At 40.5% G+C, this 72,089-nt stretch overlaps 2 pseudogenes; one reads left to right on the top strand and one right to left on the bottom strand.

Annotated features, from left to right (window-relative positions):
- Positions 1-45,560: 45,560 nt before the first annotated feature.
- LOC149162999 (uncharacterized) lies at positions 45,561-46,205 on the bottom strand (annotated as a pseudogene).
- A 633-nt stretch (positions 46,206-46,838) lies between these two features.
- LOC149162998 (uncharacterized) lies at positions 46,839-71,431 on the top strand (annotated as a pseudogene).
- The last annotated feature ends 658 nt before the right edge of the window (positions 71,432-72,089 follow it).

Below are 72,089 nucleotides of genomic sequence, written 5' to 3'. Positions count from 1 at the left end.
TCAGAAACTATGCAATGCACTAAGTCGGACAGTTACCTAGTTCCCCGGAACTGTGTAGTCTTTCTTGGTAGTGTTCATAGTGAGTTTCCCCGGAAAAATAAAATAAATAAAAAAGGAAAAAGGGAAAAAAAGCATCCCTTAAAAATAGGGATCTATTTTTAGTATCCAGAAGGAGGCACTTTTGCTAATTTTAGAAACTTCTACCAAGTGTCGCTTTTCCTTGATTTTAGGCATGCGCATCATTAACCCTAATTCGCTCAAATATGTTTAATCAATGCCTCTAGAGATCATTTTCACATTCGATCTTGGGTATATACCATTCCTGAGGAGATCAAGGAATCTTCGATGTGATTGTCGTTGGTTTTCCGAGTGAGTTTCTCTTTTATCATCTTTTGCCGCTTTTTCTGTCGTTTTTTGTCGTTTCTCTTATGTGAGTGTTATTCTACTTATTTCTCTTCATAGTTGCTAGCATTTCAACTTGTTTTAACTTGTAGAAGTGTTGTTTTAAGTTTTCATTTGTCTTTCACAAGTGTCGCATCATTTTTCTTGTTTTTGCACTAATGGTCGTCGTTGTGGCGACTCTCCTCACATACTTTATTTTCCTTCTGTTGATTAATTGATGCACTTGATCTACATGTATTTATTCATACTTAATCATATCTGCACTCAAGCTCACATTATCTCTCAGATCTACTCATTTTCCACACTTCCCTTGGGCATATCTGCACTTTCCTTGGCCAGTTTTGACTTTACCTAGCTGGGCACTACTTAATCCTAAGCCTCAAGCCATAAGCTTGACCTCTGGAATTACGCAGCGCATAGTACAAGTTGGCTCCAATTACGCACTGCATAGTTCCAGGAGCCATCCTGTCCCCTTGGCCGTTGAGACTACGCAATGTGCAATCTCTCCCAGACCACTGCCCAGGTTGAATTGTGCATTGTTCAATTTCAAGCCACAAGCTTCAACTCAGATCACAGATCAATACACCAGTATTTTTGACGTGGGAAACAGTCCACGGCCTGCGCCAACGTGGCTACTACAGGCAATTTATTAATCAAAGAATGAAAATTTACATAAGCTTCTCTCATGCACGGATTAATAAATTGCCTGTAGTAGCCACGTTGGCGCAGGCCGTGGACTGTTTCCCTCTTTGAGGGTTTTAACCACGTCAAAAATACTGGTGTATTGATCTGTGATCTGGTTGTGAGCGGTGTCCTTTTGGTGTTCTTTCTGAGGAACTTACCCTGTAAATTCCTAGATGGTATCAGAGCTATTTGAGGGCCGCGTCTGTTGGTGATCCAAATATGAAGCCGGTAGAACTGCATCCGACTGCCGTTTCCTAGATCTGTTGTTTCTGACTGCTTTTGGGTCGAGAGGACTGCTCTGTTGTGTTCGGAGCATCTATTCCAGTGAGGAACCCCTTTCGTTTCACACGAAAAGGTTTCCGGTAGCCCTAGCTGCGTCATTTTTTAGATCTGGAGGTATACAGTCTTTATTTGCAGTTTACAGTTATTTTCTCTCTGCTTATTTCGGTTTCGGTTTATTTAGCTTTTTTTTTTAACCGGATCTACACCTTTCATTTCTGCGTATGCTCTTTGCCCTGCGACTCTGTGCGATCTGGGCAAATCAGAAACAGAAAGGAAGGATTTTTTCTCATGTGTATGCTCTTTTCCCTGCACCTTAGTGTGATCTCGGAAAATCAGAAACATTGAGAAAAATATTTAGTTTTTCGGCTAAAGCTAACTTTGAGCCGCAAGGCTCATTTTTTAATATCTAGTTTTTTTGGCTAAAGCTAACTTCGAGCCATAAGGTTCGTTTTCTTTACATGTCCGTGTTGGGTTTTGTTTTTTGTGTTTTGTAGGGAAAAAGAGCTTTCTCAAGGCAAGCACGCAAACCAAGCTCCCCCCCCTCTCTCTCTCTCTCTCTCTCTCAAATATTTTGTATAGATCAATTGGTTCAAAGCTATTTTAAGAAAGTAGAGGTCTTGGGTTCAAGTCTCCATTTTGTGGGGGCGGATTTTTTTATTCCCGCACATTCGCGCACTTTGCCGGCAACTTCAACAATTGTTTTTCAAAAAGCCATAACTTCTTCATCCGGAAGCCTTTTTCAGAGCCCTTTTTTTTAAAACAGCCTAATTTTTCGAGATCTATCCATTGGAACACTTACTTTCAGCATCTTCAGCTTCAGTTTTTTTTTAAAATGGAAAGTCCATGCCAAATCATTCTTGACAGCACTAACTACTTCCAATGGATATCCTACATGGAAGATTTACTTAGAAGTAAAGGTCTCTACAGAATAGCCACAGACCAAGAGAAGAAACCAAAAGATGAAGACAAGGCTGCAAAATGGGAAAATAGACAAGATCAAGCACGTGGTTTGATAGGGATGTCTATTTCTCCCAATCTTAGATTCCATATTGCAGAACTTGAAACTCCTCATGAAGCATTGGAACAAATCACTAAATTTTTTGGGATTAAAAATGAAATTAGAGCCCATCAACTTGAAAATTAGTTGCTTACATTGGATCCTAATAATTTTTCTTGCATTGAAGATTTCTTGTCCAAATTCAAGACCCTTAGATATCTCTTGGAAGGTGTTAAGGTTAAGAAAGAAGATAGTAACCTTATTTATTCCATCCTTACTAAGTTGGGACCAGCCTACTCTGTATTTGTTTCCACCTTCCATTCTACAAGGGAAGCTTTCGTTTGTCAAGGAAAAGACTACAAGGCCCCTTCCTTTGACTCTTTTTGTGATTCTTTAATAAGAGAACAAGAAAAACTCTTACACCTTGGTCTTCTTAATCTTGGAAACTCTTCCAAGAAAGCGTTAGCCGCCCAGCAGCAACCAAATTCAAAGAATCCTAAGAAGTCATATCCTAAAAAGAATGGTCCTAAACCAAACAAGGGTCCTAAGCAAACTCAGCCTCAAAATGAAAGATCATTTCAGCAAAATGATAAGACCAATAAAAACAAATGGAAGAAGACTGATAGACATTGTAACTTTTGTAATCGAGATGGCCACTTAGAATCTAAATGCTTTAAGAAGATGGAAGCCCTGGAAGCTGTAATGAAGAAACATAACATCCATGTGGAGCATTCTTCAACTTCAACTTCAACATCAACTTCAGGAATGGCACTTTCTGCATGTCGCTGTCAATCATCTCAGTCTGGTTATGCATTAAATGTATCTTCTTCTTCTCATTCTCATGAGTGGCTCATTGATTCTGGAGCCTCTTATCACATGGCCAAAAACAAAGCCATGTTTTCTTCTTTAAATGATTGTAACACCAAAAATATATATGTTGGTGATGATAGATCTCTTAATGTTGTAGGGACTGGAACTGTTCATCTAGACAATGGTCAGTTTAATGATGTATTATGTGTTCCAACCTTATCCTGCAACCTTTTATCTGTATATCAGATAACTCATTTAGGTGAAGGTAAAATTGTTGAATTTTCACCTCATGATGTTGTAATCAAGGCACTGAGAGATCCTAAACAGATTCTAGCTACTGGTATTGTTGATGATTCCACAAGGTTGTATAAGTTTCACAACTTTGGGTCATCAAATCTTCCCTCAGTGTTTGTTGCTCATAATGATGAAGTGAGCAAACTTTGGCATGAGCGATTTGGTCACTTAAACTATCGCTCCTTTCAGCATCTATGTAAATAAAATATGGTGACAGGTCTTCCTATGGTATCTTGCAGAGATGGTGTTTGTTCCAGATGTGTACTCGGAAAACATCATCGGGACAGTTTTGAAAAACGTGCCTCTTGGCACGCCTCAGCCCCTTTACAGCTTGTGGTCCACTTCCTGTTGCTTCATTCTCTGGCTGCAAGTATTTCTTAACTTTCATTGATGATTTCTCCAGACGCACTTGGGTATACTTCTTAAAACTCAAGAGCGAAGTATTTAACACTTTTTTGGCCTTCAAAGCCTTTGTTGAAAAACAATCTGGACATCAAATTCTTAAGCTAAGAACTGATAATGGTGGAGAATATGTTAAAAACACATTCATCAAATTTTGCACCGAAAATGGAATTCAAATGCAACATACTGTTCCATACACTGCACAACAAAATGGTGTAGCTGAAAGGAAAAATCGCACCTTAAAGGAAATGGCTAATTGTATGCTGCAATCTAAAGGACTCAGTCTTAGTTTTTGGGCCGAAGCAATTAATTGTGCAAATTATATAATAAATCGCACTCCTACTAAGGTTCTAAATAATATCACTCCAGAAGAAGCTTGGAGTTCCATTAAACCAGATGTAAGTCACTTTCGTGTTTTTGGAAGTGAAGCATGGGCCCATATTCCAGATGAAAAGCATAAAGCTTTAGAACCTAAGAGTGAGAAATGTACTTTTGTTGGATATTCTGAAGATGTAAAAGGTTATAGACTTATTCCATTTAAGTCCAAAAATGTTATCATTAGAAGAGATGTAAAATTTGATGAAAATAAATCGACCTGCGAGCCTAGTCCGGCGGATGTGCCACCTCTTCCTATCTCTTCTACTTTTGAAAACATTTCTTCTTCAGATGATGAAAGTGAGGATGAAAATCCTCCCCCACCTTCTCAGGATCCTCAACTTCCAAGATGGGTCCGTGCTACTCGGGATGCAGCAGGTGATCTTGCTGGTGATCCTACAGATCAGCGACGTACTCGTTCTCAGTTTGAAAGAGCCTCTTCTTTACTGGCTCAAGCTCCAGTAAATCATGATCCTGACACTTTTGCAGAAGCTTCAGGCCATCCACATTGGGAAACAGCTATGAATGAAGAATATCATTCATTGTTGGCAAATGATACATGGAATCTTGTTCCTCTACCAAAGGGACGCAAACTTGTTAGATGTAAATGGGTTTACAGAACCAAGTATGGACCAGATGGGAAAGTTGATAAACATAAAGCTCGTCTTGTTGCTAAGGGCTTTTCACAGGTTGAAGGCATTGACTACACTGAAACCTTCTCCCCTGTTGCTAAAATGAACTCTATCCGCCTTGTTATTTCCCTTGCTGCCTCTTTAAAATGGGAAGTCCATCAGATGGATGTTAAATCTGCCTTCTTGCATGGGGACTTGCATGAAGAAATCTATATGGAACAACCCATTGGCTTCATCCAAACAGACTCTAGCCTTGTATGTCGACTTAAGAAATCTCTTTATGGTCTCAAGCAAGCTCCTCGGGCTTGGTATGCCAAAATGGATAGCTTTCTTTTAGAATCTGGCTTCTCTAGGTGTTATTCTGACAATACTGTCTACACCAAGAAAGTGGGCACCTCTCTTATCATCCTTGTTCTTTATGTTGATGATCTTATCCTTACTGGTAGTGATCCCAACCTTATAAACCATGTGAAGTCTACCTTAAAAAGAAATTTGAAATGACAGACTTAGGACACTTACACTATTTTCTCGGTCTTCAAGTCTTACAATCCAAGGAGGGTATTTCCCTTTCCCAGTCCAAGTATGCTTGTGGTATTCTTCGTCATTTTCACATGGAATACTGTAATCCAGCCGCTTCTCCCTTTGAGTCTGGAGTCAAACTTTCAGTCTCTTGTACTTCTCCTGAAGTTGATGCTACCTTATATCGTCAACTTGTAGGAAAACTCTTGTATTTAACCCATACTCGTCCTGACCTTTCCTTTGCTATTGGCCTTGTTGCTCGTTTTATGCAAAACCCCCGTGAAAGTCATTGGAAAGCAGCTAAAAGAATACTTCGTTATGTTCGAGGTACAGTACAGTTTGGGATTCATTACAGTGCCAAAGCAGCTCCTCTATTAGTTGGTTTCACTGATTCTGATTGGGCTGGTGACCCTGATGATCGGAAGTCTACTGCCGATTATGTCTTCACTCTTGGTTCAGGACCTATTACATGGGCTTGTAAGAAACAGGCTGCCATTTCTCTTTCGTCAGCAGAAGAAGAGTATCGTGGTGCCGTGGAAGCTAGTAAGGAAGCCTTGTGGCTTCGTCAGATCCTATCAGAGTTTGGCTTTGAGCAGCAGCATCCAACCACACTTTGGTGTGATAATCAAAGTGCCATTCAGCTATGCAAAGATCCAGTCCAACATCAGCGCAGCAAACACATTGAACTACACATGCACTTCATCAGAAAACACATTCATGACCATGTTCTTGAAGTGCAATATTGTTCAACAGATGATCAAGTTGCAAACATCTTCACAAAGGCTCTCACAGAGGCGAAGTTCACTAAACTTCGATATATGCTTGGAGTTCAGGAAGTTGTCACTAAGGGGGGATAGGCTCTAGTGCCTCCTTCCTTCTCCTATTGTGTCATATTTGTAAATCCTTCAATCCTATCCCAAGTTGTTCTTAAGGGGGGATGTTAGGATATTCCGACACATAGGAAATAGTTAAGTTCAACTTGGTCTAGTATAGAGTTAGGTATAGAGTTAGGTAAAGTGTGTTTCTTTACCGTTGTACATTTTGTAACTTACAATCCGACGGTCATGATATGTAGTGATCTGACGGTTCACTCTCTCCTCGGTATTACCGACACTTGATCCGTGGCTTGACACCCGATTGGTCCATGAGTTCTATTTAAAGCGCATGGAGGGTCATTGTTCGGGTAATCCATGCATGAGAGAAGCTTATGTAAATTTTCATTCTTTGATTAATAAATTTCCTGTAGTAGCCACGTTGGCGCAAGCCGTGGACTGTTTCCCTCTTTGAGGGTTTTAACCACGTCAAAAATACTGGTGTATTGATCTGTGATCTGGTTGTGAGCGGTGTCCTTTTGGTGTTCTTTCTGAGGAACTTACCCTGTAAATTCCTACATGGGATTGGGTAGTGCACAGTTCCCACAGGTAGCCAGTCTCCCTTGTAAACACGAATTACGCAATGTTCCCCATCAAGTGCCTAATTTGTTTCTTGAACATTCCTTGAAAGTAGAATTGCTAAAGACTAATGTTTGCTTGCCATGAGTGTCTTTTCTATCCCACATGTACAATAGTTGTTGAGCGCCTCTCCAGTAGTCATTGTTACCATAACACCTCAGAGAGCTTCTTCAAAAGAAACCACTGAAAACAATATTGGGGAAGCAGTTGAGAAAGCACCAGTAGACTTGCCAGTGTATGCTGACACTCAGTTGTTTATGGAAAAGGGATCATCATTGACATGGCAGTAGGTTAAAGATGCTTTTGCAAAGGACTTTGAGGCAGACTTAAAGGGCCGAAAGGTGTATCTCAGCATCCGATAGTCAGGACTTTACAAGGTTTCATGCAAATATCCATCCTTCCCGTGTGCAGATATCATCAACTAGATTATCTCACACATTGATAAGAAAACCATGAAATTGAGCAATGCCAGTGAACAAAATCTTACAACCTTTTGAGAAAAATATTATTAGCACATGTATCACTTGCCCGAGCCAATGAAGCTAATGGACTCATTGTTTTATGCCAGCGATAGCTATGTGAACACAAGAGACATTCTCAAACGCTGGGTGAAAGAGCCATTGAAGTTTCAGTAGACACCCACCCATGTGTACAAGACAAAGTCCCTCAAGAAGGCCTGCGAGCTCTTGGTTATCTTAGCTTGTAGGATCCATGTTTAGCAAAGCACAAAAACCTTTCGTGAAAGGTGAGAAGTCTTATTAGACTAGGTTGTGAATGAGGGGAAGTCATTTAACTGGTCAGATATTTTGGCTCAACAGTTGAGGGCCCGTGTAGCATAGGCCCAGAGTCCTCCCGATGGTGAGCGAGCAAGGTTCTATATGTCTTCATATTTACTGGATGCAATATGTTCACAATAGCAGTTCCATGGCATGAACTATACATGGACACCATGAGAACTTGTCATGAATATCTACTTCCAGTTGCTTTCGAATTGCAGTCATCGAGAAATAATGGCACAGCTAACTGACCACTTCATCATCCCACTTTACAAGCTTATATTTGAATAAGATCCACCTTGCATGTCACTAGGATAAATGGAGGCAATAGCAGACATCGCAGATTGGTATGCCTCACTAGGTGGTACTTTCTTTAGAGTGTTCAATGGAGAGAAGCCTCTGCATGTTTAACCCAGGTATAGCACTGACAAGCATGTCATGCAAGAATTATCATACCATCTCACCACAGGGTAGACTTGTTTGAACCCTACAATTATTCCCCACAAATTCTTGAGGCATGATACATGGAAGATTGAATGGATTTTTGAAGTAGGTGGTAAGGCCAGTTTGTAGGCGACTGCTCCTATATGTTGAAGTATCCGATAAGGCCCATATAATTTTGGTGCTAGTTTCTAGAAACCCTTTTCTTTGAGAGATGTTTTCTTATATGGTTGGAGTTGTAGGAATACTTGATCCCCTTCTTGAAATGAGCACTCGAAACGATGTTAGTCAGCATATTGCTTCATTCGTTTTTGAGCTTTATGTAGATTATCTTTGAGATGAGCGATCATGGTGGCACGTTTATGTAGGAGTTGATCAACTTCCTATACTTTAGAACATCTAGAGATATAATAAATAGGTGAAGGTGGGAGTTGGCCATACATTGCCTCATATGGAGTCATCTTGGTGGCTTCATGATAGTTAGTATTATACCACCATTCAACTAAAGGTAGCCACTATACCCATTGATGCTACTTGTCTGAAGTGAAGCACCTAAGATAGGTCTCTAAACATTTGTTGACCGCTTATGTTTGACCATCGGTTTGGGGATGATATGCAATACTTAGTTGGAGTTGCATGCTCTGTAGCTTGAAAATTTCCTGCCAAAATTTGCTAATGGAAGTGGGGTCACGATTAGACATAATGGAAGTTGGCATGCCATGCAGTTTGAAGATTTGGTCCAATAAAACTTGAGCCACCAAAGTGGGGGTAAATGGGTGTGATAGAGCGCAAAAATGAGCATATTTAGAAAGTCTATCAACAAATGCCATGATGACTGATTTGTTTCATGACTTTGGGAGACCTATGATGAAATCCATGGAAACATTCGTCGAAAAAGAAGCAAGGAGTGAAAATGGTTGCAAGGTTTCCGCTTTGTTTCATTGGCACACATCACATTCAACTACAAAAGTGATAATGTCATTTTTCATGTCATTCCAAAAGAAAGAATGATGTGCACGATCATAGGTCTTTTGAAATCCTGAACTTCCTGCAATTGGAGATGAGTGCAGCTCGTCCAAGATGTGGGTTTTGAGGGTGGAGGTCGGGGATATCAATACTTGATCCATGTAGCGAAGCATACCATCCTTACAAGAGTAGTCTGCTGAGGAATTAGGATCTTCTCTTAATTTATTAATGAGTTTGGAAAGAGAGGGGTGGGAGAACCATTCCTTGCAGGCCTCTTCAATCCAATTTAGTGTGGGTAGAGAGATTGATAGAAGGGTGCTCTCATCCTCAAATTGGCATGATAAATCATCAACCACTACATTGTCATGTATCTTCTTATAAATTATCTCATAATCATATCCAAACATTTTGGAAAGCCATTTATTTTTGTGTGCCGATGATAGATATTTCTCTAGAAAATATTTTAGGATGTGATGTTCTGTGTGGATTTGGAAACTTCGCCCCAATAATTATGGCTTTCAGGTGTCTACTGCATGTAAGATGGCCGTCATTATTTCTCATAAGTAGATTGACCCAGATGTTTGTCACTGATTTGTTGACTGGTGAAAACCAATGGTCTACCTTCCTGCATTAATACAGTGCCAATACATGTACCTGAAGCATCACATTCAATCACAAAAGATTTGTTGAAGTTGGGTAGGGCCAATACAAGATTGGATCACATCACCCATTTGAGAGCCAAGAAGGAGTGTTGAGTTGCATCATTCCAAAGAAATGAATTTTTCTTGAGAAGATTAGTGAGTGGAAAAAATTGTGATAGTAGCCAATGAGACCCAAGAATCCCCTCAAACTCTTCAAGGTTTTTGGTTGGGGCCAATCTTGTATTTCCTTAATCTTTTTTCGAATCAACCCGCACTCCTTCACGACCCACAATGTGTACCAAATAATCTACTTCTTCTTCGCCAAAGGAGCACTTGGATACTTTGACAAATAATTTGTGATCTCAAAGTAGTTGTAATATCTTGTCTACATGTTGAAGATGTTTGTCTCAGGTTATGTTATAGATGTGAATGTCATCAAAGAAGACTAGGACAAATTTTCAGAGATATGGTTTTAGAAGGTGGTTCATGAGGCTTTGAAAAGTAGATGGAACATTACATAGACCAAATCGCATGACCAAGAATTCATAATGGCCTTCATGAGTTCGAAAGGTGGTCTTAGGATGTCTACTTCCTTCATGCGTATTTGGTGATAACAGTGGATGTCTATCTTGGTAAAGAATTTAGCACCATGCAATTCATCAAGCAGATCATCAACAACTGGAATAGGAAATTTGTACTTGATAATGAGCTTGTTAAGGTCCCACAATTTCGAACACATGCGTCATTCTCCATCTTTATTTAGAACCATGACCACTAGAGATGAATAAGGGTTGATGCTAGGATAGATAACACTGGCTTCAAGGAGTTACTTTATGATTTTTTAAATTTCATTATTTTGGGCAAAAGGATATCGATATGGGTGGCTGGGCACCTGGGATGAAAGGGATGATATGATCATGTTCACCCCTAGAGGGTGGAAGCTCTTTAGGTTTGTCAAATACCCTCTAGTGGCGATCTAATACCTGTTGCATGTGAGGATGAATATGAGGAGTAGTGGATTCAATGGCACATATGGAATTAAATTGGGTGAATACTCCATGATGGCCCTTTTTTAAATATTCTCCTTTCGATGCGAGTTGATGATAATAGGAGAACCTGCCTAGAGTCCCCTTAATGTATGAATGTGGTCTTTCTACTTGAAGCTCATATATAACTCTTGGAAATCCATTCTGATAGTGCCTAGTGTGCAAATCCATTCAACACCCGGGACAATGTCGCAACCACCCATTTCAATGGAAAACATGTGGGTCTTTAGCTGGTAGTCTCTTATCCAAAGCTTAATATTTTCACAACTTTGTTCACATTTCATGGCCCCCCCATCAGCGATAAGGACTTGGAAATTAGACACCACCTGTACAAAGTAATGAAAAACTTTTGTGAGTCTCTTATGGATAAAGTTACGAGTGTTTCCACTATCAATCAATACCACTACTGGTCGATGTTTAATAAAGCCTCGGATTTTTAGAGTCTGAGGCAAAGAAATTCCAACCAAGGCATGTAATGATATAGTCATCTCATATGGCATAGCTGTGAGGTAATTGTAATTTTGGTTTTCCCCCACTTCTTCCTCGAGGACCTCAAGGGATTGTGAGGTTCCCTCCTAGGGTCCTCTAACTAAAAACTAAATTTCTCTAATTTGAAATAAAATAAGATGGGAAATTACTGATTTATATCTAAACACTTATTTGATGATAATATACCATTAAAATTAATTTACCACAAATTAAATAAGTAATAATTTCATTGCAACCATTTACATAAGTAAATAAACAGAGGAATACCTTTTCCAATAGCTTAGTTGAGATGCCCTTGAGCTCCTGACTCTTTGGGGATGCTCCTCTTGACTACCCAACTGGATTTGCCTCCCAAAAAACTAGGAAGTATTTTCTATCCCAAGGAACCTCCACAGGTTCCATAGCCCTCTGAGCCCAAGTCCAACCAGATGTAGTGTGTCCAAGTTTAACAAACACTCTCCAGATCCAAGTTTGATCCCCCTCCTCTTTCTCCACATCCCTCCTCCAAAAAAAAACCAAAACCAAAACCAAGAATCCCCCCTCTCCTCTCACCACCCTTCCCCTTTTATGTCTCTTCCTCCCATCCACCTCAACCACCTATCATTAATGCCATGACTACCCCCTCATCTTTTCATTTAGTATCCTTGACTTTTCTTACCATATCTTGTTCAAGTAGATTTGAGATGACATTTTGGGGATAAGATATGAATATTTAATTTGGAAATTAATTGGAGAAGACCATATCTTCTCCCAAGTAGATTTTGAGAAGATACCTTGGGATATGGATATTTGATTTGGAAGAAATGGAAGGAGACCATATCCTATCCAAATTTAAATTTGAGAAGACAAGTTGGGAATTGAATAATAACAATAATAAAATTTATATCAATAAATAAAATTACAGTTTCACAAATGTAGGTATACACCAATATTTCTTGACAATTCTAAGTCAATATTTTTAGGTGATTTAAACACTAATAAAATTTGCATGATAAGATTAAGTAGGGAATTACATACACCCCTCCTTCAGAAAACTTCTTCCCAAAGTTAGAGTGAAAAAGATACAAGGAGTTCGAAAGCAGTTTGAAAATAATACATAACAAAATAGAGAGAGAGAGAGTTATAGTAGTAAAATTTAATAAGTCGGGAAACGATACCACGTCCCATCAAGAGTCTCCAACTAATCTATATCCTCCTATCCTTCCTAACCTACTTTCATTCCCACCCTATCCATCACTTTTTGTTATATACTATGGCATCGGCTATACCAATCTAACCACTGATAAAACCAATATGGCGGAAGCGTCAACTATATCAACCTAACTTCCCCAGAAGGAAACTGGAAATCATCATCACACATCTAGGAGAGCATGTCCATCATTGCCCTCCCAAGGTTCCAGGTTTGGAGGTTACACAGTGGGAAATACCTCCACCCCTCCTTACACTAGAGTCAACACCAACTGGCAATCGCCATCACACGTCTAGGGGAGCGTTTCCATCACTGCCCTCCCACATTTCTAGGTTTGAAGGCTACACGGTGGGAAATGCCTTCACCCCTCCTTAAACTAGGGTCAACACCCTAATATGGACCACACTACAGCGTTGTTTGGATACTTTTCATTGAATAAGCCAGTTAGGTAGTCTTGTCACCTTCCATTTACATTTTACACATGTCATAAGAGTGCATATCAAGTAGATACCGAATGTAATAGAACAATGTACATCATACCATTCCTCATTGGATGTCTCGGCCTTCCCCAGTGGAAGAGTAGATCTTGGTTATCATATAGTTCTTTCCAATCTGCAGGTTAGTTCTCATCCATGCATATATATATAACAACAAAATAGATATAGATATGTGATCTTAAACATCATATTATTAAGTCTAGTATCCACGTGTCAATTTTGTAGTTCATACTAGAAATAAATCTTACATTAGATAAATCATAGCTTCACTAATTCATTCATTAGATAAATCATATCCACTTATGCCATGCATGAAACAACAATAACTCTGATAAGTCATGCACTAGATAAATCATAGCCAAGTAAGTCATACATTAGGTCATACATCAAACATTTCCATCATCAATACCTAATCCATCTAATGATTTATATAAGTAGTTTCACTTGTCCAACTGAGTGCATCAATATTACATAGCGTTCATAAATAAATAACATGGAACTGCAAATAGAGCCTTAGCATAGGTAGCTATCTAAGTCATAATGGACATCCTAAATGGTCAAAAGTGAGGGATAACCGTGACATAGTCTTTGTGTCCTCCCGAGTAGCAGATCTTGGGTTAGACTTGTCCCATTGTATCTTAACTTGGTCCACCAAGTGATGCCTGAGCTATCGAACCCTATGGTATAATATGCATATTGCTTTGATCATTATGGTTCCTATATCTGAGACCTATAATTCCCTCCAATCGAGTTTGTGGGATTCATCAGAAACATAATGTTATAGGACAAATACATAAAAAAATTATGAGTTTTATGAAAGTGGGGTAGTAGTACAAGACAATAGGACACTGGTCAAATTTTCTCTTTGATTCCAAAAGGTCCTATAAATCAAGGTGGTAAATTCATACCTTTCTCAAACTGAATAGTGTTATGAATAACTAAAAAAATAAAAATAAAAACTCGGTCCACCACTTTAAAACTTTGATCGATACTATGTGCATCAACATAACCTCTTTTCCTATTTGGTGCTTCCTTTAAACTTTGTTGAATCTATCTTACCTATTCCTCCATTTTTGAAACAGTCCTATCATGACTATTACTGTGTCTTCCATCCTTTCGTCAACTCAATGGTGTCCTGCATGGCCTCCCATAGAGAGCTTGATAAGGAGGCATCCTAATTGAACCGTGGTAATTGTTATTATAGAAAAACTCTACCAATGGTAAGTACTCTTCCCATTGAGTCTAATTATCCATGACATACATTATAAGCATATCTTCTATAACCTGATTTTCTCTTTCAGTCTTTCCATTTATTTATAGACGATATGCAGTGCTAAGGTTTAACTAAGTCCCCAACACTAACCACAAACTTGTCCAAAATGTATATGTAAAGCGAGAGTCCCTATCAAAATGATCTTTGTGGGTAACCCATGTAGCTAGATAACTTCACCTATAAATAATCATCCCAAAATGGGAGCAGTCCCTTAGACAGGGTAGTTATCCACCTAGAGATACAAAATATATGGCCAAAATAGAATATGTTAAGGTTTTTATCCAAGAAGAGAGCAACTCATCCTTCAAGAGTAATCCATAAAAATAAAAAGATATTTGCAAATAATGGTCATGACCACCTTTACAAGTGGAGTGACTTCAAAGAATATACCAAGGTAATTAGAGTCTTGTAGACAAACAACTTAACTCCTCCAAATGGAAATAGCATAAAGATGTTAGGGAATTATCTCCCAGGATCAACCAAATTGGCCATAAATAGTAATCCCGTAGAAACATGTGCCACAATTTTCCATAAAGTTGTTGTAACCTCCTCAAATAAGTGGGGTGTCCTCAATCAATGTGCCAAAGTGGTTAAATGCACATGTACCAACACCTCTCCTCCAAGGAATATGATCAATAGTTCACCCTAAGAGATTGTGTAATGAGGCTAGGACACTCTCCAATATAATAATAAAGGATCTTCCCAAACCAAGAGAAATTATAGGATACAATGTGAAAATAACATACCAAGTGACCAAAACCATGGTGTCAATGTAGAAGACCACCCGAGCAAGGTATGAATGCCTCCAAACAAATGAGAAGATGCCAAATAAGGGGAGTGATTTCCTATATCAAGAAAATAACTACTCACAACATGTCACATCATAGCCAAACTGTAAATATCCATTGGAATTCTTCTAACAAACCACAACCACTTTTCCATGTCATCAAGACATCCACCAAAATGGACATCAATTATGCAACAAAGGGTGGGTGAAAAACAATTGTTGAAAATCTAAAAGAGAGAATATTGAATTTGGAGTATATTATGAGCAAAATCTGAATTTATTTGGTGCCCTCTCCTCTAAGTAGAGTGCTTCTTTTAGCAGAGGTTTTTATTTCCCACAGAGGTGTAGTTTAAAGGTCACTCTTTTATGCCATTATGGCAGAGCCTAGTGAAAAACAAAATGCAGGAACAACAACTGGGGAAAGGCTCCTTTATATCGAAGCTTTGGAAGCCAGTTCTTCCACAATCGTATGAAAAAATAACAATGAATAAATGCCTTTATGTCATGATCAAAAGAATACGAGGAGGTAACATTGTAAATTTATAATCCCAAACTATAGAATAAAAAATAATTTAGCTCCTATTAAATCTGATGGCAGTCACAATCATGATGATGCATTGAGAAGCAACAAGAGTCAAAGATGATTCATTGTTGATTGTTGAACTAGAGTCAAATATGCCAAGCATGGTCATTCAAGGCCTTGTGCTACAAGAGTCTAGCACAATGGGAATTGTTGAAGCTCTAGCACAATGAGCACTACTAAGGCTCATGTGATAAGCTAGAGAAGGTTGCAAGGGCTATGAAAAAGAAATCAATGTAAGTTTTTTTTTTCAACAGGAACATTGAATTGCAACCTAAGAAGCTGAGTAGAGTACATACCCATGTTCAGCTTATTCTATTCATATCATTGCACAAGTTCATTTAAAATCAGAGCAAGTGTTGGAATAGAAATCTAGATGGACTTAAAAAACTCAGTTCTCCACCTAGATGTTTCAAAATCATGAATTGATTATGCCGAGTTGTTAACATATAATTCTAAAATTAAGGAAAACAAATTTTGTAGTATACTCACAAAATTAGAGTGGGATGTGGCACCAAACCCACATCTATAGAGATCTCGAGATCGAAACCCTCACCCATGAGGAAATATTCTCCATGAAGATTATTTCCACATACAATTTGGTCACATCCAGTTGTGAATGCAGATACATACAAAAATTGAAAGAGTTGAGTCAGGGTATCAGTTTTCCCGTAATATTTTGGTTTAAATTGTGTGAGCATGCAAACTGTAGAGATTTATGTATTGTTTAATAGCTTTCACTCAGGGATAGAAGAACCATCTGTAAATTGCAGGTTAATTGATGCTAGGAGGTGCCAGAATCACGCGTTCCCTTATTTAAAGGCAGCTAACCATTTCCGATGGATAAACTTTTGTTATTACTTATTGTGAAATATGCAACTCAGTTTCCATGAGAGAATAATCGTGAATTTATCAGGGAAATGATTTTTCTCATGCCTTTTTTTATAATTGAAATACAGTTATTTCTATATGGTGCAAGCCATAGTTACCTTAAGGTGACCAAACTGATCTTCAAGAAATAGAAATTTGAGGCATAGAAATGTTTACTGATTGCTCCAAGCGGGCTAATGAGGAAAACACTATGAAACAGCGGCTAGCTGTAGCTTAATTTTTCATTTTCATTCAAGGGAGCTCATCTTTAACATGGTTATTATACTGGGAGTGCACTTGATGGGAATGAGTAGTTTGGAATATTACCTGTGCATTTGTATTTTGAATGGTTCTAGTCTAGAAAGAAATTTAGGCCTTCTTTTGAATAATTTTTTGTAGCAAGTAGTTTTCCATAATAATATACTCATGCAGGGCAATCTATATAGTGTTTGAAAGTTGTCACATAATCCATTTGTCTAATGGAAGCTTTGAATTTCAGATTTGTTGTCTTTGAGTGAGTTCACATGACAATACCATTGACATATAGAAATCTTGTGAAATACATTTGAATGGAAGGAGATCAGGATTGTCTCTCACATAAAAATAAAGGTATGGAAAAAACAATGTAAACTTTGAAACATGAACTGATATTGTTACCCGTTTCGTAGAGATAGCAAAAAAGTGACCTGATTTTGAAAAGGGGTGATGCAGAACACACATGTTTTTTTTAGAGCATAGTTTTTGGCACTTTAATTTTTTTTTATGTACATTACGTTTTAGAATGGTAGTGATTTTCATGCTGATTTTAAAAAGTGGGTATTCTGCATCAGACCCTTTTTTTAAAAGACCTATTTTTTTACTTTAAATTTTCTAATGTATGAAATGTAAATAATTATTTTGTAAATTTGATAATTTTTTAAGTGGTCGTTTTCTTCATATTTTCTTGTTTTTTATTTTAATTTTAATTTTTTTGTAGTGAGGTTTTTATTGTTTTGCATTTTTAAATTAGAAGGTCGATATTTTGAATTTTCGATATTCTACATATTTATACATCCTTAATTAATTTTTCAATCCACATGAAATAATTGTTTCTAAAAAACAATATTTTTTAACAATGGACATAAAAATAACCATTTTTAACATAAATATAACTAAAAAACTACACGTTTTGATAATTTTTTGCTAGAATTGACATGTCAAAATCGCAATTTTTATACGAAAATTTTAACTAAAAATGGTTAAGTAATAGTTTTTTTATGAATTTCATGTCAAAAAAATAATAATAATCACTTTTTTTTCAAAAAATAATGATTAACTTAAAAATCAATGCGAAAATCACATATTACAAATATTGAACGCATAACAACCTTAATTGAGTGTTTATTCTTCTCATAAAATGTCAAAGTCAAAACACTGCAAAGCTTGATTTCCAAGCATAACTTAAATTTAATCAACAATGTCACGTAATCCAAACTTTTCGTTCTCTAGAGTTTCATCATTGTCTTCTTTCACAATATTTTATGCTTCCTTTTGCTCATTTTTCTCTTCTAATGGATCTTTGATGTCTGCGAATCTCCCAATATATGTCTTTCCAAACATTCCATGTAATGGTGGTTGGGGTTCCTTTGCCTTTTTTGCCACATGTGATTCACTAAAGTCCCATTTCTTCAACCCAATTTCTTGCATTGCATCTGGAAGAAATTGAAGAGCATTAATTCTTTGCTGAATGAAATTGCATTGTATTGAATCTTTTTCAATTGCAATGCAATTTCTTCCTTTTTGAAGGAAACATGCTAGTGTTGTACCTAATTATCAAGCACAAAAGAAATAATGAACTAAATTAGTACAATGACATATTAATTAAAAAAATAACATATTGAAATTTAATTCCATATACTAAAACTTACCTAAGCCAGGAAATAAATCCATAACCCAATCTCCTTCATTTGAACATATGTCTATAAGATAGTTAATCAATAATTGTGGTTTTTGATAAATGTTAACTATCTCTCCTTTTGCTTCTTTGTCTTCATATGTTAGTTTTCTCACAACAGCATCATAAGTCAATATTTTGCTATGACTCTTTCTGTCTACCCGATTAAAAATCATAGACATATGTCTATCATCTTTTGCCCAACTATCAATATGAATTAACTCACAATCATTTATAAATTTTTGATCTTCATTGTTAAGAATATTTGACTTTTGTCTGTAACATGAAATAGTAAAATTTCAATTAACTTGTACATAAATGAATTTTTCAACATTAATCAAATATACATTTTAAACGTCTTACCATGTAAGCTGCATCCTTGAATTTGTTTTCCCCTTGAAGCTTGACAATATCATTGCCAATTGTGTGTCTAAATGAAATGTCACAAATCTCCATAATGGTGATGAAGTGACTTCTACAAATCCCGCAACCACTTTACTAAGAGCTTGATAAGTATAAGGGTCACTATCATAGTCAATATTTGGAATATTGAAACCATGGGGAATATCTGCAATAACTAGGGCATAATCTCTTTTAGGTATGAGTTTAACAATGTCTTCACAGTCGTCTTGTATTACTTGATATTGAATAGTGTCTAGCCCATTCCAAATGAAATGATTAAGAGTTGGATCAAGTTCAACATTCTTAATACATTGCTTTCTCAGTCTTTCGATCTTTATTTTTTCAATAAAGGTTTTGAAACTATCTGGTGCTCCATTATCATCCTTCCTCATCTTTTATAAAATAAACAAATATATGTGTAAGTTATAAATTAAAAATAGTACACAAATGAATAAAAATGAATGTATAAATCAAGATACCTTTTTAAATGCAAGATAAAAAGCTTTTAATGTTGATGTAGAACTTGAATCTGGATAGTTGCGTACAACATCATCCCAACTATCTTCATTCAACAATCTAACCATTTGTTCTTGAATTTTCATGTAAACTTTGTGACTGCATAGATAAAGTAACAAAAAGTTAATATAATGATATGTATATGTATAACAAATACCACCAAGAACAACATGTTTTAGTTAAAAGATAATTATAATCTAGAAATAAATAAAAATAATTCAACAAACTTACTTTTGAAATTCTTCAGACATTTCCTCCAATGATAATTCCCCTGACCTCACACGAGATAATATTGTTTTGACAATTTTTTCATCTTTCACTCCTTGCATCGCCCTCCAAGGTGTGATAGTCATATCGTCTGGAAGCTGCTTCATTTTAGGAGCTGATTTACCGTTGCTACATATCAATGGCTTAGACTCTTTGACCCTTTGGTTTTTAATGCCAATGTCTTTCCACACGCTAAAAATCTCATCAATCAACTTCCAAACATCTCCAGTTCTAAATGTCAATTGGGAAATGTTATCAACACCTCTGAATAAATCACTATTTTTGTTGACTTTTCCACCTTTTGAATTGGTTTTCTCTTCAATTTGATAGCCTATTTCCATACAACATTCCTTTCGGAAATCTGCAGTAACATTTATCCTATCCCCACCACATTTTTCTTGAAATTCACTATGAATAAATCTAACCCTTTGGATGAAAGTCATAGACATCCTATATTCATTATCTGAATTATGATTCCATGCCACTAACTTTGCTTCTATATCTGATAAACCAGCATAAATGATACATTTCATTGTTTCAAAACGTGGGTTGTTAGGATATTCCTCCATCAATTGTCTTTGAGATTCTACAGAATGGTTCCCCCCAAGCACATAATAATTGTATTCAAAACATTTTGACTTATCAAATGCTTCTTTGTTGGGAACTTGAAATGGATCAACAAGAAGCACATAACTAACCAAATGAGCATATGGATTGTACCTCATTAATGTCTTCAAGTTGTGAACATGCATATGATGTGGCTTTCTGACTTGATATTGACATTGTCCTTCACTTGCCTTAGAGGTTTGTCTGACATTAAGCTGAAATGTACAACCACCATCAATTAAGTTTCTCTTTGTCAAATTCTGTTGAATGGCATTTGTTTTGTTTTGATAATGGCATCCTATAAATCAGCTCCTAGTGTAATGATTTCTCTGCTTTCTTTTGAAGTTTCACTAGGTCCTTGACTATTGGTAATGACTACTTCAAAATCTTCAACTTTACTTTTCTTCGTCATAACATTCTCAACAGATTTATTCTTTGGCATTGTTACTTTTGGTCTTTTACGGCTCTTCTCAGTGCCAATGTCATCTTCAGTAATGGAAACATATGTTTCACTATCAGTTTCAACTTCATCGTCCTCAAAAGTAACTTGTTTACCCTTGCTAGATTTACCCTCCAGAGGCCCTTTTTTCTGATTCTTTGGGTGTAGTTTTGTAGCATCATCAATTACTACATTTTGCTTGTTTTCCATATCTTCTTCTGACACTGAGTAAAAAATGCTGACAACTTTCATGATATCATGCTCTATGAAATGAATGCCTCCCAACCTAATTGAACAACTTTCAACAAAATTCTGCCAAACAAAATATCATATGTTAATAAAAACAAAGTTAAAAAAATATAGCAAGACACTTTCAAGAATGAAAAATACAAATATAAATAACAATACTTACGATGTTTTGTGTCATCTCAATTACGATTTGTTTACACAACTTTGTAGATATATCTCTCGTGTCATGCAATGAATATGATAGTCGGTATTTAATCCTTTCATGTGACTTGGGAGCTTTTGTAAGTATGTAAACAACTTCAGTGTCCGGTACCAAACACATATCTATGACTCTTTCCATCACCTCAAAAATTCCATTGTCATTCGATATATCAATATATAGATATATATTCACATTTTTGCTTTCTCTTTCTTTCACATACCAGATTCTTGATGGAAATTTCACCTCTTTTGAATTCTTCCAGTCTGAAATCATCTTCTTATCACTTGAGGCACTTGAAAGATTTGTATCCATGAGCTTAGGTGGAGTTCATTCACCAATGTTTCTTGAAGATGCACCTTTAAGAGTCTTTAGTCCAGAAAGATTCACAGAAATATTCTTTGATGTCATTTCCCTGAAAAATAGAAACACATAAATCAGTAAATAACAAAAACATATTCACTTAAATTAACAACAAAAATATATCATAAATTTTTTATTTGTATAATCAGAATCGCCCAGCCACCCCTGCTGGGCGGGCGGTCGGGTCGACACCGAGCGGGTGGGTGGGCGGGCGAGAGGTCAGGTGAGGGACGGCGAGGCGGGGTGGGCAACCGGGTGGGTGAGGATGGACGGGGTCGACGGGGGTGGGCGAGTGGGACAGGTGGGTGAGGGCGAGAGTGCAGTGTTGATAATGCAACAAGATGATGGAGCATAGTGGAAAGGAGTCGCCTTCACTAAGTGGGCCCACAGGCTATTTTTGGCGCAAAGTCTATTTTTAGACATATGGATCATGGTCTATGAGTTGCAGGAAGCTATTTGTGGATGATTGGTCATGTTGGTAAAAATAGATGGACTTCTATTTTTAGACATATGTGCGGTTTCTATTTTTAGACTGCTAGGCTAAAAATACAACAGTCAAATATTATTAGCTCATAATAATATTTGGACTATAAACATTATCTTATCCTCTTGGAGCACTTCAGTTTGAGCTACAGATGTGGCACATGCAGCTATCAGAAGGAAATACGCTTTTCTTATGGGTCAGTTGAGCTATTGCATGAAGGACTTCAGTTAGAACTCATGTGGTTGATTTTGGTGGAGTTGATTGTGGAGTTGATGGAAGTGTGTTCAGTTTGACTTGGTTGAACTAGTTGTATTTTAGTCTAACTAAAGAATACACTAGTGATGAGTTGTGTGAATGAATTATTAATTAATTCACTAATTATTAACTCATAAAGCAACTGAAGAATACATTAGTTAACTCAGTGCATGGACAGTTCAGTGGAGACAGGTGTTAGAGGTTGAGATTGCTATCAGTTGTGACTATAGTTGTGCATGATATTTTCACATGCATGGATGGAGATTGCCCATGAGGCTTGCGTAGTATAACCAAGGGAATTCGATTTCACAGAGTGATTGATTCTCTTGCAGGATTGCGCAGTGGAGGCAGGAAAATAGTGGAGGAGATTTGAGGCATCAGATCTGAGCTAGTTTGTGTGTAACAGGTGGAGATAGTACTGAGTACTTGTGAGGAGTATTGTACTATGTATTGTTACATGTTCTCTATCATTATAATATACAGATAGTGTGGGGTTTTTGGCTGTATTCTTTCCTCGGGTTACATACTGTGTTAATGTGTGCATGCGATTGATGTTTCATTGTTTTTAATGCTACTAAATTGATGATCAACGTAGAGGAGGTTATGTATTATGCATGTATTCCGCGAAAGTGTATAATCGGGATAATCTATGTGAATAAGTGTTTAGTTATTCAAAATTTCTACATGGTACCAAAGCTATTGATCATCAGATCTATTATTCAGAAAGTGTTTACATTTTATTTCTTCAGGCAGAGTCTATAATCGGGCCAGGTAGCCTCTGGATTCATCCTTCCTTTAGAAGGTGAGATATTCGGTAAAAGCCCATACAGTCAATCTCTATACGAGAAATAATTTGTTCTCGCGAATTTTAGATCAGAGGAAGTTGAGTTTTGAGCTAGTGGAATTCGAATTTGCAGTAGTGTTTTCTTGGTGTCAACGTTGCAATGTCTTTCAACGGATTGCGATTGGAGTATGCTCTTGAGGGCAGCTCGAACTATATTGCATGGAAGGACAGGATGAAGGCGGTGTTAGATGATAATGGGCTGAAGGAGTTCATAGAGGCTGAGGTCCCAAAGCCTACTGATACTGCGCAAGTTGATGCTTGGCAAAAGAAGACAACAAAGTGTCGAAGGATTCTATTGGAGGGCGTGAAGGATCACATTGTGTCCAACTTGCATGGAAAGGCTTCTCCATACTTGGTGTGGAAAGCGTTGACAGATCTATTCCAAAGCAAGAGCGATCAGAGGAAGCTGGCGCTCAAGGATAAACTCAGAAAAATTAAGTGCGAGAAGGGAGACAGTATGACCAAGTATCTCACGAAGTTCACTCAGTGTCGGGATGAGCTGGGAAGTGTGGGGGTGATTGTCGATGATGAGGACTTGGTGAGCTTGGCTCTCCTTGGTCTTCCCAAGAGTTGGCATTCCTATCAGAACTCTGTCAATGGTCGGGAGAAATTGCCAGGATGGGAGAGACTTTGGTCAGATCTTGTGTAGGAGGAGATCAAGCGGAATACCAGGGACGGATCTTCATCAAAGGCAACTGATGAAGAAAATTGTGCTTTGGCTGCCAAAGAAAAGAAGGGGAAGAACAAGAAAGCTTCTCATTCCAGTGCAAAAGGCAAGAAGCAAGACATGTCCAAAGTGAAGTGCTTTTACTATCACTAGCACGAACACTATGCCACAAATTGTCCACAGAAGAAGAAAAATAAGCAAGCTGCTGGATCTGCAGCAGGAGAGGCCTTAGCCTCGCAGTTTGAGCTTGATTTTTCATTGATCACATGCTTGGTATCAAGTGTGATGGGATCGGTATGGTTCTTGGACAGTGGTGCATCTTTTCACATCACAGGAGATCGAGATTTGTTTTCTGATTTGGAGGAGAAAGATCTTGGAGTGCACAACGAGATGGGCGATGATGGTAGATACAGTGCGACCGGTATCGGTACCATTTCCTTTGAGAGGGAGTTTGGTAAACCCTTCGTATTGAAGGAAGTGATGCATGTTCCAAGATTGAAGAAGAATCTTATCTCTGTGGCGATGTTAGAAGACAAGGGATATGATGTTGTTTTTAGCGAGGGAAAGGCTTTCCTGCGCAGTAAGACAACTAGAGAAACCCGGAAGATAGGGGTTCGAGTGAGAAACCTTTATCAGTTGCATGTAGATGGTTGCACAACAATGGCATGCAAGGTAGAAGGATTGGTGAGCCGGGATGATGGCGAGCTATGGCATAGGAGATTGGGTCACCTTCACCATGGAGCCTTGAAGATACTACAGCAGATTACTACAGGGCTTCCTAAAGGCACTCTTACGCAGTCAAATCAGTGCAAGGGGTGTACTTTGGGAAAATTTGTGAAAGCCACCTTTCACGAGAAGGATAGTCGAGCCATGACGATCCTTGAGAGAATTCACACAGACGTGTGTGGACCTTTCTCAGTAGCTTCGACAACAAAACACAGGTATTATGTGATCTTTCTTGATGATTTCTCTCGAAAGTGCTGGATCTTCTTCATGCAGAAGAAGAGTGAGACATACTCAAAGTTCTATGAGTTGAAAGCACTGGTCAAGAAGGAGTCGGGAAGAAGGTGAAGGCTCTTAGGAGCGACAATGGTGGTGAATACATCTCTAGTGAGTTCAAGGATTTCTGCAGTGCAGAAGGGATTCGAAGAGAGCTCACATCTCCCCATAACCCACATCAGAACGGGGTTGCTGAGCGGAAGAATAGAATGATCGTGGGTGTTGCATGAGTGATGTTGCATGATCAAATCCTACCCCTTCACTTGTGGGCGGAAGCATGAAATACTGAAGTATATGTGTAGAACCGTTGTCCTCACAGGATACTTGGCATGAGTACACCCGAGGAGGCTTATTCTGGTAAGAAGCCTGATCTTTCTCACTTGAGGATTTTTGGTGCTAACGTTTACATGCATGTGACGAAGGATGCCAAGACGAAGCTGGAGCCGACCGCAGAGGTTGGGATATTTGTGGGGTACACTGATACGCCCCACAACTATCGTGTGTATTTTCCAGACAGTGGCAAGACTGTTGTGCGACATGATATAAAATTTCAGGAGGAGAAAGCCATGAAGTGTTCGCTTGAGAGGGAGCCACACTTGCATGCAAATGAGGAGCTATTAGTTCCTAAGGATTAGCTTCAGGACGTGGATCAGCCACAGGATGAAGTTCATGGAGTGGAAGAGACCACTCTTGCAGCGCCAACCATCGGAGGGCGAAAGCGCTTGATAGAAGCTGAGCGACTGGCTCAAGATGCAGAGAAGGTTGTAGGACCACCTACAGCTCAATGCAGGCAGAGACAGTCACCTAATCGGTACACTGGATACATGGCTGTTGTGAGAAAATGTGTTGTGACTGAGCCATCCTCTTTCGAGGAAGCTGTGGAGGATCCTGCATGGGTAGATGCCATGGTGGAAGAGTATGATTCGATTGTCAGAAACAGTGCATGGGATATTGTCCCAAGATTGGAAGGGAAATCAGAGGTGGGTTCGAGATGGATCTACAAAGTTAAGCAGGCAGCCGACGGGAGTGTGGAGAAGTACAAGGCAAGATTTGTTGCCCAAGGCTTTTCACAGATAGAGGGGATCGATTATGAGGAGACCTTTGCACCTGTCGCAAGGTATTCTTCCATATGGATGATTCTTGCTCTCTCAGCGTAGATGGGATGGCACATTCATCAGATGGATGTGAAGACTGCATTCCTCAATGGAGTCATTGAGGAGGAGGTTTACATAGAGTAGCCTGAATGTTTTGAGATCTTCAGCAGCAAGTCGCATGTGTGCAGGCTCAAGAGAGTGTTGTATGGGTTGAAACAAGCACCACGCGCTTGGTACACATGGATAGACAGTTATTTCACTGGACTTGGATTCTCCAAGAGTGAGGCAGATCCTAACCTGTACCAGATTGTGGTGGAGGGTAAGTTGCTTATCATTGTACTTTATGTAGATGATTTGATTCTAACAGGTGATGAGCTGTTGATACTTTCATGCAAGGATGATCTTGCTAAGGAGTTTGAGATGAAGGACTTGGGCCTCCTTCATTATTTCCTGGGATTGGAAATTTGGCAGCGCAGTGATGGACTATTTGTTTCTCAGGGTAAGTATGCTCGGGAGATACTGGAGAAGTTCAACATGCATGCCTGCAAGCCTGTTGATACTCCTCTTCCTGGAGGTTGGAGGAAGGAGGATTCTACTTCAACAGAAGTAGTGGATGCCACTATTTATCAGCAGTTGGTGGGGTCGCTTATGTATCTGGTCAATACATGACCTGATATATGCTATGCTGTTAACCAGCTTTCACAAGCTATGGTTAAGCCAACCAAGCTCTTCTGGAAGGCAGGCAAGCATGTATTGTGTTATCTTAGAGGCACATCAGGATATGGATTGTGGTACAGACAGGAGGATGAGGTGAAGCTATGTGGCTTCACGGATGCAGATTGGGCAGGGAGCCCAACGGACAGAAAGAGCACATCTGGAGGGGTCTTCAGTATTGGGTCGACAGCAGTTTCTTGGTACAGCAGGATGCAGAGATCCGTGGCATTCAGTTCAGTAGAGGCCGAGTATATGGCAGCATGTTTGGCTGCATGCGAGGCTATATGGATGAGGAAGATCCTGGTTGGGTTGTTCGGTTCTCACTTGGAGCCTCCAGTGATTTATTGTGATAACCAGAGTTGCATTAAACTCTCGGCTAATCCAGTATTTCATGATAGATCCAAGCACATTGACATCAGGTACCATCATATCAGAGATTGTGTGCAGCGGAGAGTCATGTTACTTTCATACATTCCAACAGAGGATCAAGATGTTGATATCTTGACGAAGGCGCTCACCAGGAGAAAATTCGAATACCATCGACGCAGGATAGGGGTTGCTGATAATCCATATCTTGTTGAGAGGGAGTGTTGAGAATGCAACAAGATGATGGAGCTTAGTGGAAAGGAGTCGCCTTCACTAAGTGGGCCCGCAGGCTATTTTTGGCACAAAGTCTATTTTTAGACTATGTCTATTTTTAGACATATGGATCATGGTCTATGAGTTGCAGGAAGCTATTTGTGTATGATTGGTCATGTTGGTAAAAATAGATGGACTTCTATTTTTAGACATATGGGCGGTTTCTATTTTTAGACTGCCAGGCTAGAAATAGAATAGTCAAATATTATTAGCTCATAATAATATTTGGACTATAAACATTATCTTATCCTCTTGGAGCACTTCAGTTTGAGCTACAGATGTGGCACATGCAGCTGTCAGAAGGAAATACACATTTCTTGTGGGTCAGTTGAGCTATTGCATGCAAGACTTCAGTTAGAACTCATGTGGTTTAGTTTGGTGGAGTTGATTGTGGAGTTGATGGAGTTGTGTTCAGTTTGACTTGGTTGAACTAGTTGTATTTTAGTCTAAATAAGAATACACTAGTGATGAGTTGTGTGAATTAATTATTAATTAATTCACTAATTATTAACTCATAAAGCAACTGAAGAATACATTAGTTAACTCAGTGCATGGACAGTTCAGTGGAGACAGGTGTTAGAGGTTGAGATTGCTATCAGTTGTGACTATAGTTGTGCATGAGATTTGCACATGCATGGATGGAGATTGCCCATGAGGCTTGCGTAGTATAACCAAGGGAATTCGATTTCACAGAGTGATTGATTCTCTTGCAGGATTGCGCAATGGACGCAGGCAAACAGTGGAGGAGATTTGAGGCATCAGATCTGAGCTCGTTTGTGTGTAACAAGTGTAGATAGTATTGAGTACTTGTGAGGAGTATTGCACTATGTATTGTTACATGTTCTCTAACATTATAATATACATATAGTGTGGGGTTTTCAGCTGTATGCTTTCCCCGGGTTACATACTGTGTTAATGTGTGCATGCGATTGATGTTTCATTGTTTTTAATGCTACTAAATTGATGATCAACGTAGATGAGGTTATGTATTATGCATGTATTCCGAAATAGTGTATAATCGGGATAATCTCTGTGAATAAGTGTTTAATTATTCAAAATTTCTACAGGCAAGTCGGGCGAGAGGGTAGGCCAGGCGGGTGTGGGCGGCCGGGGTGAGCGGGTGTGGGCGGGCGAGCGCGCAGGGTGGGTGGTGGGTGGGGATGGGTGGGAGTGAACGTGCGGGAGGGGGGGGGGGGGTGGTGCGGGTGGGTGGGCAGGTATGGGTGAGGTGGCCGAGTGAGGGTGGGCGGGGCTGGACGGGCGAGTGGGGCAGGTGGAGCGGGCCGGGCGAGGGTGGGCAAGGGTGGGGCGGGTGGGAAGAGCGGGGGTAGGGCGGAATGGGTGGGCAAGGGTGGGTCGGGTGAGGATGGGCGGGCGGGACGAGGTGGGTGGGCGCGGGTGGGTGGGCGAGCGCGTGTGGGTGGGTGGGCGAGGGCGAGCAGGTGAGGGCGAGTGGGCAGGGGGGGCCGAGTGAGGGCGGGTAGGGTCGGGCGGGCGAGGGCGAGGGTGGGCGGGCGAGGCAGTCGGGCATGGGCGGGCGAGGGTAGGGGTGACGACGGCGCGGCGGATGGGGCGAGGGTGGCGGTCCAAGCAAGGGTGGGTTAGGATGGGTGGGCGGGGTGGGCCGGGTGGGCGCGGGTGGTCAGGTGGGCGAGGGCGGGTGCGGGTGGTTGGGCGAGTGAGGGCGGGCGCATTTGGGCAAGCAGGCGTGGGCAGGCGGGCGAGGGCGGGCACGGATGGTCAGGCAGGCGAGGGTGGGCGCGGATGGGCAGGCAGGCGTGGGCGGGCGCGGGTGGTCGGGCGGGCGAGGGTGGGCGCGGGTGGGCAGGCAGGCGTGGGCGGGCAGGTGGGTGAGCATGGGCGGGTGGGCGATGGTGGGGCGGGTCGGGCGAGCGAGGGTGGGCAAGCGGGCATGGGGGGTGGGCGAGGGTAGGTGGGTGGGCGGGGCGGGCTAAGTGAGGGCAGGTGGGCGAGGGAGGGTGGGCGGGCGGGGTGGGTCGGGTGAGGGCAGGCGGGCGTGCGCAAGTGGGCGAGGGCGGGGCGGGTTGGGCGGGTGGGCGGGCGAGCGAGGGCTAGTGGGTGGGTAGGCAAGTAGGGCAGGCCACGCGGGCATGGGTGGATGGGCGTGGGTGAGCGTGGGTGGGTGGGCAAGGACGGGCGTGGGTAGGGCGGGCTAGGTGAGGATGGGCGGGTGGGGCAGACCAGGTAGGGGGGTGGGCGGGCGTGGGCGGGTGGGCGAGGGCCGAGCGGGTCGGGCAGGCGAGGGTGGGTGGGTGGGCAGGGTGGGCCGAGTGAGGGCGGGTGGGTACGGGGCGGGTCGGACGGGCAAGGGCAGGTGGGCGGGCAAGCCGCGTGGGTGGGTGAGGGTGGGTGGGCGAGGTGGGGGTGGCCGGATGGGAGGGGGAGGCTGGGCGGGCGAGGTGGGTAGGCGGGCAGGCAGCGCGGGGAGGGGGAGGCCAGGCGGGCGGGGTGAGTAGGCGGGCAGGGAGGGTGGGGTGAGTAGGCGGGCAGGGAGGGCGGGGAGGGGGAAGCAGTGTGGAGGGGGTGGGCTGGCAAGGAGAGGGAGGCAGGGCGGGGTGGGTGGGTGGGTGAGCAGGCGGAGAGGGGGAGGTAGGGCGGGGTGGAGGAGGTCGAGGAAGGGTTGGGTGGGTGGGCGGGCAGGGAGGGAGAGGTCAGGCAGGCATCTGGGAATCGCCCAGCCACGCGGCCGAGGCGTGGGCGGGGAGGGCGGGTGATGGGGAGGGTGAGGGGGTTGTTCGGGCGTGGGCGGGGGTGGGTGAGGGGGTGGGGCGGGCGTGGGTGAGGGCGGGTGGGGAGGGCGAGGCATGCAGGTCGTGGGACCGGTGGGGTAGGCAGGGTGGGTAAGGGGGCGACCGTGGGCAGGGAGGGCAGGTGAGGGGGTGGGGAGGGCGTGCAGGTGAGGGGGCAGGTGTGGGAGGGGAGGGCGAGTGAGGGGGCGGGCATGGGCGGCGAGGGCAGGTGAGGGGGCAGGCGTGGGCGGGGGAGGGCAGGTGGAAGGGTGGGCGAGGAGGGGGAGGGCGAGTGAGGGGGAGGCCGTGGGCGGGTGAGGGGGCGGGTGTGTGCGGGGATGGTGGGTGAGGGGGCGGGCGTGGGCAGTGGGTGTGGGGATGGCGGGTGGAAGGGTGGGCTGGGGTAGGGTGGGGGAGGGCGGGTGGAGGGGTGGGCGGGTTTGGGCGGCAGTGTGTGAGGGGGCGGGTAGGGCAGTGTGTGAGGGGGCGGGAGGGGTGAGGGAGGCGGAGGGGTCGGGTGGGTGTGAGGGTTGGGGGGGTTCGGATGGGTGGGTGGGTGGGTGGGTGGGTGGGTGTGGGTGAGGGGGGAGAGGCGGGTGGGTGTGAGGGGGGAGGGGCGCGTGGCCGCGTGGGGGTGGAAGGGGGGCGGGTGCGGGTGGGGATGGGGGGATTGCGGGGTCATGTGGGGATGTGGGGGTGATGGGTCTAGGGGGCTGGTGATAGGGGGTGAGGGCGGCGTTGAGGGGGCGAGATGTGGGGGAGACGATAGGGGGGCAAGGGGGCAGGGTGTGGGTGAAGGGGGTGAGGGTGTGGGATGGGGCGAGGGGGGCGGTAGGGGGTGTGGGAGTGGGTGGGGCTGCGGCGCTAACCCCAGTTGCCCGCCCGCCCGTTGCAAGGGTTGGGCGATTCTGAGAATCACCCAACCCCGCGACGAGTGGGCAGGTGGGCCGTCGGGTGGGCACCGCAGCCCCACACCCCCTACCACCCCACCCACGCCCTCACATCCCACCCACCCGCCCACCCTCCCCGCCCACCCCGCGACACCACGGCGGCCCGCCCACGGCTGTTGGGCGATTGAGTTTGGTCGGGCCCACCATGCTCACGACGAACGTAATTGTTATTTTGGCTTAGAAAAATAATTAATTTAAAAAAAAAAAATTCTTCTTGATTAAACTAATTTAATATGAAAATTTTCAAGGAAAAAAATTTAACTTACCTTTCAATTGCGAGAATTCTTCATTGAATATGTTGTTGATAGCAATGTAACTGCTCCACAAATTCACAAGTCTTTCAATGAACTTCAGAAAACCTGGATGTGATGTGAGTAATAGTGATAATGAAACTTAGTATATAAGTGAAATTACAGAGATGTTTTACCGTACGGTTAATGTGGGATAATTTGTTTTAAAATATTATAAAGCGAACATTGTAGAATTGTTTTACAACGGGTTGAATGTAGGATTAATTTGTTTTAGAATATATTATAAAAATTAAAAAAAATATTCAATTGTTTAGTAAATATTATTTAACTATTAAAATAATTAATGTAGAAGTTGTAGTTTAAAATTTTAATTTTAATGATTTATTTCATAAAAAAAATTAGTTTACATTTTTCAATAAATTGTAGAATAAAATAATGAAGGTAAATAATTCTAACAAACTTTTTGGAGGGAAATATTTTCGCAATAATTTTTGGAGGGAAATATTTTCGCAAATATTTTTGGAGGGAAAATTTCATTCTCTAAGCTATATAATATCTTTAGGAGACTCTCCATTTTTATAATTCAACGTCTTCTATTTGAAAGGGATGGATTATTCTGATAGTGAAGTTTCGATTTATACACCATCAACATCTTCATCGCGTAACAACTCTATTCATATTGATGAATATAGCGGGAATTATTCCACTATGAATAGAAAGTCAATTCTTCCACTTAGTCCTGATTCAAAGGACTATGAGAGAAGCACTGATGAAAGAGGGATGGAGAATTCAAATAAATAAAGAGTCACAGATTCCACTTAGTCCTAATTCTAAGGACTATGAAAGCAACAGTGATGATGAGCTTGATGACAAATTTCAAAAGAATGGATTGTCACGGTGTCCACTTAGTCCTAATTCTAAGGGCTATGAGAGCAACAGTGATGAAGAGCATGATGGTGAAGTTCAAAAGAATGGAGTGTCACGATGTCCACTTAGTCCTAATTCTAACGACTATGAGAGCAGCATTTTTGAAGAGCATGATGGCGAATTTCAAAAGAATGGAGTGTCACGGTGTCCACTTAGTCCTAATTCTAAGGACTATGAGAGCAGCAGTGATGAAGAGCGTGATAACGAATTTCAAAAGAATGGAGTGTCAAAGTGTCCACTTAGTCCTAATTCTAAAGACTATGAGAGCAGTAGTGATGAAGAGCATGATGATGAATTTCAAAAGTATGGAGTGTCACGGTGTCTAGTTAGTCCTAATCCTAAGGACTACGAGAGCAACAGTGATGAAGAGCGAGATGATGAATTTCAAAAGATTGGAGTGTCACGGTGTCCACTTAGTCCTAATTCTAAGGACTATGAGAGCAACAATGATGAAGAGCGTGATGATGAATTTCAAAAGAATGGAGTGTCACAGTGTCCTCTTAGTCCTAATTCTAAGGACTATGAGAGCAGCAATGATGAAGGACAGGATGATGCACTTAGTCCTAATTCTAATGAGTATAAAGATAGCACTGACAAAGAATAGGATGTAGCATCTTCAATGAGTAAACAGTCACATTTTCGACATAGTCCTAATTCTATGGACTATGAGAGTAGCACTCACAATGCACATGAGGAAGAATATCCATTAAACATCGAGTCAAATTTTCCATTCAGTCTGAATTCTAAGGACTATGACAGTAGCACTAAAGAAGGGGAAGATGAAGAATATCCTCAAAGTCAATATTTGAAAAGCAGAGCTGATCATAGTGTGGATAACATTCCTCTTAATGATGATGAAAATCCTTATACAAATGATGATCCAATGATGGAGATGTTGCCAAGAAATATTGTATCGATGAGTAGGAGCAGACCTTTTCGTATCAATGCAAGCTGTTCTAGTTATACAAGGGGTAGAGCAGAATATCTGACGAGAAGAAATTTTATCAGTGCTCTCATTTCAAGTGAATGTTGCCAAAAAGATTGCTTGAAACATATGGATTTCAAATTTGTGTTAGAAAGCAGGAAGAGATATTTGTCATTGAATAAAAGCATGCAAAATTCATATTTAGTTGGGTGCATGCAATCTACATTGTTAGGTTATGATTATCATATTAGGACTTTATTTATCTGTAGGAAAGCTTTCAAAATGTTTCATTCGATTGGGAATTTTCATCTCTCGAGAATTCAAGAAAATTTGGAAAAGGATCCCACATTTTATTCATAAGTACATCATAAAAGACAGTTTGGGCCATTATCAAATACTGCAATGTCATGGATAAAAGATTTCTTTTCAAAGCATGGAGAGTGTATGCCAAATAGAGAGACAATACATATTCTAGATAATTTTTCAAGATGAGAAATCTACAACGTATACACAGAATATGCAGAAGGTGCTGAGGGACATGGTCAGTTTATTACATATCAATATTTTGTGAAGGTATGGAAGAAAGAATTCAACAATGTCCGTATTCCTAAGAAGACAAGGATGGGGATTTGCAGTACATGTGCTTCTCTTAAATAAAAAAGGGACAAATGTGAAGGGTCAGAAAGAGGTAAGCATTCATAACTTTAAAATTGTATAGTCATCAACTATGAAAACATATCTCTTTATGAATTTCTTTTATGTTGTGTAGATTTAATTGTCAAAGAACTTCAGGAGCATCGCGAACAACAAACAAACGAAAGGAAGAAGTTGTATAAGCATCGAAAGAAGTGTTATGATAATCCAAATAAATATTTGGATTTAATAATTGATGGTATGGACTAGAAGAAAACACTTTTACCACATTTTGTTCGCACACCCAAAAATTTACAGGAGGAAAATTTTATTCAGTTTCCCTTGATCGGTTGTATGGTCTTCAATGGGAAAATGTTGCCAAGGGTGTACTTCACAGCTCCAAATATCCATAATGATTCAAATCTGACCATAAACATAATTCATGATGTGATTTCTCATTGGTCTGGTAATCTTCCTGAAGTTTTGTATCTACAATTGGACAACACTTGCCATGTAAACAAAAATCAAGTTGTTTTTGGATATCTAAACATGCTTGTTGAATTGAGAATTTTTCAAAAGGTAAAGGTTGGTTTCCTTCTTGTTGGGCACACTCATGACCATATTGATCAGATGTTCAGTCGTTTTTCAGTCACATTGAGGAGGAAGGAAGTTGGGAGCTTGCCATCACTAATTGAATGTATTAAGAATTCATACATGGCAGAGCCTACTTTTGATGTGTTGAAAGAAATTGTTGACATGTGAAGGTTTATTCTGGGATCATATGGTGAGGGGAAATGCATTGAAAAACTTAATGACATTAGCTTCCAACATCAATTTCGTATCAAAAAAATTGAGGGGAAAACACTAATATGGGGCAAGAAGTATTCAACTACTGCAGAATGGGCACCGTCATCAGATTTTCAATTTTTGAAGTTCATTCCAGATCATCCAATATTTGCATCAAAAACATTGTTATTACAATCAGTTGGTGAAGTTCAGAATGCATGCAGACAAAATAGAGATATAAATTATTCTGATTGCCTGGAAGAAATTAAAAAATGTATTAGATATACATATGAGTACTTTGACATTGCTGATTCAGTTTGGTGGGAGTCATTTTTCAATAATCAAAGTGATATCATTTCAACAACAACAAATGAAGATATACCTTTTAAAAATCCATTTATTTGGCCACAAAATGTGTCGAATGAACATGAGGAAATAAACATTGTTGAACAACAACAATCTCAAGGTATTATTAATTCTTCACAGGTAGAGGAAAGAGAGATGTATATTGGTTCCAGAAGATCTCGTGCACAACGTGAAGCCATGGAATACCTTTACAGGGGTTCAGTACAGGTTATTAAGGAGGGTTGCATGATTGCAGTGCTAGCAGATGGAGATCACAATGGCTATCCATTCTGGGTTGCTAAAGTTATAAAGGTCTTTACATAAAATGAGGATGTTACAAGTGTTGAAGTACATTGGTATGCCACAAATACACTTCAATGGTGTGTATAAGCCAGAGATGGTAGTTGACAAAAAAAATGGCGGAAAGAGAAAAATAAAGGGGACAAAAATAAATCGTCGCCGCACAGACATATTAAAATTGGAGGATGTTGACCTATTTGTTTATGAATTCAATTTAACAAAGAGAAGAACTCTTCACTTCAAGATGATAGAGATTATGAAAAGGTTGTTACCAGAAGGAACAGTGTTGAGATGGGAGTCTGCTGAAACCAGTCGTAGATGTAGAAGAATTTTGAAACCTGAAATGTTGTGCATGCATGTGGACTCAGATGGGGCACTAGTTGATGAAAGAGAAGAATATGGAACATCTTCGTCAGCATCCAGTCACTCATCTGAAGATGTGAATTTTGATGGTGTGCAAGAAAATATGAGTGATTTTGAATAATTGTTTAACACAGTTTATATAACATATGTATGCATCGTATCTTGAAATAAAATTAATGATTTCCATATGGTGTTAAATAAGAAGTTATGAGGCATTTTTATGTTGTTGGATTATATTTATTAATTATGATAATTTTTATTGTTTAAAATATCTACAATGCAATATTAAATTAGAGATATAATGTATGTTTTATTCAATATACAAATAATGACTTTTGAATTCATTTAGTGATGTAATTTGTTCATAATGTCATGGTTTTTTAATTTTATAGTTGAAAAAATTTCAATTTCTTTTGTATCTAGCATGTTATGGTTGAAAACATGTTGAATTTATACTTAGGAAAGAAAAATGATATTCTACCAAAAACATTAATGTGTTTTTTTCCTCATAAACAACTTTGTTTGGCACATAAAAATTTGGTTTTACTAGCATTTTTTAAAAAGTTTGAAAATTGACCCTAAAAAAAAAATTCATTGTTCCAGTATCATCACTTTCATTTTGAAGCTATATTTTGCACGAAAATTTCGTAATAAATTTCGTAGTCACTGCCATTTTTAAAACATGTTCAAAATTGACCCCTAAAAAATAAAATCATCATTCCAGTATACACACTTTTCGTTTTTAGCACTGTTTTTTATGTTTTTTCAAGGTTTTATGGCCAGATTTCTCGTTTTGAGTTTATAGTTCCTATTTCAAAGTTTACATTGTTAAAAGTTAAAACACAGACATCAGTCACTTGAAACAAAAGCTTAAATTTAACCTTACTTGAGGATCTCGATAGCATATAAATGGGAAATGAGTCAATTTTCTTCTCAATTAGAAACAAGGTTTTGCAAGAACGACTTGCATTGAAAGACAAAAATGCACATATTGAGGACTTGGAAAGAATTCTTTAGAAAAATATGGACAGAGGTAGACTGTCAGCTTTTGAGAGGTAGAATGATGAATTACTGTAGACAGTGCATGTTGTCAAACATTGTACAAAGAGGGGAGAAACTGAACATCAGGTTATTCTTAATGATCTTGTGGGAAGATCAAATACAAAAAAATTCTCTAGATTTGTCCTTGCCTCAGTCCAAATGTTACAGGGAAAAGTTGATAACATAAAATCAGATTTCTAGTTCTCATCAAGAGCTAGAACTGTTGAAATTTGAGATGTCAGCAAAAACATTGAGTAGAAATTCCAATGCCATTTGTTTGCCATATTTTCTTGTAGAAGGGAATAAAGAAGACATAATCAATGTTCAGAGAAACATTTGGGCAATGTAGGAGGACAATTCTACCATTAATGGGACAGCAAGGATTGTTGAAGGCCATGTTACTAGAGACCCATATATGTTAGGCAATTTCTCTATAGAGACTACAAATATTATTCTAGAGTCACCATTGAAAATCATGTCAAAAGAGCAATTAATATCCCATTATATAAGGGTGATGGTTGCTTTGAGAAGAGATAAAGAGATACTCCTATCTGAAAAGACAGAAGAGATTTACGGGCTTAAGAGGCAATGCTTGAGAGAAAGATGCAATGGCAGAGAGATAGTTGCAATCAAAATAAATCTTGGTTATACCACTAAAAAATTAGATGAATTTATTAAGGGGAATGAACAATTGGTGGTGTCAAGAAGATTTTTAGATGAGGAGTCTGCAATTACTTCTGAGTTGGAGGATGAATTGCAAGATGATAATATAAGTATGATGGAGCTTATTGCAGGGGAAGAAAAGGAATCCAAAGAGTTATTTGATGGTATAGGATTAGAACAGTCATCAAGAGAAGCTTACTTACCGGTGTAGATAGAAGAATTGGAAAATGAGAAGGAAGATATTAAAGCAAGAAACAAGAATGAAATAGACATACTGAGAATTTTTGTGGAAGAGACTATCAAGGACCACACTATGTCCTTAAATTTGGCCATTAAAGAATCTGCAGAGCTGATTTTGAGTTTAGCTCTAAAGGAAAAATAAGATTAGAAGTAGCAAATTATTTTGAGGGAGAAATAGCTAGAAGAGAAGGAAAATGAATATAAAAAGCAGTAGATACACATCGGCGATAGGCTAATTTGGGAAGAGGGCTCTGTAACTTGATCTAAGGGTTAGGGTTTTGAAGTTGGGCACCATGGCGGGATGCGTAGGGGGGAGTGATGCTCCCTCCTACAGTCAAGCAGTTACGGATAGAAGCAAGGATGCGGGAAAGCAACGTTTCAAGAAACCTCTAGAGAAGACAACAGGGGCAAGTAACACGGACATATTGGGAGGCAACAGAACTCATGAACAGGAAGGGGATCAACAGGAAGCTAGTAAGGAAAAGGATAAAGGGGGTAGCAGTCAAAAACCCACTTCTATAAAGACAATTGGGGTCTACAAACCTAAGTCGAACATCATTCCTCGGGTCATCTTAAGCGACCCAGCGATACAAGCACATAGGGATCATATGACGGAACATGCGGTCATATGCAAATTCATGGGGATATGGCCGACAGAAAGGGCACTGCATGTATGGATAAGGAGCCATTGGAAGCCAAAGGGGGAAACACACCTTCATCTGGGATCCAAGGGCTTCTTCACAGTGGTATTCACAAGCCTGGAGGATAAAGATAGAGTGTTAGAAGGAGGACCATATTTCTATGTTGCGGCAGGCTTCTACATGCAGCCATGGATGATGAAATTTGTTCCAGAACATGAGACATTTACATCAGTATCGGTATGGATTAGACTATACTCCCTTCCTCTGGATTATTGGCTACCGAAATCTTTGAAAACAATAGGCAACAAACTGGGGCATTTTCTAAAGATCTCAGATGCGACTCTAAAAGGAAAATACACCTCCTTCGCCCAGATATGTGTGGAAATAGACTTATCTGGAGCACTTCCGGACGTGATAATTCTAGAAGTATATGATGAAGAATGGGTACAAGCGGTGGACTATGAGCACATCCCATTTAGGTGCCACAAATGCCATGAGCATGGGCATCTATATAGAGACTGCCCAACAAACAACATGGAGAGAAATGTGAAAAACATGGTGAATAAAAATCCTGAGGGTTCTACCAAGGTTGGGGGCAAAGGGAAAGGCAGAAAGAGGCAGCAAAAGAATATCAATGAGGAAAAACAACCAAGCCACAATAGCTTCAAGATCTTAGAAGAAGACAAAGGAAATAAAGAAACAAACCAGGAAATGGAGAACATTATCACTGAGAAGGAAAGGGATGAAAGCATGGAAGATATCATAGAAACCATTATGGAGATAAATAAGGACCATGAGATGACTCCAAGTGAGGCAGCAACGGAGGACCAGGAACTATAGGAGATTCTAGATAGGGAAAATCTTAATCTAAAGAAATTTCTGGAACAAGGGATGACCAAAGGAGTGGACTCCCTACCAAAAGAGAAATATGATAGGGTTCAACGGCTCTTCCTATGGAGATCACAATCGAAGGGAACTAGAGTCAAAAGAAATCATGAAAGCTAGGAATATAGAGGGGTCAAAATGATGGAGGAGACATAAGCACAATCTCCAAAGAACCCAGGCAGGAAAAGAGGAAGAAAAAGACAGAAGGAGTTGTTGAATGAATGTGGGAAACTATTGACTAACTTAGGTAAGATCAAAGAGCTTACCAGTTACTCCTTTACTAATCTTTCTTAATGAAGCTAACAACCTGGAATATCAGAGGCACGGGAAATAGAAGGAAACAAAGAAATCTCAGTAATAGAATAAAAGAATAAAAACCAGATATGGTTTTTATTCAGGAAACAAAATGTTCGATGGATAATATTAGAGAAATACATAATAAATGGCTAATCAAGTATGATTATCTAGAGGTTAAAGCAAAAAACTCAGCGGGGGGATTCTCACACTGTGAGACCCACAAAAATTTGGAATCCTGAATGCTGAGGCATCTAGGAACTATCTTTCTTTGGTATGTCAACCTTTAGGGGATAAGGAGATATACATGATCACAAATGTCTATGGCCCTCAAAAGCAAGAAGACAAATTCAAGCTTCTTACCTCCCTTGAGGAACTAAGAGCAAGATATCCTAATATGCCCTAGATCGTTGTAGGAGATTTCAATATGATAAGATCTCTTACAGAGAAAAAAGGGGGCATTAGGCAGCTAGGCAGAGACTCCATGGATTTCCAGAACTTCATAATGAACATGGGATTAGTGGACACGGAAACAATAAATGGGACCTTCACCTGGAACAACAAGAGGGGAGGGGCTTCACAAGTCGCCTCTAAATTAGACAGATTTATTATCTTAGAGGAACTCTTTCTCTCAGGCCCTGCCATGACAGCTTCTATTCTTCCCTTTGGAGGTTTGGATCATTGGCCTGTACAACTGGAAGCCACTTTTATGGGTACACCAAGAAACAGACCTTTCAAGTTTGAGAATTCCTAGCTCTCTCACCCTGAATTCAACAGTAATATTGACAAATGGTGGAAAGAGGATCTAAACATTCAAGGCACTAGAATGTTCATGCTCCAACAGAAACTTAAACATATCAAATCCAAGCTTAAAGGTTGGAACAAAAAGGAATTTGGAAATATCTTCAAAGCCAAAAGAGTAGCTGAGCAGAAACTCCAGGAAATCAATCAGATCAACATCACAGAGGGCTTTACCGAGGAGTGGAAAAAGCTAGCTGATTCTTTGCAGGAAGAATGGGAAGATCGGTGCTTGCAACAAGAGATTTTCTGGAGACAAAGTCAAGGGTACAGTGGATTAGAAAGGGAGAAAGAAATACGAGTTTATTTCACAAATCCACCATGGATCACAGGGCACACAACAAAATTACAAAGCTCAAAGACTCTCAAGGGAGAGAAATTTTCTCTCACAAAGACATGGAATCTCTCCTTGTACAACATTTCCTCAGTATTGCAGAGGAGCCTCTGGAGGATAGATCCAGGTTCATCAACCATTTCACTCAGTACATCCCTCAGCTGGTCACCAAAGAAGATAACCACAATCTTAACAGGCCAATGTCGGAAGAGGAGGTCAGTGAGGTGATCAATGAAATGCAAAATGGAAAAGCTCCAGGCCTGGATGGGTTTAATGTAGACTTCTTCAAAGCATGTTGGAAAACAGTCAAACAGGATATCCTTGAGGTGGTGGAAGACTCAAGAAGATCCAAAAAGGTTCTAAAGGCGTTTAATGCTTCCTTCATAGCTTTGATCCCAAAAAAGGAAAATTCCATGACTTCGGATGGCTTCAGACCCATAGCCTTATGTAATGTGGTGTATAAAATTATTTCCAACCCTCACCATATGAATAGTGAGTGACCCCTCTCCTCTCCTTATCAGTCGAGCCCCCTAAAGGGTCCTTAACAGTCGAGCCATAGACTCAAGCCCCTTTTATCAGCTCTCATCTTAGAGGAGCAAACAGGCTATGTGGAAGGAAGACAAATCCTCAATAATATCATCCAAGCTCATGAGGTGGTACACTCTCTCAAAAGCAACAAACAAGCTGGTATGATCATTCAATTAGACCTAGCGAAAGCTTATGACAAGCTAAGCTGGTATTATATAAGGACAGTTCTAAAAGCCTATGGCTTTGACCAAAATTGGATAATATGGGTTATGGCACTAGTTACCACGACTAGTTTCTCCATCCTGCTTAATGGCGCTCCTTCAAGACTCTTCACACCCTCCAGAGGTCTGAAACAAGGGGATTCACTCTCACCCTTCCTCTTTGTTCTCATGATGGAAGGGCTTGGTAGAGCAATTAAAATGGCTAATGCTGAAGGAAGAATCCAGGGCATCAAACTCACCTTGGATGGAGCGGCAAACACACATCAGCAATTTGTGGATGACACAATGTTGCAGGGCTTACCTATAGTTAGGGAAGCCAGAATGATCAAACAAATTTTGAATGACTTTGCTATGGCTACTAGCACAGAGGTAAGCCTCAACAAATCAAAAAAAAAAAAAATCTTTAACACTGACATTTCTATTCAAAGAAATATCACCAGAATTCTTGGGTTTCAAAGGGACCAGCTACCTTCCAAGTATCTGGGCATACCTCTCACAGATAAAACTCTTAGCAAGGAAGTGTGGGAGCCAATTATAAATAAATTGTAGGACAAGATCTGAAAATGGACATGCAGGTCTTTAAACTTGGCGAGGCACCTTGTGCTCACACAGGTTGTCCTGCAGGCCATTCCTATATTCATGTTCTTAACTCTTCCTGCTCCTAAAGGAGTTAAGCAGCAGATCAGGAGCATACAAAGGGACTTTCTATGGGGCAAAGGAGAAGAGAAAAAGAAATGGTCTTTAGTAGCTTGGGACAAGATCTGCAAACCCAAGAGCCACGGTGGCTTGGGGCTTCATGATCCTAAAACCATCAGCAAGGTCTCGGGAGTTAAACTCTGGTGGAGATGGATCAAGGAATCAGAAAATACCCGGGCTAAGCTTTGGAAACAAAAAGATGCCAAGAATTGGCAGGAGAAAGATCACATTAGAATTTCAGGGAACATTAAGGGCTCCGACATTTGGAACCTTTCCTGGGAAAATAAAAGTATTGTTCAGCAACATAGTTTCTGGGAAATTTGAGTTGGGAACCTAGCACGATTTTGGGAGGACAACTGGTAGAAGGAACCTAACTTGTATAAGGATGAATTAGCAGCTCTCAAGAATGACACGGACAACAAAGGTCTACTTATGGTAAAAGACTTCTAGGACCAGGAAAGGAACAATGAAAAATGGATAACTTGGAAGGATCTAGGCCACAGTGAAGAGAGTCCTCTATGAACCCAGGCAGACTCTCTTACCCAGGATCTAGAGCATAGGAGGATTCTGATATCCTCCTTGCTTGACCAAATAAGATGGGGAAAGAACACTAAAGGAAACTTTAACCTCAAAGAAGCTAAATAGGTAGTAACAGGATTTAACTATCTAAATCTTGATCAAGTTTGGAAGAATCTTTGGCAGAGCCCCCACTGGATGAAAATAAAGTTATTTATTTGGCTAGTTCATCAAAGGAAAATCTTAACTTGGGAGAATCTCCTGAAAAAAGGCTTCATTGGACCATCCAAATGTTACCTTTGTGGTTCACAAGAGGAGACAATGGATCACCTTCTCAACCTCTGCCCTTTCACCTCCATCGTGTGGGAATGGGTGGCCTCAATCTTTAGGCACATTGATAGGGACAGACTCAACATCTCCAACACTTTGAAGACTTGGAGGAAAAACTTCTCGTGGAATGAAATTATTAATAAAGCCTGGACCCTGGTTCCAGGCTTTGTCATATGGAATGTATGGAAAGAGCGCAATAGTCAAATCTTCAAGAACAAAGCAAGCAAGCCCCAGCACATAATTGACCAAATTTTAGGGCAGCTCAAAGACGCAATCAGTAGCTTGTTGAGGACACTTCCTAAGGACCCTCCTATGCCCCAAGATGCAAGTATTCTACTACATTTGGGTCTCCAGTCCATAATCCCACGGGGCATTATCAAGGGAGTGAGCCAAATAAATTTAGATATAAACATTTGGAAACCTCCTCCATATGGTTTCTTAAAGGTCAATATAGATGGAGCATCTAAGGGCAACCCAGGGTTAGCTGGTTTTGGAGGTGTTATAAGAGATTAACAGGGGAAAATAAAGAAGATCTTTCATGGCCACTTGGGGAAGGCCACTAATAACATGGTGGAACTCATGGCCCTAGAGAAATTCTTGGAAATATTGGTGGATTTAGAATCACATAATGTCATCATTGAAGCAGATTTGGAATTGATTATTAGAGCACCCAAGAAAATATGCAATGGTACATCACCGGATAAAGTGTCGAAACACTGGAGGCTCTCGCAAGTCTTTCACCGTATCTACTCCCACCTACAAACCTTAAAAACTGTAAGATTTGTCCATGTGAAAAGAAAAGCTAACATCGTAGCATATCGTTTGGCGAACGAAGGAGTGATTAATAAGGAAAGGGACACCCAAAACGTCTGGGAGTTGTTACCCCCAGGAAAACTATTAGAGGACTGTCTCTGTCAGGCTGCCAAAGATATGGAGCAATGGGAAAGGTTGAGATCAACAGAGGAAGACCAAGGATGCAGTGGCATGAGGACTGATTCTGGAAGTGCTGCAGGTTTGTCCGTTCATTGATCACTATATGGATCAATGGTGAGACATTGATTTAGCGAAAAGCAGAGGAACTAGGGTTTAAGAGTAAATCCATCGAAAAGCAAAAGATCAATAGCGTAGGAAGGAAGGAACGGGAAGCATCTGATGGGTTGGATCGACAGTCATCGCTCAACGGAAGAGCGCACAAGTTAATTCACAAGGAAGTGGTTTCCCACACCACAAGTGGTATTTCGGAAGGGGTCTAAGTGGTAACCGGTATTGCGAGGAAGGCCTCTGATTCCACTCTTCAAGCGACACATAGCAGCAAGGAGGAAAGAGGATACCACTTTTTGGCCGGGTATTCCTCGAGCTACTTACCCACCCAAAATTTGTGTGGACCGTTGGATCCACGAAGGGTAGATCAACGGTGGAGGGTTGGTTGTGCAAGTGGAGGGTCGGAAGTGAATATGCGATTCAATGTTAGCCATTGATCGTTGAATTAGCTGGACGGAGGATGTCAGGCCAATCGGTGATCAGGGTTCAGTGAGTGCAGTGGGAGGGCGTTGTATCGAGAATGTGGACCTGCCGTTTTTTATGGTAGCGAATGTAATAATTTTGAAATTTGACCTTATGGGTTGCGGGTCGGGTTTTTGTGTATTACCTGTGTTAGCCATATCTCCCGATAAAGGGGATTGTTCCCAATTTTAAAGTTTTAATGCCAAATCTGCTTCAGATAGGTCATGTGGACCATTTTTTGGTAAACACAAGGAAATTTGGTTTACCTTGTAAAATATGTAATGTACTTGTTTCGGTTAATAGAGAGCTCCATTCTTACTTGACCAAAAAAAGAATATAAAAAGCAACAAGATTTGTTGCAGAAATCCATGAAAGGATTCCAAGAGCCGAAGGAAAAAAATTGTCTACTTGAAACTCTAACACAACAAAAAGAGAGAGTCTTGAATTTATTGACAAACGAACAGGAGGAGCTGAAGAAGCAAGTTTTTTGCTAGAGGGAGCTGTTTAAGAAAATAAAAATTGTACATGTGTAGCCTCAAATGATTTGGAAGAAGAAGGGAAGGAGAAAATGATGCTTGAGGAAACTATTAGAGACAGGGAAAGAACCTTAAATCAAGTTATCTACAAAATTTCTTCCTTCTTAGGAATGGTGAGTAATAGTTGCTAGTAGAATGAAAGTTGAAGCAGGTAGTGAAATTTTTTTAGCTAGGTGTGGCAAGCACTCATGACGAGCCCTTTGATTAATGTTTTGTAACTAGGACAATAAACCTGACCTAATACAAGAAACACTAGTGATCTAATAAAGGTATCAGAAGCCCAAAATAGAGCCAAACTTTACCAACTAAAGGATGCAGGTAAAATCTAAAATAGTTCTTCCAACCCTTGAGGAAAAGGCATACCTGCAAATGGTATATACTATCACTATAAAGGCCATTACAGTAACATATGTCTATGTTCATTACTTTCTGGAACATTCTCATATTCATATTGCACAAGTACTCTAACAAAATCAATGGGGGTGCTATCTTACAGAAGCACCTCCATAATTGTATAACCGTTAAACATTCAACTGTTAGGAATGATGTTAAACATGAATATCATCATCATCAAATCGAGCACTTTATCTTTCCTAGAAGTAATACAGACCAATGATGAAGTCAAATCTCAAAACAGAAAATTATATTTCACTTTAAACAATCTTAATATTCATATCAATTTAAATAAATCACTAACATGCCTAATTAGAATGATTAAATTGATTAAGAAACTTATCAATACTAATAGTAACAAAGGAAATTTCTGTCATTCATATGCCCCTAATGGATCCAAATAATCTTGGTTTTCTAAGTATAAAGAAAAATTCAATTCCTAGAAGTTTTGTCATTCAATGCCAACAAGTTTCCTAAAAGTGGGTAATTTTGTTCTCGCAAGTCTTTTCCTTCATTTCTGGTTAGTATACAAACCACAAGAGAAGCCTTGAACTATTTCACTGAAATATTCCCTTGTCATTTTAGATATTAACTTGAAATATTTATGCTATAAGCTAATGAGAAGAAAATCCCAGTGGTTACATATGTACTCTTACCCCTGGATAATGTTACAAAACAGGTGCATAGTGGTTAAGTACAATATACACTTTCCCCAACAAGCTTAAAACATTGTCAACCTCATCTCCCAACAAATCCACCTCTTCCTCAACTTTCTAGAGATTGCAATATCTTCTGTCACACATTTTCCTATAGTGTGACTCCCTCACCGCAAACGAATTAACTAGCCCACTAAGTGTGACTAGTTACCGCTCAACTTCTTTCGACCTTAGGAAGTTGTGATGGATTTTTTCCAATTTTGTTTCTTCAAACTTCAAAGATTCATCCATGACATTCCTAATATACCTTGCCAATTTTCATTTCACTCTACTTTTGATTCATTTCTAAGTTTGTTATGCAATCCTCAAGCTTTTGCACCTTTTCCTCAAAGAACTCTTTTTGTTTCTCTTTTTCCTTTATATGCATCAATGCCCACTCAAGTGATACTTCCTTTTGTTCAAGACATTCCTTGAGTAGAAATTTTTCATTTATTTTATTTTCAATTTCTTTTTTAGCAAAGTTCAAGGCAATATCTTTCTCTAGAATGACTCTCTTAAGTTCCATTCTTTTTTTTCTTCCTTATTCAGAAAACGTTTGGAGAACATTTTCCTCACATACTCACCCATGTATATTGAATGTTGCAAAGAAAAGTGCTTGAACAACAATGCCAGTTCATACAAGCTTTTAAGATAACACTCCAGATAAGTTGGAAGAATGATATGTGTATTTACCTTGTTCTTATTAGTAATATAGGAATGGGGGAAAGTGGATTACATATTTTTTTTGTTTCAATAAATATATTAACTACGGATATCTCAAAGCTCTATTGTTGCAGGCAAATGGGATGATGTAGCAAAGGTCAGAACAATGGTGAGAGGCAGGGGCTTAATAAAAAAAAAAAAACCAAGATGCAGCTGTATTGAAGTCAATACTAGGAACCATGTGCTCTTTGGAGGAGACTGATTGCACCCCAAGCATTAGAAACATACCCTGAATTTCATGGTTTCATTTCGCTAATGCAAAAGTGGCAAAACGTCTGGGTTTATTCCACTGTCTATATACTCCAGATAGAACCAAGTTTATATAACATCTAATAGAAAGGAATAAACTAGAAACAAAACAATCAAAGGCTTCATAGAACATCACCAAACATAACATAAACTATATAGAATTTGTCACAAGGGAATAAACAAGAGCCAAACCAATCAAATATTTCATATCACACCAGATTTTTGAGAGGAGATTCGTCAAAAAGAAACATGCCAAAGCGGAAGAAGGGAGCCAGAAAGAAGCCAGAGAATCAGAGGGCGAGGCAGAAGGCCATTTCCCAATAGCAATTCCATATTGATTTGGGCAGACATCCATGCAATTATCTCTATACTTGCGATTTTTTCCACCACCCCCAGATGAACAGGTGTTACACTAAAAAATGTCACCATGGTCATGAACAGTTAGTATGGCTCTATCAATAGTCATGCTATCCTCCTGGGCAAGTCTTGTGCCTCTGCTTGCCATGTCAAACTCCAAAAAAGAGAGAAAGTCTTTGTAAATGTGTTTATCTCTGGGTACGCAAGTTCTCTCAGCTTTGCCTGCGGGGACGCACCCCATGTTCACAAAAGTCGCGTACTTGTACGCTCTGTATAGGGACAGGTGCTTCCCCCTGTAAAAGCCAAAATGTACAAGTTTCATCTTTAAAAATTTACTTGTGGTCATTTCTAGAGCATTCTAGAAGGTTGTTCGACGTGTATTGAGCGCCTCCAGATGGTTCATGCATCCCTATCAAGGAGGAACTTATCCCATCAAGAGGGGAACTATCCCATCCAAAGAGGGACTTATCCCATTGATGGTGGACTTGAATAACTTCTTCTTGAGCACTATAAATACAGGCCTTGGGCCAGAAGGAGGGGAGGTTGAAAGCTATAGATTTCTAAGGGTAAATGCTGTCGAAATAGAAACTCCCATTTAGAAGCTTGTGAGGAGAGATTTCCATCTTTACTTGTTCTACTTGGAAGTGGGGTGAGCTTTGTCAAAGTAGAGGAAAATCTTGAAGGACCCTTGGGAGGAACTTGCACAACACCAAGGCTCAGGTTGTAATTGTTCCTTTTGTTACCTTTTAATACAAATAGACTTATTTTTCTCAACAGATTGTTATTCATGGTTTGTTTCATATATTCCTTGGTCAATATGATAGAAGTGTATTGTTTTATGAGTTTATCAGGTGCTATTTAATCTTTTGGCTTGTTGGTGAATGCAGGTTTCAAAGATAAGGAGGAGCTCATCCGGATCGGCGAGACTAGACTACTACGAAGCGTTGGACTAAAGGTATGTTAAAGATCCCCTGATTGCTTGTATTTACAATGCATGTTTAGAGAAAAGTAGTGTTTATTTGGTTTGTTTGTCACTAGAGAGTCTTAGGCTCCTAGGGAGGTTGATTGTGTCTGCACTATTAACTCTTTCCGCCTGACAAATTGGCGACTCCACTGGGGAGACTCCATGAATGAGAATGATTTTTCCTTTTGAATGAACTTTGCTCTGAGAAAATTGATTTATTTTTCTGGTTTTTGACTGTGTGAATGTGCATTTGGGTGGATTAGCTTAGTCTTAAGTTAGTTTTTATTTTTCTTGCTTTTTACAGTAGGACGCAACCTCTGAGTCTTGCACAGTGCGTCCCTGGACGCACTGTTGCTGTGTGCACAGAGCGGGTATGCACCTGTTCTAACGGGTTACCTGCGTCCCCTGCTAAAATTTGAGAAAATTCCATTTTTTAGATTTTTCCCTCTTAAATTTTGCTTTTTTATAGTTTTTGCTGCCCAGATCCATTAGTAGCTTGTTAAAGATCCTTCACCTGAATTGGTTTTGATAGTGTTAAGTGTTTTAGTGGATTTCATTGAAATTTAAGCCTAGGGTTTGATTTTTGAGTAGATCCTATAGTGACTTTAATGGTAGAAGTTGTCAAGCCTTAGATCTCTCTGGTTTGGTCCACCTTCTTAGGAGTCGGATCTGTCGTAAGTCTACCCGTGTGAGCAACCAACCTATTGAGTTGTCTCTTTGGTCAAATTTCAAAGTGCTTGTTTGATTGAGTGTTGATTTCCATTTTAAAAAGAACAAAAAGATTTGAGTTTTGTTTTGATCAGCTCTTGATTCTGCATTAGCTGGTCCTTAGCTTGACTGTGGCTAAGTAAAACAACCTAGAATTCGTCTTGTAGGTTTTGGCCTCGTTAGGTTTTCTTAGAGTAAATTTACCTTTTAGTTTGCTTGTGAGTAAATTTTCATAGATTTTAATAGTTGATAAGATTGATTTTTGATAAATTAGATTTATTTTCTTTGTTTAAAGAAAAATACAAAAACATCTTCTTTAAAAGTCTTGTTTCAAGTAGCTTTTGGAATTTTTGAAAGAGAAAGGAACTTTTCATGCAAGTATTAAATGGTCGTGTTTGTATGCTTGGAAAGATTAAGAGCTTTATTTCTTTGATTTTCGTTACAAAGAGAGTTGTTTTATACATTTTCATTCTCTAAACTTTCTTAGCTAAGAATTTCATTGAAAAAGAGAAAGTAGAGTAAATCATCTTAGGTGCATTTTGTAGCGGTTAGAGTCGAGTCTACACACCATTGGTTTCATCTCCACCACCCTTTGAGTTAAAGAAAAACCATAAAATCAATGCTTAAAGTAAAATTTACATAGTAACTTTTCTTTTACTAGGGCTCTGAAGCACCAACAGAGCTTAGGCTAGAGTCTTGGAGTAGGTGAGTAATTAACTCTCCAAGACTGTAAAACCAAACAAGTAGCTGATCTTGTGATAGAATCAAATCCAATTGTTACATTTACACTCTGGGAAAGCTCCTCTTAAAGGAGAAGCACGAGCTCGTGTCCGAACCAGTGAGGGGATCCATCCTCCCTCGTTGGGAACGACGCCAGACAGTACGTATTACAAACGGTAAACCTCGGATTAACCATTGTCGAGGAGCCAGGGGTCACTTATCGGTAAACCTTGGATTACTGTCAAGGAGCTGGTAAGGGGATTGAGCTTGCTACTCTGCCCTTGCGTGCTGTCGGAGTTTAGACTGTTCCCCCAGGTGTACTTGTGGCCGTTGGTAACCTTAGTGACCATAATATTTAGGATTCTACCCAAGCTGACGGTGGAGGGAAGGTCCCACTGTACCTGGAGCAGACGTCGGTTATACTCACTTGGATTTTCTGGGGGGTTCACTTCACTTCGAGACGGTTAAAGTGGAGGAACTTGTGCTGATCTATTCATTAAGCAGGTTATCGGGGTAACTGTTCCACCCTCTACTTCTGTACTGAATTCGGCGATGTTGGATTTCATCACCAACTAGTGTTTTCGGTCTGGAAGGCTACTGTTTGTGTGTGGTTTGACGCCCTAGATTCTTTAGGCGTGTGCATCAAAATTTGTTTGGTTCTTTAGCGGCTTTTAGGTGGTTTGATTTGAAATTTTTACTTTGTTTTCGTGTGTAGTAGTTAAAGGTTTTAATTGTGGCGGAATTACCGAGGAGACAGTCCCGTAGAATTCGGGGCCAGTCACCTGAGATTGTTACTGTGGCAGATTTGTTGAGGAAATCCCGTACATTACGGGGTGAACCTCCCGAAGACGTCCCGGGTCATTACGAAGGTTTAAAAGTCCTTGTAACTCCTCCTAGTGGCAGTAGAGTAAGTTCACCTGAAGAAGGAGAATCTGCCTTGGTAGTCCATCCAGATTACCAAAGTCTAGAGACAGGTTATAATCCTGAAACTGTTGCAGTTTCCGAGCTTGCTGGTAGTTTTTCATCTACTGGTGATTTAGGTGAGGAACCTGAAATATCCGAACCTATTACTCCAACTTCTAGTGTTCCAGATTCACCGAGAGTAGAACGAATTATCACTGAAAATCTCCCTACTGGTTTGATTGCCATCGAAGAACTTGCTCCAGAGGAAGACATAGGTGTCTCTAATCTTGAAGGTCAACTTACTATTGATCTAAGAGAGCGTGAATCCATATTTTACAGTCCTCCTAGAAGTAATACTTGGTACCTTTCGTTAACAAATTATTTGGACAACTCAGGCTTAGGTTTTACTCCACCTCGTACTCCTTTCCCACCTGGAGGTTTCACTACTCTTGTAAATATGTCTGGTCAGTCGTCAATGTTTAGTCAATCGCCTGAATCATTCTTGCATGGCGGTCCTTCGGTTCCTACTGGGTATCAGTCTTTGTCTGGTACTTTTGCAGGGGCATCTCCTCAACCCATTGAACATGGGTTATTTTCTGGAAACAATGGTAATCAACCATTGAGTGTAGGAGACATTTATATGATGTCAGGTTCAAATCCCGGTTCTCAACCTCAAGGTGGTCAATTACCGCCTGGGGGGCAGCCTCAAATAATGCCTGGGGGGCAACCTCAAGGTGCTCCAATTGTGGCTGGGGGGCAGCCTCAAGGACAGTATGTGCCTATGGCACAATACTTTCCTCAAGGTCAACCCCAACCTCAATATGTACCTCAAGGTCAACCTCAGTATCAATATGTTCCTCAAGGCCAACCCCAGTATCAGTATTCACCTCAAGGCTATCTCCCTCAAGGTCAATACTCGAGTCAAGGTTATCAACCACCCCAAGGTCAATCTTACGTTCAAGGTACGGGAAATGTTCCTTACAATTATCAATCCTATCCTCAATACGGTTATGGATCTCAATATCCTCAACCTGTAATGGGTCAAATGGGTCAATACCCTGGAATGCCTGTAGTGTGGGATCCTTCGCAAGGTCAACAAGTGTTGCAACCGAATGTACAGTTGTCACCTCAAACTGGACAACCTTTAGTTACTGGTTCACCCCAGCAACCAGTCCAGTCAAATGTTCAAACTTTTGTACCTCCGGTAGTTACTCAGTCGGGGCCTACTGTGCCTAGTACTCCATCTCAAACGACTACTGCAACTATTGCAACATCTGTTTCATCTACCACACTCACTTCTGGAGTATCGACAGCTCCTGTTTCTACTGTCTCTGCTACCACTCCTCAGACATCTTTACCTCCGTCTGGATCTACGATTCAAAATACGGTTCAAATGCCTGTAGGGCAGCCTGGTATAAGTACGGTTGTTACTACTCAACCTCAATATGCTTATGAACCGTACCAGGGTCAGTACCAATATGGGCAAGTTGTCCAACAACCAGCTTATCAGTATCAACCGTATCCTGGGTATACTTATCAACAACCTCAACAACCCCAGTACGGTCCAGTTAATCCTGGTTTTCCAGGAGGATATAATATCCTGAATGCAATGCCTATTCCAAGTTATCCTCGATATCCTCCTCCTGGGGCTGGTGTAATGACTCAGAGTTTTAGGGATCCGAACCGGCAATTGCCGTTTATCGCAACTTTGGATTTACCAGACTTGTCGCGCCTAACGAACGATCCAATCAATTATCAACCGTTTTGGCCGACAATGCCAAATAAGTTGCCCAGCGATATACCCAAGTTTGAAGGTAAGCCTGGAGAGGATCCGTCGAATCATGTGATGACTTACCACCTCTGGTGTGCTTCGAATTCTATCTCGGATGATTCGATCCGCTTACGTCTTTTCCAGCGTACACTCATTGGTCTCGCAGCCAAGTGGTACATTGAGTTGCCACGGGCCACTTTTTACAGTTTTAGCCAGTTAGCTACCTCGTTCTTAACTCACTTTCAGTTGTCGGTCAGATACGATAACGGCACGGAACTATTAACTTCATTAAAACAATCAACGTCCACCTATATTTCTGATCACATTCATGAGTGGAGACGTCGAAGAAGGTTAGTGAAAGTTTTTATTCCGGACCAAATCTTAGCTAAATGGTTTGTCAAATCATTATTACCGAAGATCACTGAAGATGTAGCTAAGGTCGGCGTAGTTACTGAGGAGCAAGTCATTGCTCAAGCGCAGTACCTTGATTTAGTTTACACTCAATCAGGTACGTTACACGAGAAGATCCCAGATCTTCCAAAGTCGAACCAAATTGCTGCTGCTCCTTCGGGATCTCATGCCGCTGATGGTATGATTGGTACAGTGAATACTAAGAGCAAGAAGAAATCTTCCAAGAATTCTACTACTCCTATAATCACTTTACCTGATTCTCCGACAGGAGAGTCATCTCCTCCTGAACTTACTGCCGATATTCACGTTGTAGAGTCATCTACGGCCAAATCCAAAAACGGTGGAAAGAAGAAGGCTAAGAAGAAGGCTAAAGCAGACAAGGCTCCAAAGGAGAAAACAGAAAAGTCGGAAACCAATGACGAAAAGCGCAAACCTCGATATCCCTGTCTTATTTGTGAAGAAGATCATTTTACAAGGGATTTCCCTCATCGGGCAGCGGTTGTGAAAATAGTCAAAGGTTCTCCCACTCCTGCTGTATTGCAAGATCCCTTTCCAAAGCAGGAGAGTAAGATGATAGGTTCTTCTTCAAATGCCAGTGAAGAACCCATTTTGATGATGTCTCATGTGAGGATTGCGACTCGAGCGAACGATTATGGTAGTAAGGCTCCTGTTGATGGTAAAGAAGCAGAATCTTCTCATTCTATTCCATCAACCTCAACTCCCGGTTCCGATCCACTACAGATCGAGAAACCTAACCCGGATTTAGTAATCAAACTGCCCGCCAAGGGTGTACTTCGAAGGTCTGCTTTCAATCCACATGCGAGAGTGGCCCAGAATTACAACATTGTTGAGGACTTAGCTGTTTCACCCTCAGTAATGTCGGCTTTAGAAGTGCTGCAATCATGCCCAGCACAACGAAAATTACTTTTGTCGGCTATCGGAGCTGTTGATATTCAGGACCCAAATCTAATGATCTTCGATCTAGAAAATAGTACACCGCGCTTACCCCATCAAATGGCTTTCCAGATCCCAGTGATAGTCAAAGGCAGACCTATTCATCGGACTGTAATTGATGAGGGAGCTTCCACGTGTATTATGTCGATTCAGTGTTGGAGATCGCTCGGTTCTCCTTCGTTGAACCAATCCCCCACCATCCTTAAGGCTTTTGATGGCCGTGGGTTCCGTCCGTTTGGTATTCTGCAGGAATTACCTATAGGGGTAGAAGGCAAAACCGTTAGTCTAGATGTGGAGGTGGTTGATGCCCCTCTAGACTACAACCTTCTCTTGGGACGAAGTTGGTCATATGTCTGGGTATGCCACAGCTCAGAAGGTGTTGCGTGCTGGCTATTTCTGGCCGTCCATGTTTAAAGATTGTATCATTGCGGTCCGAAAATGCCACAACTGTCAAGTTTTTGATCGCAAGATGCGCGCACCGCCTGCTCCTCTCCACCCTATAATTGTCGTTGGACCATTCGCCAAATGGGGTATCGACTTTATTACTTGTAACCCTCACTCGGCCGGGGGGCATGCGTATATCATCCTCGCGGTTGATTATTTTACTAAATGGGCCGAGGCGATGCCTACATTCGACGCAAGCGGCAAAACAGCTGCAGTTTTCGTATTCAATCATATTATAACTAGGTTTGGTGTCCCGCAAGCGATCATTACAGACCATGGGAGCCATTTTCGAAACATCATGATGACTGAGCTTACAAGCCAGCTTGGTTTGCGCCACGATAGCTCTACTCCTTATTATCCGCAAGCCAACGGTTTGGTTGAGTCTATCAACAAAGTCCTTGTTATCATAATCCGACGAATCATTGGTATTCATCGGTCGAATTGGCATAACATGTTATTTTCAGCGCTATGGGCATATCGAACTTCAGTAAAAACTTCAACAGGGTTCACTCCTTTCCAGCTAGTTTATGGCTTGGAAGCTGTGTTACCCATTGAATGCGAAATCCCATCACTTCAAATGGCTGTCGAATTACTTCCAGCTACTTCCGAAGAGGAGAAACGGTTATTATACTTAGCCAAATTAGATGAGACTCGACGTGACGCTACTTTGGCAATCGAGACTCATGCGAAGCGAATGAAAGCTCAGTATGATAAAAATGTGACCCCTCGGAGTTTTTCGGAGGGAGACCTAGTGCTCTTATATGATCAAGCTAATGATAAACTAGGTGCTGGAAAGTTCGTTCCCATGTGGCATGGACCCTATATTGTCAAGCGAAAGCTAGCAAAAGGGGCCTATGAGTTAGTTGATTTTGATGGGGACTCTTTGGGTAAACCCAGAAATGGACTTTACCTAAAGAGATATTACGCTTAAAAGAAGGGTGTGGAGAAATTTTAGTTAGGTTAGGTTTTCCTTTCTAGCTAGTGTGTTTGTTTGTTTAGATAGTGTGCTTAGCTTAGAAAGTGTGTTTCTCGTCGTTATTCTGGCTTATCTTGGTTTTACTCTTGATATTGCAGATGTCGACGCCTCTCCAAACATACATTGGATTCGCTGATGGTGCTTGTCGTAGTACACGGAATATCTCTTCCGCAGCTTGGGTTATTTATTCACCCTCTGACGAGTTAGTTTCTATGCATGGGGTGAGCCTCGGTCAAACAACGAACAACATTGCAGAATACAGTGCAGTGGTTGAATTATTATCTGAATCTATTTCATTTGGAATTCGACGTTTGATAGTGAGGTTAGATTCTGAACTCGTTGTATTACAGCTTAATAGAGTATATGCCATTAGAAATCCTGTATTATTAAGATTATTTTTGATAGTGCGTCTCTTGGAACGTGAGTTTGATTACATTGAATATCAGCATATTCCAAGGTCTCTAAATACATTAGCAGATGCAATTGCTTCTCGAATGTTGGAAATACATTTACGATAATCATACAAGTAAATTTAAAAACATTTCATCATACATGTTTAACAAGATAAGCCGGTAATAGTGATATATATATAGATAGGAGTGTGTCAAAAAATATACATCGTCTTCGACCATAGGTTGAAAAACACCTTATGGTCGGCAAAAATGATAAGTACAAAAAGGTCAAAAATGTCACATGTGTCTACAAAGTGACCATCCAATCACTGGTGGTGCTCTCTATATGACACCACTGCACGGGCTATCTTACGCAAAAATCTCCTAAATGGTCCAGGGACTGCAACTACGTAACGCTGAAGTCTGATAGGAATGTCATCCATCGAAGTCTCGGGCATATCCGCCATGAGACGTTGTAGGTTATGCTCTAGCTCAGCCAGTGAATCTGCAGCTGCGTCCTGTGGGGCCGGCGCCGGTGCAACTGGATGTCTCCTCTCAAAAGGCCGGAGGTTGGCTGGCCGCTGTGGACCAACATCTGCATTTTGAAAATTTTAACTGTCAGTTTTGAGACGATATATATAAAAACAAAAAAATAGATAACTTAAAAACTTGTGAAAAAATAAAGTACCTCTGTCATCCCATTGCTCTCCCTGTGGAAGAGCCATGTCCGGATCATTCCGAAAATCTACTCCGGCATATGGAAAGTCCTGAATCGCGAAAACCTGGTCCTCTAACCAGTGAAAATAACTATCAGCAAATCGAACAACCGTCGCGCCCTCATCGGGATGTCGGGCCATAACCATAACCCATCGTACCAGCTTTGGCTCCCGAGGATCCAAGATATCAACAGTGAGATGCTGAGGGATCAGCATCGGAACTCTCTCTGTAGAGCATTGGAAAGGTATGTTTTAATAAATAACTTAGTGATGTTTTAAGCAATAGTTGTAACCTTTTCTTTATTATAAAGTAGGGAGAATGTAATGAGAATGAGTTCGAATGACCAAATCACTAACAGTTATCTTCTCTATGCAGGAAAAGACAAAAGTAGGAAGGCGCGGTGCAAAACGAGAGTTTCATGAGGAGATAACGGCTATCCCTCCAATTCCAAATAAAGTTCAGACCAGGTCGAGTAAATCAAGGCAGATCAATCCGGAACGAGATGAAGGACTGCCAGTTCGGAAGTATAGGCAGAGAAAAGAAAGGAGTTAACAGTTTAACAGATCACTCAGGATATTTGATCCTGAGGGATCGTTACTTTCAATTATTTTGTTGTCTGGTTAACTCCGCCATTAATTGTATAAAAAGGGGCAGCATTGAAGATTTGGGGATCCCTGGATTATTTTGTATCTTTAACTTTTTGTTCACGGGTTACACTGTTGGTTAAACTCAGACTATCGAGTCTCTTTGAGACTTAGTTTTGTACTCTCATTGATGCGTTAATATAATATCTTTGGTGTTACTTTCTCCCTGCATCTGAAGTAAGTTACGGAAGTGCGCCATTGGAAGCTTCGGGCCCGGCTCCAACGGACACTGGCTGATTGTATCATTACAGTTCTGCTTTGTGTGGTTTGTTTCCTATAATCTGATATATTTACATGTCGTTCCATACTCGTTCATCCGTAGTTTTCCTGTTGTAAATCTCTGTAACAAGTTTACATCATACTTTCAGGATTAATCGCATAATGTTGTTCTAAGTTGTTTACTTCAGTTACAGAATTCAGAAGTAGGATGTTTCAGCTACAGATGATTGGAGTAATGGACTACTGGTGATCTTTTCAGATTATGTACATATGATTGACGTTTCCTGTTGATAATGATTTGCTTTTCCATTTGATTGAACTGTCCACTTGTACAAAATATATATATGATTGACGTTTCCTGTTTATAATGATTTGCTGTTCCATTTGATCAAGCTGCCTACTTGTATAAACGATTGTTCTTTCTTTGTATGTAAGTTGATGCCAAGGCTTGGAAGTGTTAAACTCGCGAGATTTAGTTTCTTTCCTGCCGTTCCTTTTTACTGCTGTTCCATTTCTGAGTTGCCGTTCCATTCTGCTTTCTTGCTGTTCCTTTTTACTTGCATTCATTGGTTTGGCGTGGGAGGAGGATCAAGGCTATTGTGAGATGCAGCAGATGCTATAATGCTCCCAGATCATGATCCATACTCTACTTCCTTTTCCTTCATCAGTTTCTAGAGGGATAGGTTACTAATTCCATACCCTCGACTGACGAAGTTGCTGTGTGTGATTCCTTTATGCAAAAGTAATTTAGCATAGCTTAGCATCCGTTTACTCTTGTATTTCTTAGATCTATACTACGAAGCATTACTCTGACAAATAGCCTCAAATTGAGATATCCTTTACAATAACAAAACGCTCCCGGATTGACTTGTAATGTGAGATAACTAGAGGTGAAAAAGACCCTTGTTACAGCTCCACACTCTCCAAGGCAAAGCTCACAAATATAGGCCCATATCCAAAGGTCTTCAGTTGTCCGTTCTTTGCCTTGGTCAATTGGGCCTTCACATTGGCCGTCACAGCATCGCACCAGTTGAAGATGGTGCCTCGGAAACAGTCAATAGCCATCCGCATCTGGGACCCGGTGGCGATATGTAGAGCGGCTGCGCCGCAAATTCTGGTTACAGTGAAAGCTATGACCATGAGTTCACGCCGAGAGATATATTTGATCTCTATGCCTTTCGCATGGTGAACATTAGGTCTGCACCAGTCTTCTCGGAGACTAGCAAGGGATTGGCCACCCGGCCTATTCCCGGCAAGATTGAGTTTCTCACCCCTGTTCGGCAAGCCAGTGAGAAAGTATATGTCAGAGGGCTCAATCTCGAGCTGCTGCCCTCCGATATAAAAGCATTGCTCCTGAATGTTCAATCTCTCAACCAGCCACTCCAAGAATCTCACCTGAGCCCTCATGCCAGGTATGGCCCAGTATTTGTACAGCCCGCATGCTTTTAGGGCGTCAACAAAAGGTTGGTGACCAATCACGTCTAAATCAACATCCTCGTGCTCTCTTTCTCTCCAATCCAACATGGTGAGTTCCCTACACACCAGCAAACAAGTATTAGAATTAGTTTGAGAAATTTTCATTGGTTAAAATTGGAGATTGGGGTTTCAAAATCCGCATTTTGCGGGGTACGCACCCCGCGTTTAGAACACAGGGCGTCGGGACGCAGCTGGCCCGAAGGTGAGCTGCGTACCCCGACCTTTTTTCTTTATAAGAAAAAGGTCGGGGGACGCAGGTCACCCTCAGGCCACCTGCGTACCCCGCAGGGCGCACTTTAAACCCTAAACCCCTCCAAAAAATCAAAAATAAAACTTAAAACAACATTCTAAACGGATGAAATTGAAGAGTAGGATGATGTGAAATACCTGGAAGAGACGGCATTCGATTCCGACGGTCGGATTTTCCGCAATGACCACGGGAAGTTTCTTTTCAAAAGCCCTTTGTTCAACCTCAACAGTAACACGGTAAAAATGACATGGTAAAAACTCTTTTTATAGGTTTTTTGGATGAATGAATGCCAGGTTTGTTTATTTTTCACCATGGAAAGATGTTTTTCGATGAATTTTTGCCTATCTTAAACAGGTATGAGTAATGTGTCGTTTTTGTGCAGGACAAAGGGATTTAGAGGGAAAATTGTTATTCTTCACAAACCAAAACATCCGAGTCATCTTTTAAGCCCTTTTCTGACTCCTGAAACATGAAAATATTGCCGAGCGTGTCTTTTACACTCGTTAAAATGGAACTAAAAGACGGTCCCCTTACAGCCCTTTTCTGACCGAAAAAACAGGCAAAGATTGCCGGGTTTTTGTCGTTTCAAACTCGAAACCGGAAATAAAACGACGTGTCCTTGATCACTTTTTACTTTTCAGGTCAGTGACACTAACTATGAAAGTACTCCTTGGTCACAAGATCAAGCGGTTCCCCCAGGTATTATTTTATACTTTTTCAGGCTTGTGGGACACAAATTTACGAAAAAGTTCAACGTGGAGTCTTCTTAAGTTTTTCAGACTCTCTAAAATTGAAAAACGCCGAGTTTCTCCTATACTGGACTCGTTAAAATTTCACAGTAAAGGACCTGTCCAATTACAAACAGGAACGAACCGCTCCTTCCTAGGGTTCGAATCAAAACTAGGTTGGACTCATCCGAAGGATGAGCTTATAATCAAGCATATGTTATCCTCCTCAAGCTTGTTAAAAATAAAGAGGTACTTGCCAGAAATGGTGGGGGAAAAGAGATAAAAATGAGTCTATTTGCCATCCTTTGTCACAAAAGAAACTTTATAACCACTCTTGAACACGACACTTTTCATTCACTTGGGTTGGGGAAATTCTTTGTCTCACAGTCAATCAAGCCACTTTGAAAGTCTTTAACCGGGTTCCAGGGATTAACTTTGAGTCATTTATCACCAAACCATCCTTTGTGTCGTTATGTGTTCAAGAGGTCTGTAAACAAAACTTTCATCTGCAAAATACCTTGTCATCCATTTTGACCATCCCTGAGTCAGTCCTTACAGCAACATTTCTTCAACTTGAACTATGATTTCGTGTTGTGGGCTTGCCTGCGACGAGTCGCTTTCTATCGACATCAGCACATTATCTAGAGAGATGACTTAGAAATCGTCAGTACCTTGAAGTCTGCATGCCTCAATGGCAGGTTTCTCGCCTTTGACGTCAGTTTACATCATTGACTTTCGATCAAAGGACTCCGTGAAATGTTCGACATCAACTCATCCATTCACATCTCATGGATTGTACAGGGTACTTTGAGAACCATTGACATTACTGGTGGTCTCTCTCACACTTGTTAACAGTTTACATCATCGACTGGTAATCAAGTGGTTTCTACCATGTTCGACTTCAACTCATTCATTCACATGGCTAGAATCATACCAATTCGAGAAGTAGAGATGAAGACCCTGGATCTAGTTTCCACCATCCAGGCTGCGAGGAGTTTTGTATTCATTGTATAGTATACCAATTATAAACAGATGGCTGCGTCCATACTGTGTCTACGCAAAGTCTATAATTATGATGTATTTCAAAATCATTCCTGTATCAGAATAGTTAGTCTGTTAGTTAAAGTTTTTGATCTGAGTATGGGAATGCCTACCTCAGCGATGATATAATCTTATACATGTATTTTGTGTTGAAAATTGCAGGTTCTGACCAGGCTCTCCTCAAGACGATCCTTGAAATGATAAAGCGCTTCACCCTTCCTAGATAAAACAAAACCCTAATCTACTACAGGCTTTGCACTTTAGGGGGCAATCTGTTACACTAAAAAATGTCACCATGGTCATGAACAGTTAGTATGGCTCTATCAACAGTCATGCTATCCTCCTGGGCAAGTCTTGTGCCTCTGCTTGCCATGTCAAACTCCAAAAAAGAGAGAAAGTCTTTGTAAATGTGTTTATCTCTGGGTACGCAGGTTCTCTCAGCTTTGCCTGCGGGGACGCACCCCATGTTCACAAAAGTCGCGTACTTGTACGCTCTGTATAGGGAAAGGTGCGTCCCCCTGTAAAGTCAAAATGCGCAAGTTTCATCTTTAAAAAGTTACTTGTGGTCATTTCTAGAGCATTCTAGAAGGTTGTTCGACGTGTATTGAGCGCCTCCAGATGGTTCATGCATCCCTATCAAGGAGGAACTTATCCCATCAAGAGGGGAACTATCCCATCCAAAGAGGGACTTATCCCATTGATGGTGGACCTGAATAAATTCTTCTTGAGCACTATAAATACAGGCCTTGGGCCAGAAGGAGGGGAGGTTGAAAGCTATAGATTTCTAAGGGTAAATTCTGTCGAAATAGAAACTCCCATTTAGAAGCTTGTGAGGAGAGATTGCCATCTTTACTTGTTCTACTTGGAAGTGGGATGAGCTTTGTCAAAGTAGAGGAAAATCTTGAAGGACCCTTGGGAGGAACTTGCACAATGCCAAGGCTCAGGTTGTAATTGTTCCTTTTGTTACCTTTTAATACAAATAGACTTATTTTTCTCAACAAATTGTTATTCATGGTTTGTTTCATATATTCCTTGGTCAATATGATAGATGTGTATTGTTTTATGAGTTTATCAGGTGCTATTTAATCTTTTGGCTTGTTGGTGAATGCAGGTTTCAAAGATAAGGAGGAGCTCATCCGGATCGGCGAGACTAGACTACTACGAAGCGTTGGACTAAAGGTATGTTAAAGATCCCCTGATTGCTTGTATTTACAATGCATGTTTAGAGAAAAGTAGTGTTTATTTGGTTTGTTTGTCACTAGAGAGTCTTAGGCTCCTAGGGAGGTTGATTGTGTCCGCACTATTAACTCTTTCCGCCTGACAACAGGGCCTTCTACTACTTCTGTGGCTCCATTACTAAAATCCCTTCCTGTGTTCAGTTCGGCAAGACCAAATGTATGGCAGCTGGATCTGACTGCATTTTTCGTCATCCTGGTCGCAATGTCACAGGAAATGAAAATGGTTGCCAGCATATGTGATTGTTGTGAAGCATTCATATTTCATTCCAAACGCTACCTTGAAACTCATTATTGTACATGTCCTCTAACTGATGCAACATGTGTTGAATGTGAACGGACTCTTTGGGATCATGGTGGGAGGATGTTCTGATGTTTTTCATGTGATCAATGGTTGTGTCAGGATGGTCAATTTGAGCACCAAGCTTCCTGCCAACATCTTGATAGTGATACTTGTTAGTTTCAGCCTTTGTAGCCTTCCTCTAGTGATCAAATATGCTCTTACAAAGTGATTTTAAGGTGTCAAGGTCAAATTTTGTCATTTCAAAGAGTCTTCAAGCAAAATCTGGTCACTAGGCTTTAGGTCTAGGGTTTGTTTTCACTCTTTTCAAAGTTGTCCAAATGGAAATCCATGTCATGATTCAGCTGAGTGTATCATCATTCAGAGGGTTGTCATAATCATGTCAGGTTCCAATGGGTCATTTTACATCTTGTTCATGCTTCAGTTGCGTCTAGGTAAGTTCATTTCCCTCTCCTAGGGTTTTGAAGGCAATTTCTCTTGAATGGCCAAATCAACATAAAACCTTGCATCCTGATGTTCATACACCTTCCCCTATCCTTAATGTACCTTATTAAACACTTCCCATCACTAAGATCCCCCAAATTCTTCATTTTCGCACAAACCCTAGTTTCTTGCCACAACTTGGCAATTTTCTAGGCTAGGCGTGTGTTTTTCCCTTTTGGACCCCTTCCCCTCACTCGATCTCTGAGATTCCACTTTCCCCTACTTCCTAACATCCCTCCCAACTTCCAAAAATTTCCCCAAGAATTTAAAAGCCCCTTATCCCCTTCATTTCGTTTCATTTCGACAAAATCCCTTGTTTCACACATCAGGATAGGTTTCACTCAAATGATGTTTCAGAGCAATAAAAGATGAATTTTGGAAAACTGAGAGAGGGTTTTGTTTACAACATGCCAAGGAATAAAAACCTCCTTCACTTTTTACATAGGTATAATGGTTTTTGAGAAATGTCAAGAGTACCGTTGCCTCGAGAGAATTGATGCACCTGCTGGAAGTAGTGTTGGGAGATTTGATTTTTGACAAGGTAAATGAACTAAAAATTGAACAATTCCACTTGGGTTGGAAACTAGACTCAAAGCCCTTTCCAACGTGCTATCACACGCCTAATTTGGACACCAGGAAGTCTTCCAAAATCCTCCTTCAAAAGTGCACTACTCATACAAGGTGTGCGCTGCGCATATAGAGGTGCGTTGCGCATTGGGCCTCACTAGCTAGTGTAAATTAACAAGGGCGCTGCGCATATAGAGGTGCACTGCGCATTGGGTTTGTGCGCTGCGCATTAGGTTACAGCACCAAGAAAACTTTGTTCATGCGACCAGATCTTTCCAAATCGACTCCAAAACTTGCAAGTAGGTTTTTCATGGTTGCTCAGTCGATTTTGAAAATGCTTATAGTGTGTTTAAAGTGGGGAAATTAATGTGTTTGGTATGGAGAGGTGACACCCTATGCTCATAAGCAGACTCATTCCTTAGGTTTTTAAAAACATGTTTATGGCTTTGTGATGGTTTTCCCAACTTGTATGATTGATATATGTACCTATGCATATATTGTCAAAGTGTCACTGCCCTCACGCTTTCAGTTTATCATTTTACCACTGCTGCCATTGCCATTGTATTACCATTGTTATTTCCTCTATTTTATTATGGTCATTATCACATCGTTTTCCCATCCTCCATTGATAAAATACAATCCCATACTCATTTTCCCCTTTGACAAATTTTAGCCAGCATCACAAAGGTTGCACATAACACGTTTTACTCATTTGTCAAATACCCTTGTGATCAAAACAGTCACTGTTTTATGCCAATCTACTTAAAAAGAGCTATTACCACTGTGACTTATTTCCTATGATGCTTTGGTATACATGTAACATGTTTAGGTTTTGAGCATACATTGAACTTTTGATTTCACTACACCTATATCAACGTACATATTGCAGACATCTTGTTTTCAAAGCCATGTCAAACACAGATTCAGTTTATGAGCAGGAGGTAGAGGCTAACCGAGAGATTTGGCTTGAGAGGGTCAACATCCACTTAGAGAAGTTGCTGGAAAAGGCTAATAGAGACAAAGACATGCTCCGTCACATGAAACATCATTATTGGGCTCGCATGCATGTCAACAAAGCAAAAATGAAGATTTTGAAAAGGAGGTTGAGCCAAGCACTAAAATGGCGAAAGAGGCCGGATCCACTTCGAGTTTTGGCCGAGGCTTTGCTGGTTGAGCATAACACATGATGGAGGGTCTTCACTCCGAATTTGAGCGAATTCGGAGAAATTTTTGTCATTTTGAAATTTTTGGTCCCAAAAATAGGTTTTTCGGCTATACGCGCAGCGCGCATGCGCGCTCGCTTTTGATTGGGACACTTGCTGGAGGAAAACTTTGTATTTTTGGGTTTGTCATGGTAAGTTACGCATGCTCAGCTATTTCCGAAGCATTTCATCAAGTTCTGGACGGTCAAAAGGCCCAAAAACACCATGAAAACCACCTTGCTGCCACCTTTTGCAATAGCAGGAAGTACCTCTCGGAGAATGCAGTTTTGAGAGGAAAAATGAGCTCCAAATTGGAAAATTCCACTTGGGTTGGAAAGTAGACATCTAGGGATTTCCAACGAGATATCGTCAACTCAATTTGGATGCGGGGAAGTGCCTCAAAATCAGCCTGAAAAGTGCATTGCGCATAGAGATCAGGGCGCTGCGCATAGAGGATTTTGGCCAATTTTTCACCTTCCAACTCAGAATTTCGGCCAGTTTTCACCAATTTCACTCCTTGATGTGATTTTTGACTCAAAATGATGTAATTTGATGTATGTAAGGTAACATGGCACTTGTCTACCTTCTTCTAGATGATTCATTCACAAATTAGCAAGAAATTAATGTAATGAATTAGTTTCCTTCTTTTTAGAGGCATGTTGTTTTGGTCACCTAGATTCTTGCTCCATGTTTAGAATTTGTTCAAACTGCTCCGAGAAGGAGGAGCTCGACCCCTAGAGGTTAGGGAATGAGGTTAGCTTGATCTATATATGTAAATTTTCATTCAGTAGCACAGGTTGGACTCTTGGGAAGATTTTGGCACACTATTGTACATATTTTTTATATTTTGGCTAAGGAAAGATCAGAGATTTTGCAGCACCTGTTGGGATTCTTGTGGCTTTCAGCTCTTGATGGTGTTTTTTCTTAGTTATTGTAATTTTATTCATGTTTACATGTATGCCATTCCTTCTTATGCTTCTGAAACTAAATGAATGAGTAAATGAGGTTGAATTCATTGTTCACAGTGCTCTTCCTTTAAAATTTGTTTAGTTTTACATATTTTCGTCAGTTTGGAGAGGATCCATGTTCTCCTTTGCCCTCTTCAGCTCCTTGTCATTTTGATCCGTCCATACACATGATCAAAGGCATCAAGACTATTGCCTACCTCGCCCCAACTTGATTTCTGCAAAGATCTGACCTCAATCCCTGCACCCAAAATTGGTTTTCCCATTTCTCCAACAAAAAACTCAGAAATCTAAAACAAACTTTCTTATCTCTTTACTAGCCTAAAATCAGTATTATTTGTGAGTCATCTCAACCTTTTTGAAGATCTTTTTCCAAGATAGACCCGTAGAGAGCCCTCTCCTGTCCTCTTAGGGCTAGCTACGAGGCTGAGCGTGGTTTGATGTGGCCTCGAGTTTTGCCTTCCTCAGCCTGAGGCAGATTTGAGCGCTAACATAGTGGCGACCATACTGGGGAAAAATGGTTTGCTTGTTGATGTCATTTTTTTAGAGCTACAGACAGAGCCTGAAGTTATGCCAGGTAACCTTCGAAACGCTTTTGCTTTGCATTAACAGAGGTAGATAAACGCTACTTCAGTCAATCTACGGTCTAGCTTGTAAACGTGACATCTAACTTGTTAATTACCCCAGTATATGTATCAAGATCAGATCTGATGGTTGATGGTGGACAACGATCAGACATAAGAAGGCTGAAATCATTCACCTGGCGACTCCTTTCACTGAAGAATCCAGCAACCTGTGCTTCATGGTGACTCCACTGCAGAGAGATGAGTAGCTTTGAGATTTCTCAAGATGGATCGGATTGCAAGAAGATACGCTCCCATGAGCCGAGATCACATCCCAGGTTTTCCAAACAAAATGCCCAAGGTAGATTGGTCAAAGAATTTGCCTATGTTCAGAAATGTGGAAGGTAATGATGCTGCTCTTCATCTGGTGAAATTTCACATTCATGTGCATCGATTAAAGATCAGTTTTCTTGAGGACTGTTTGATGAAAATTTTTATGGCTACTCTGGAAGATGAAGCCCGATCTTGGTATGAAAGTTTTCCATCTGCTTCTATTTACTTTTTAAAGGATTTTCATATCATGTTCTTTGAAAAGTATAAAGAATCATATCCATCCTTGGCTTTAGTTCAGGACTGTTGTAGCCATGTTCATAGCTTTATTGAAGATCTTGAGGATTTTTATGGGCGTGATGACTTGATGGACGGAGAAATCATGGAGGCTCTGTATGAGAATCCATTTCATCAACATGAAGAGAACCTAGAGGATTCCCATCAAGATGGTCAGGAAGTTTTGTAGCAGAATCAAGATCAGCAGGTTGAAATTTGTTATATGGCTGAAATTGATGAAAGAGAAGAGCTTGTTTCAGATCTGCCCACAGAAGAAGACAGCATACAGATTGCAGAATGTGATAATGTTAGGACAGCTACTTTAGAACTAGATTCAAATTGTAATGACCAACCATATCTTGTGTTGAAGCCCATCAAAGAGAGCTCTGCTGTTGAGATCATAGCCAGATTTTTGGATTCAGATGTTCATAAAAAACAGAATGAGATCTTTGTGCAAGTAAGTGATAAATTTCCTTTCAATAACTCAGTAATAAATGATAGTTTGAATGCCCTGTCATATGAAGATAATTACTGTTTAAGTAGAAGAAAACAAAAAGCATTGTCTCCTTTTTCTGAAGATGAGATAGATCTACTTTTGAGAGGTCTTGTTACAGCCCAAGCTACAGCAGATTTGCAGTGCACACATAGTCAGGAAAGTGTTAGTGAAACTTCTTCCTCTTTTGAAAAAGATGACTGTCTTATAATCAGTTTTTTAGACCAGCAAAAAGATAATTTTTTCTTTCACAAAGATGATAAGGCTATCATGTTTGATAATCTCAAAGATTGTTTTTTGTTTAAGAATGACCTACAGCACATTCACACCACGGAAGATCAAAACATTCAGGATTTCCATTCAGATTCCTCTTCATATGTTTCATGTGCTGAAATGTTTTTCCAAGAAGAGATCTTCTCATCCATTTGTTCAGAGTTTTTTGAAGCCTATGAGCATACTTTTACTGAAGCACATGATGAAGGCAGATCAGAATTTGAAGCAAAAGACACCTTGCTTTTTCAGCAGGATGTGGCAATGGCAAATCTTCATGTTTTTCAAGATCCTCTGGCAAGTTTGTTGCAACCAGCACTGAAGTTGTTTATTGTAGTATTCAGTGAGGAAGGAGATCACGGTCCAATAGGTTTTTGGATGCCCAGTGATCAGTTTGTATTGTTGACCAAAAGATCTAATAGGAAGAATCAGTCAAGAAGCCATCTTCTTGATTGGTTGCATTGGCATTTTGATATAGTTTGAGGATATATTGTCTTGTAAGGAACACAGGTGGCCATGTACTGCCACTAAGTTTTAGGTTGTAAGTTCAGGTCTTAGTCAAGTTGAGTCATTTTTCGAGTCAGTTTTCAATCAAGTTCCAGTCAAATAAATTAAGTCATCAGTCTTTTGTCGTTTTTTTTCGCAATAATTGACTCCATTTCCCAATGGACGAAGGCACTGGTCTGCTCTCCCAAAGATCTGCCGTTCTTGGCACCTCCAAGGAGCTACCATCCCCATTGGAGCCAATGTTAGTTTCAGCCTTTGTAGCCTTCCTCCAATGATCAAATATGCTCTTACAAAGTGATTTTAAGGTGTCAAGGTCAAATTTTATCATTTCAAAGAGTCTTCAAGCAAAATTTGGTCACTAGGCTTTAGGTCTAGGGTTTGTTTTCACTCTTTTCAAAGTTGTCCAAATGGCAGTCCATGTCATCATTCATCTGAGTGTATCATCATTCAGAGGGTTGTCATCATCATGTCAGGTTCCAATGGGTCATTTTACACCTTGTTCATGCTTCAGTTGCGTCTAGGTAAGTTCATTTCCCTCTCCTAGGGTTTTGAAGGAAATTTCTCTTGAATGGCCAAATCATCAGAAAAACTTGCATCCTAATGTTCATACACCTTCCCCTATCCTTAATGTACCTTATTAAACACTTCCCATCACTGAGATCCCCCAAATTCTTCATTTTCGCACAAACCCTAGTTTCTTGCCACAACTTGGCAATTTTCTAGGCTAGGCCTGTGTTTTTCCCTTTTGGACCCCTTCCCCTCACTCTATATCTGAGATTCCACTTTCCCGTGCTTCCTAACATCCCTCCCTACTTCCAAAAATTTCCCCAAGAATTTAAAAGCCCCTTATCCCCTTCATTTCGTTTCATTTCGACAAAATCCCTTGTTTCACACATCGGGATAGGTTTCACTCAAATGTCTCCTTCACTTTTTACACAGGTATAATGGTTTTTGAGAAATGTCAAGAATACCGTTGCCTCAGGAGAATTGATGCACCTGCTGGAAGTAGTGTTGGGAGATTTGATTTCTGACAAGGTAAATGAACTCCAAATTGAACAATTCCACCTGGGTTGGAAATTAGACTCAAAGCCCTTTCCAACAAGCTATCACACGCCTAATTTGGACACCGGGAAGGCTTCCAAAAGCCTCCTACAAAAGTGTGTTGCTCATATAAGGTGTGCGCTGCGCATATAGAGGTGCGCTGCGCATTGGGCCTCACTGGCTAGTGTAAATTAACAAGGGCACTGCGCATATAGAGGTGCGCTGCGCATTGGGTTACAGCACCAAGAAAACTTTGTTCATGCGACCAGATCTTGCCAAATCGACTCCAAAACTTGCAAGTAGGTTTTTCATGGCTGCTCAGTCGATTTTGAAAATGCTTATAGTGTGTTTAAAGTGGGGAAATTAATGTGTTGGGTATGGAGAGGTGACACCCTATGCTCATAAGCAGACTCATTCCTTAGGGTTTTAAAAACATGTTGATGGCTTTGTGAGGGTTTTCCCAGCTTGTATGGTTGATATATGTACCTATGCATCTATTGTCAAAGTGTCACTGCCCTCACGCTTTCAGTTTATCATTTTACCACTGCTGCCATTGCCATTGTATTACCACTGTTATTTCCTCTGTTTTATTATGGTCATTATCACATCATTTTCCCATCCTCCATTGATAAAATACAATCCCATACGCATTTTCCCCTTTGACAAATTTTAGCCAGCATCACAAAGGTTGCACATAACGCGTTTTACTCATTTGTCAAATACCGTTGTGATCAAAACAGTCACTGTTTTATGCCAATCTACTTAAAAAGAGCTATTACCACTGTGGCTTGTTTCCTATGATGCTTTGGTATACATGTAACATGTTTAGGTTTTGAGCATACATTGAACTTTTGATTTCACTACACCTATACCAACGTACATATTGCAGACATCTTGTTTTCAAAGCCATGTCAGACACAGATTCAGTTTATGAGCAGGAGGTAGAGGCTAACCGAGAGATTTGGCTTGAGAGGGTCAACATCCACTTAGAGAAGTTGCTGGCAAAGGCTAATAGAGACAAAGACATGCTCTGTCACATGAAACATCATTATTGGGCTCGCATGCATGTCAACAAAGCAAAAATGAAGATTTTGAAAAGGAGGTTGAGCCAAGCACTAAAACGGCGAAAGAGGCCGGATCCTCTTCGAGTTTTGGCCGAGGCTTCACTGGTTGAGCATAACACATGATGGAGGGTCTTCACTCCGAATTTGAGTGAATTCGGAGAAATTTTTGTCATTTTGAAATTTTTGGTCCCAAAAACAGGTTTTTCGACTATATGTGCAGCGCGCATGCGCGCTCGCTTTTGATTGGGACACTTGCTGGAGGAAAACTTTGTATTTTTTGGTTTTTCATGGTATGTTACACATGCTCAGCTATTTCCGAAGCATTTCATCAAGTTCTGGACGGTCAAAAGGCCCAAAAACACCATGAAAACCACCTTGCTGCCACCTTTTGCAACAGCAGGAAGTACCTCTGGGAGAATGCAGTTTTGAGAGGGAAAATGAGCTCCAAATTGGAAAATTCTACTTGGGTTGGAAAGTAGACATCCAGGGCTTTCCAACGAGCTATCGTGAGCTCAATTTGGATGCCGGGAAGTGCCTCAAAATCAGCTTGAAAAGTGCGTTGCGCATAGAGATCAGGGCGCTGCGCATAGAGGATTTTGGCCAATGTTTCACCTTCCAGCTCAGAATTTCGGCCAGTTTCACTCCTTGATGTGATTTTTGACTCAACATGATGTAATTTGATGTATGTAAGGTAACATGGCACTTGTCTACCTTCTTCTAGATGATTCATTCACAAATTAGCAAGAAATTAATGTAATGAATCAGTTTCCTTCTTTTTAGAGGCAGGTTGTTTTGGTCACCTAGATTCTTGCTCCATGTTTAGAATTTGTTCAAACTTCTCCTAGAAGGAGGAGCTCGACCCCTAGAGGTTAGGGAATGAGGTTAGCTTGATCTATATATGTAAATTTTCATTCAGTAGCATAGGTTGGACTCTTGGGAAGATTTTGGCACACTATTGTACATATTTTTCATATTTTGGCTAAGGAAAGATCAGAGATTTTGCAGCACCTGTTGGGATTCTTGTGGCTTTCAGCTCTTGATGGTGTTTTTTCTCAGTTATTGTAAGTTTATTCATGTTTACATGTATGCCATTCCTTCTTATGCTTCTGAAACTAAATGAATGAGTAAATGAGGTTGAATTCATTGTTCACAGTGCTCTTCCTTTAAAATTTGTTTAGTTTTACATATTTTCGTCAGTTTGGAGAGGATCCATGTTCTCCTTTGCCCTCTTCAGCTCCTTGTCATTCTGATCCATCCATACACATGATCAAAGGCATCAATACTATTTCCTACCTCGCCCCAACTTGATTTCTGCAAAGATCTGACCTCAATCCCTGCACCCAAAATTGGTTTTCCCATTTCTCCAACAAAAAACTCAGAAATCTAAAACAAACTTTCTTATCTCTTTACTAGCCTAAAATCAGTATTATTTGTGAGTCATCTCAGCCTTTTTGAATATCTTTTGCCGAGATAGACCCGGAGAGAGCCCTCTCATGTCCTTGTAGGGCTAGCTACGAGGCTGAGCGTGGTTTGATGTGGCCTCGAGTTTTTCCTTCCTCAGCCTGAGGCAGATTTTAGCGCTAACAATACTTTTCATTGTTTGTCTTGCAATTGTCTTGGAATATGTACATGCTTGCATTGCAATATTTGGTTCTGTGATGATCATGTGAAAAGTGTCACTAATACAACCAGGAAAGGAGAGGGACTAACATGTAAGAAGTGTGGTTATGCTTTGAGAGAGACAAAATATCTGAGTGTTTATGTTCGGCAACACAAGTTTGGATTCCAGGTTTATCTGATGTTGCTTGTGCAGCTATTGGAAAACACAACTATAATAGAATTGACTCATACAGAGTTTCTTGAAGCATAGAAGGCTTTAAATAAAATTGTTGATTGGTTTGGGTGCTTTCCAACCATTTTACAAGGGTGTAAAGGAGGATTATGACAAATACGATATGGTAGCTACAATTTAATAAAGAAAAGATGTTGATAGGGGCTGAGTTGATTGGTAAAGGAGGGTGTTGTTATTTGCTCTACCACAGTTCAAATCACCCCAGTAGCATGTTTCCCCTTGTGATCCAGTGCACCTGTGTAAACAGACCTGTTATTGTGGTTGGAGTAAGGTGCAAGTCCTAAGCACTTGGCAAAATAGATACCCCCTACTCACAGCTACTTAGATGAAGGAGAGCCACTGTTAGGACTCAAAGTTTGAACCTCGCTCTGATACCACATGTGAGGCTCCCTCCTAGGATCCTTTAACTAAAAACTAAATTTCTCTAATTTGAAACACAAAAATATGGGAAATTACTTATTTATATCTAAACACTTATTTGATGATAATATCCATTAAAATTAATTTACCACAAATTAAATAAGTAAGAATTTCATTACAACCATTTACATAAGAATCAATAAATGGAGGAATACCTGTTCCAATAGCTTAATTGAGATGCTCCTGAGCTCCTGACTCTTTGGGGATGCTCCTCTTGACTACCCAACTAGATTTGCCTCCCAGCAAACTAGGAAGT

The sequence above is a fragment of the Pinus tabuliformis genome, chromosome 5_2, assembly GCF_031772625.1.
Source record: "Pinus tabuliformis cultivar Carrire ecotype Pingquan chromosome 5_2, CPIR1, whole genome shotgun sequence".
In the NCBI taxonomy this organism is placed as follows: domain Eukaryota; kingdom Viridiplantae; phylum Streptophyta; class Pinopsida; order Pinales; family Pinaceae; genus Pinus; species Pinus tabuliformis.
The sequence above is the reverse complement of the archived record's forward strand: the minus strand, read 5'-3'. Positions and strand labels throughout refer to the sequence as shown.